Here is a 72,089-nt window from a genome sequence, read left to right as displayed (position 1 = left end):
ATTTATAATGAATAAAATAATCAGTAACATATTAAAGAAATGAATCTTTAATGAATGGTTACTAGTGCGGTTTACTAAGCATACATGATGCGAGTGATCTAAATTCAGATTACTGATGTGGATAGACATCTTAGTAAAGGTGATGTATACAATAGAGATTATATATGACAGGACCGATACGAATTAATTATCTTTGTAAACTTGTCGTTTGACATAAAGATTTGATTCTTATCATAATAGATGATCATTTGTATGTCAATCTAAATCCTGAGTATTCATAAACTCATGTTTGTGTTTATTGGATCTTTTGCTTCACTCGTTAAGATTTCTTAGTATAATGAGGCTAATGACTTTTGTTTTGAAGATTCAATATCATGAATGGGTGGGAACATGAATTACAATAATGGAATCCATTCTTAACGGATCGAATATTGGTTCCCTTAAGGGTTAATTCTGGAACTGAATAGTTATTGAGCTCAAATCTATAATTTGATTATACATTAATTATTCGCTAGTGAATTAATGGTACTTAAGGGTCTAGAGGTAAATAGAAGGGTAAAACGATAATCTTGACCATATCTAATTGACGAACCAATGCATGGAGGACAAAACTACATTTATTGATTATGTCAATGGACTACAAGAGGAAACTCTATAAATACTTAGACTGAAATTCAATATTTATAGTGGAATAATCATGGAATTTATAAATAATATTATTAGATTGAAGAGTTTAATTAATAATCTAGTTTATTTGAGCTTCGTATTATAGGTCAATGGTCCCCAGATAACCTCTATCCTACACTGTCAAGGGTAAGGATGTCAAAAGAAAGATTTGTAGAGAGAATGACTTAATTGCAAATGAATTAATTTTCTAGGGCAATGAAATAATTATGTCATAGTTATGGATAATTTATCAATTATGAATGAATTAATTATTTAACTATGTAGTTTTTATTTCAAAAACTATAGGTTAAAATAAATATTAATCTTGTTTTGATTAATATATAAAGAGAGATTAATAATTATCTTATTTATAATAAGGTATTTATTTATTTAAACTGATATTTTAAGTTAAAGTTAATTTTGAATTCACTGATATTTATTTTTGGATAAATATATTATCTTAAATATTAATTAAATAAAAAAATGAAAAAATTAGGGAAAACCCTAATGTGGCTCACGCCACTCATTGTATTGCATGGTGAGTGGCGCCATACAGGGATATTTCCTATCCTTGAGATTTAAATTTTGAATTTCAAATCATTTGTTTATATAATTATATATATTTAATTATTCTTTTTAAATATGATTTAAATTAAATAGTTAAATAAGGTTATAACTGATTAGTTTTATTTTAATAAAATAAAGATTAATTAAATAAGTTAATTATCTTTATAAACCTAAAAAGAAGGTTATTGTTAACAACACAGACTCTCTCTCAGAAACAGAAGTGATAGTTTTCCTAAACTTGAAAACTATTCAATTCCTCTTCTCTCTATCAAACCTCTCTTCATATACTTTATTACGGTTTAGAAAAGAGCACTAATGTCTTTGTTATTAGATTCCTTAATCTATTGTTGGCGAAAAACCGCGTCAACAGTTTGGTGCTTTCGTTGAGAGAACATGAATGCTTTATCCCTTACAAGTTTCACTCAACATTCATCATGGTGGTCACCCGATCAATGCATGACAATGAAGTGGAGTAGCCTGGTGACCAAGAGGCGCATCAGACAACGTTCCCACTGAAAAAGGCCCAAACATTCAGCAACGCCCTGAAATGCAACGTGTAGGCCAAGATGATACTGGGAGTTCAGCGTCATGCCCACCGAATCCTAATCCAGGATATCTAACAACCATAGAGATGGAGAATGCCTAATTAAGGAGTGATATTTATTGGGCTAACAGGAAGATCGAGGAGGTCCTGGCTTGGTTACCCCCTTTTCCAATCGATGCTAACGAGCTTTGTACCTTCCGAGCAAAATTAGTGAAAGAGGCAATGTCGGTCCCATAGGTCCCAGATGAATAACCAACCTAATCCCAGCCATTCTATTAGGATGGAAACTCTGAGCTCTGTACCTTCTGAGTGAAATCAGAGGAGTGCTCAACATGCTAACCCTCACAGGAACCATCGCCCCCATATTAGTAGATCGGTCAGAACTGAACCTCCAGCTCCGTGCCTTCTGAACAGATTCCAAGAAAAGTTCACAACAACCTAACAGGGCGAGCTGGGACCAATTCACGGAGACAAAATGCCCCAACAAATCCATCTGTACCACGATTAGAGCCATAGGCATAGAGGACTCAAGAAATCGGGGTAGAACCGAGGCGGGCTAACTTAGTACGACCTGATGGGACGAGGATAGCCTCGCTGATAAGGAACCCACCATCACCACTGTTGAGTCTAGTTTTTGTCATGTTTAGGTGATGTTTTTAATAGTCTTTTATTTTGTTTTTCTTTCATTTATTACGGGTTTATGCTTTGTTTGTCTGTCTTTGTGAATATCAGGAAGAATTGAGTACTTGGAAGAAAATGTCAAAGAAAGGGAAGAAATAACCAAGTTTTTCATCATATTTCGAGAAAGAATGGTTATCAACATAATTTGGAAGTGTTGATGAATTTTTGGGATGAAAACTTGAAAAATTGAGAAATCCTTTAAGAGCCACAGCATGAGCAAAGTAGAGCCGCGGCTAGGTGGGAAACAGAACCACTGTTTTGAAGGAGATCCTCGGGTCGCGGCATGGCTAGAGAGGGCTGCGGCATAGATGGGCATCAACCCAGAATTCGGCAACACGAGCCGCGGCATGGCTGATTAGGGCCGCGGCATGATGAGACCAAAATGCCCAGAATTTTAGACACGGGCCGCGGCATGGTGTATGTAGAGCCGCGGCCCACCTCTTTAAAAATTGAGTCCTAGGTTTTAATATGGCGAAAAAGAGAAGAGAAAATAGGCGTACGGACGGGGAAGGAGTGCTGGTTTTAAAGGCTGAAGGCTTGGAGTATTTTACATGTTTTTCTTCTTCTTCCTGATGTTATCTTTAATTTTTGTTGTGATTAGCATTATGATTATGAACTAATTTTCTGTTTAGGATGTTTAATTGAATCACTTGAATCCCTGTTATGAACTAATGCAATTTCAATTTTCTTCTTCTTCAATTCCATATAACCTGTTCTTATAGACTGATTATTGATTGGCCATCCATAGTCAGACATACATGTTTTTAAGTCAAAATCTGAGAAGTGAGATTTAAATCTGCTGTGGTTATATTAGACATAATTCTAATTTAGAACGAAAGTATCTGAATTAATTATGTAACAGTTTATTAAGTTGTCAAGATTAATGCTACCTTTGTGGTTCAATTTACCATAGAAATATAGGAAATTGTCACCTAGGTTGAGTTTATAATTCATAGTATGATTATAGGCTGCTGTATCAACTTGTTAATTGAACTAGGTAAAAAGAAGAAGAACTCATACTTTGCATTAGGGAATAATAGGGAGGATAGTTGATGAGATTAAATATCCTATTTGTTTCTCACTGATTAAATTAAAAGTTTTACTATTAGTTGTTATTCCATTTAATTTTCAATTATTGTTTCTGCACTTTATAGTTTCTTTTGCTGTGTTTACAAAAATCAAGAATTTTAATTCATCAAATAGAACAAGAAATTAATTGACTGGTAATTGATAAATCAGTCCTTGAGGAAGATACTTGGTTTTACCATTTTATTACAAATTGTGACTGTGTGCACTTGCATAGCAAAAATATCGCAACAACCACTTACACATCCAACCGCACCCGCAGAGAAACGATCCAGTTCGAGAGGATAGCAGGAGGAGTCCCACCCCCCCCCCCCCCGTCAGAGGACATTTATGTCCCACGACCTCGTTCTGCTAATCCATGTCCTCGATCTCAGTTGGGGGTTGTAAGTTTCACTAACAGCAGTGTTAGGGTTTTATGCCCTAATTAAAATTCAATTTCTTTGTAATCTCATTTTATTATTAATAAAAGAATAGAAATCATTTTTTGACTTGGTCAATCACTTTGCTCACATGTGTTTATTTTCATGATTATTTGTTTAATATAAACTTCTATTAAATCCCGAACATATAGCTAATTGTATTTATAGTGACATAATCACAGTGGAATATAAGTATGATTATATGTTCAAAATAAGTTAGTCCTAAGATTAGTCAGTGCACAGGATTTACACTGACTTGCCAATCTACGATATCTTCTACTTACACATTGTGGTGTTATGTTCTTTCTAGAACTTTAGCAAAGTAGATAAGATCAGATGTATGTGTTAAATCGGACAGGACCGATATTGACAGTTGATAAGATAAGTAAACATACCGTTGTTATCTATTTTAGTCATATCATATAGTTGACCATAGGTCAATTCAATCTCAATTCTGAGTGGTTAGTATTCTAACTGATTGTATTATTTGAGTTATTTGACTTGTTCATTACTAGCTTACCCTACGGACTACCTCATAATTACATCTTGAGAACTCAGTAGTGTTTACCCAGAAACGACTGATGATGATGTGGCAAGGATTTCTCACACGTGGTTGACACGTGGAAGAGTCGAAATAAGGTGGTGCTATTTGAATATCGACCAGCTATACATTTCTTCGTCAAGCTTGGCTATTAGATATGACCAGGCTGGTCGTATGATTCGATTTATTTCCTTCTAAGATTGTAATCTTGTAATAATTACGTTGATTATTTCATCTTTATTGCCTTGATACACAGTTATTAAAGATAGTTAAGGCCCATTGTCCCATGTAACCCCCCTTGAGCCTATAAATATGCATGAAATAACTCAAGGAGGGGACTTTTGATCTTTGAAGCTTTTTTCTAAATATTGAAAGAGAAAGCATAGAGTGAAATTATCTATTGTCTTGTTGTAATTTTCCCAAGGTTTGTGAAACTCAAGAACCCTAGTTCTTTGATCCCGACATTGGGATTAATTATTCATAATAGCACTAAGTGGATGTAGGTCATTACCGTTCATCGGGGCCGAACTACTATAAATTGTTTGTGTTTATTCTTTACCATTAGATTAAACTCTTAATTGTAATCTCATTTCCTGTTGTATTTTTGACTCCGTGTTGTTGGCCAATTCAAGGGTCAACATTCTGGTGCTTTCATTTAGAGATTGATCAAAAAACTGTAACAAAATCTAATGGCAAAGACATCCAAGAGAGCTGGACAGACCGCTGGTGCTGCATCATCCCAACCTCCTCCTCCAAATGTGGCCGAGGTTGAACCACTTTTAGAGTTGGAAGAGGAGGAGTTAGATTCAGAAACGCTGAGGGAAACACTAGGGGTGTTGCAGGAGGAGTTGCCTTATCTGAGGGCCAATCAGGAGAATCCTGCGGAGACAATGGTGCTGCAGCAGAGAGAAATTGAATGTTAGCGCCGGGAGCTGAGTGAGCGGCAGGTGAACATGGACCATTGGCAGAGGGATGCTATGACCGCTCTCGAAGTAGCCATCAAATTGGCTCAAAGTCAGGCTGTGCCGACCTCTAATCCAAATCAGCCACCGAGTTTGCTGCCTCAGAAAGCCCCCAATCCTAGTCCTTCGCTCCAGCCAGCAAGCCCTCAAAGGCCGGAGCAGCCACCTGTGGCTTAAGATGATGTCCCAGCTAGGAATCCTGAGCAGCAGCCTCCATCTCAGGCTGGTCGAGGCAATCCCCAGCGCCAGAGGTAGAATAAGGTTGGGCAGCCGCCTTGCAGCCCTAGACGCCCAGGGGACGAAGAGCCAAATCCACCGAGCAGGGGACAGCTTCCTTCTACCAATAGAAGGAACAACGAGTCGGGCTCTGCAGTCAGAGGCCCCCTACGGCATAACAATGCATGGGGACCCAACGACCAGCGTAGGCGTCCCCCTGACGCTCTGGAAATTCCAGCCCGAGGAGGAAATAGTGTGAATAGTCGGTCACACCGTAGTCGGCCCCAGTTTAGAGATGGCTACGATTATAATTAAGCTGACTCTGGTAGAGGGAATGTTGGTCGGAGGAATGAGGACAGAGGTGGAAGTAGAAGCCCCTCACCTAGAGAAAATAGGCCAGATAGCCATAATGTTGGGGGGCAACCCAAGCAGCAAAATGTGGAGGATCGGGCACCAAAGAAGGCTCGAACAGAGGAGGAATTGATAACCTTCTCTGAAGACGATGCCCAACACGTACGATTCCCATGCTCCGATCCGCTGGTCGTGGACATGCAAATTGCCAACATGATGGTGAAGAGGGTGTTGTTCTACACAAGAAGTTCGGTCAACATCCTATACAAGTTTTCACTGGAGAGAATGAAGTTATCCATCAAGGACCTGGAGCCATGCAACCAAACCATCTATGGTTTTTCCGGTGAAGGGCTCGCCCCAACTGGGTCTATTAGGCTTCCAATTACAACAGGCACTGCACCTGCTAACAGGACATGACTCACTACTTTCATAGTAGTTGATTGTCCTTCGACATATAATGCTGTAATTGGGAGGCCGATTCTGGTCGACCTACAAGCCGTCACTTCAATATGGCACCTTGCCATGAAATTCCCAACAGACGCAGGGGTAGGATTCATGCTGGGAAATCAGCGGGAAGCAAGGGAATGATACAACACGTCGATAACTAAAGCGAAGAAAGGTGTGTCGAGGGAGGTTCCTGGAAAAGAGTTGCAAATAGCAGTTGATGTACAGGCCCATTCAAGTGATAATGTCACCAAATAGGGCGTTGCCCAAAGTGAGGATAGAGACTTAGATCCTCACTCTGGGGATTTTGAGGAAAAAATAGGACCCATCGAGGACCTTGAAGAGGTCCAACTCGATGAAGAAAATCCGACCATGGTTGTGAAAGTCAGTAAAAACTTAGAGACAACAACAAAACAAGCGCTGGTGGAATTTTTGAAGAAAAACCAGGAGGTCTTTGCCTGGTCGCATAAAGACATGGTTGGAATAGACCCTGCAGTAATTATCCATGTGCTTAATATAGACAAAAAATTTCCACCAGTACAACAAAAAAGGAGGCTGCTCAACAAAGATATATCAAAGGCCTTAAAAGAATAAGTCAAGATGCTCAAGGAGAATGGATTCATCAGGGTCGCGTTTTATCCATCGTGGGTCTCTAATCCCGTGTTAGTCCCCAAGCCGAATGACAAATCGCGAACATGCATGGATTTCACAAACCTCAATAAAGCCTGCCCTAAGGATTATTTCCCAGTGACAAACTGGTCGATGCCACTGCAGGGCATGAGATTCTCTCTTTCATGGATGCATACTCTGGGTATAATAAGATTAGTATGCATCCTCTTGATGAGGATCACACTAGCTTTCAGATTGACACCGGGCTTTACTGTTACAAAGTAATGCCCTTCGGTTTGAAAAACGCTGGTGCGACTTACCAACGACTGGTCAACAACATGTTTAGGGAGCTGATCGGCACAAACATGGAGGTCTATGTCGATGAAACACTGGTTAAGTCGAAGAAGGTAAAAGGGCATATAGAGGATTTCCAAGAGTGCTTCAACGTCTTGAACAAATATCAGATGAAGTTGAATCCCCTCAAATGCTCATTCGGGGGTAGGATCAGGGAAATTCTTGGGATTTATAATTAACTTGGGAGGAATTGAGGCCAATCCTGAGAAGATTAAAGCCCTGATTGATATGAAATCGCCAGCAAAGATTAGGGATGTTCAAAGTTTGACTGGAAGAATTGCTGCTTTGAGTAGAATTATTTCAAACTCAAAGGACAAGTGCGTCCCATTTTTTAATCTAATTAGAGGCAACAAGAAATTCGAATGGACGGAGGAGTGCGAGCAGGGCTTCCAAGCATTGAAGACTCACATGGCGCAACCACCCATTCTGTTGAAGCCGGTCGATGAGGAAACTTTGCTCATCTACTTGGCGATCACGGAATACACTGCTAGTGTTGTCTTAGTAAGAGAAGAGGAAGGCGTACAGAAGGCTGTTTATTATGTAAGAAAAAGGCTAATTTGAGCGGAGCTGCAGTACCCACCTATTGAAAAGTTAGCCTATTGCTTAATTTTGGCCTCTAGGAAGCTGCGGCCTTACTTTCAAGCTCACCCAATCATAGTTTTGACCAACTAGCCTCTACGGCAAGTTCTGCAAAACGCAAAGGCCGCGGGCAGATTATTGAAATGGGCAATAGAACATGGGCAGTTCTATATCTCTTACTTGCTGCAAGCAGCGATAAAAGGGCAAACCCTGGCTGATTTCATTGCAGAGTTCACTGGAATTCCAGATAGTGAGAGGTCGAAGAGCTTGAAGAGCTTGAGTCTCGAAACCGAGCTTCCTCATGGAAGTTATTTATAGACGACTCCTCTAATGAGCATCACGCAGGGGCAGGTGTGATTCTGATTACGCCTGAGGAGCATTGATTTCACTGCGCAATCAGGTTTGACTTAACTGCTTCTAACAACGAGGCTAAGTATGAAGCATTGCTCGCTGGGTTACGATTGGGCAGAGACATGAATATAAAGGTACTTGACATCTACAATGAATCTCAGCTGGTGGTAAATCAAGTCATGGGAGAATACCAGGCCCAAGGTTTAAAGATGGTTGCTTACTTAAACAAAACAAAGGATCTATTGGCGCAGTTTGACAAGTACACCCTTCAGCAAGTACCTCGCGACCAAAATTCAAATGCTGATGCTTTGGCCAAGTTAGCAAGTGCGAAGGATGCTGATACTCTGAACATAGTGCCAGTTGAATGGCTATATGCGCCAAGCATCCAAGCAGAGGAGACCACTCTAGTGATCCAGATGGCGGATACATGGATGGCACCATACATAGAGTATCTGACGCAAGGCGTGTTACCAATGGACAGAAACAAAGCCAGGACCCTTCAACGTCAGGCTGCTAGGTATATCTTGGTCGATGGAATCTTGTATCGAAGGGGATACTCAATGCCACTCCTTAGATGTGTTTCGAAAGAGAAGGCCAAGGAATTGATGAAAGAGGTACACGGAGGCTTTTGTGGGGACCACACTAGGGGGCAAAGCTTATCAAAAAAGATCCTGAGGCAAGGGTATTTCTTGCGAACAATGAATGAAGACTCGATGGAATTTGTGCGGAGGTGCGACAAGTGCTAGAGGTTCTCCAAAATCCCATGAGCAGCCCCTAATGAGCAAAAACAAATGCAAAGTCCATGGCCATTTGCAGTTTGAGGTATAGATTTCATCAGATCTCTGCCCATAGGAAAGGGCGGCGTCAAGTACGCTCTGGTTGCCGTCGATTACTTCACAAAATGGGCCGAAGCCGAGCCACTCGCAATCATAACAACCAAGAAGGTGCTAGATTTTGTAGTCAAAAACATCGTATGTCACTATGGATTGCCGAGGAAAATCATCTCAGATAACGGCACGCAATTTGATAATGATTTATTCATGGATTTTTGCGAACGACATGGGATTATCAAAAGCTTTTCTTCAGTCGCTCATCCCCAAGCAAATGGACAAGTCAAAGCAGTCAATAAAATGCTAGAGGATACTCTGAAGAAAAGACTAGAAGAAGCTCAGGGGGCATGGCCGGAGTAATTTCCTGAAGTCCTTTGGTCGTACAAAACTTCCCACCGAACAGCAACAGGCCATACTCCATTTTCACTGGCTTATGGGTATGAGGCTATGTTGCCTGTTGAGTTAGATCCACCTTCGCATCGCAGAATAATGTACGGTCAAGGCTCTAATAGTCAACTATTGATGAAATCCCTAGACTTAATCGATGAGAAGCGTGAGCAAGCCCAACTCCGAGTAGCTGCTTACCAGCAAAAGTCGCCCAGTATTTCAATTCTAAAGTGCGTGAAAGGAAATTCAATGTCAGAGATCTAGTACTTCAAAGAGTTTTCCTAAACACCCGCGACCAGGTTGCTGGAGTACTCGGACCTAATTGGGAAGGGTCATACCAGATTGAAGAAATCCTCCATCCAGGCACCTACAAACTTGCTCGCTTAAATGGAGATCTCATTCCTTGCTATTGGAATGGAGAAACCCTGCGCAAGTACTATCAATGAATAATTCTTCTTAAAGAATTGGCTTGTGTTAATTTTATTTTTTACAAGTTATGAAAAAGGGTTGGTCATTTCATGTGACTAATCACTTATAAGTTTAAGATCTTATTGATCACTCGTACATACACGTTTTGTCCATTTATCACGAGAAATATAAGGGACTGTGCGCAGCCAGTCATTCTTCCCAATTATTGTATTTATTACAAGTATTTGCTCATTACGTGTGTTGTTTTGCTATATTATCGTTTTAATTCCTTTGCTCCGAGTAGTAATGTTCGAATAGGTTTTGGTCAAGGCAAGTGACTAAGGACCTAAAGCTCCTCAATCACTTGGTGGGGCATATAAGGCATCTAGTAAGCAAGGCATATCGAAAGGTATGTCAACACATGAGCAAAATAAGTGAAAGCATGCTAGGGTACTTAGAGTATTTATCAAAATTTTGTATTTTGTTAAATCAAACCAAAGTACTATGCTAAGTTCGGTCATGCGAACAGATGTTATAATAAAATGCAAATATTATAATATCAAAATGAAGTCTTTTACACTGCGAGTAGTGATTGCTCGGATGTAATTATTTAATAAAACGAAAAAAGTTGCCCGTGCAGCAATAAAAGTTCAAACATAAAATTGATTTTACATCATGACTCGTAGGTCGTGTAATTCAAAAATAAAAAGATAAAATTATGAAGTAGCCGGGGGGTCCTGTGGCGATTTCTGTTGCTGCTGATCGACTGCATCTCCAGCCTCTTCTTGAGCACCCTCGATGCTAGTCGCTAAAGAAATCTCTGGAGACCATGGAATTGTTTCCTCTTCCAAACGAACAACACGCTTAGCTAGCTCCGCTTCCCTGATATGGTCTGGAAGATAGGAGAAGTTAGCATTGGGGTTGTTTTTCTAGAACTGGTAAAAGCACTCGAACGTTGCCCCTTCGTAGTCTTCAAGATTGCGGGCATTCTCTTCCTCTAGTGTAGTGACTTCTTAACAGATTTTCTCCAGCTCAGCCTGAAGATTGTGGGCTTCCCGGTAATTTATGAGCGAGGTCTCCTTGTACTGCTCCTTAGATGCAGTGATCTTGACAATACTCGCCTCCTTCTTTTTCAGCTCTTCTTCAAGAGAAGCGATTTTGGCCTCGGTCACCTGCAGCGCCTCAAGGTTCTTTGCCTCAGCTTCCTTAAGGGCCTCAGTGTGCTTCACCTCGACCTCCTTAAGTGCCTCAGAATGCATCACCTTGACTACCTCTAGCTGCTCGGCATGAGTAGCCTCGGACACCTTGAGTTGCTCGGTGTATCGAGCCTTAATAGCACTAAGCTGATCGCTATGTCTCTTTTCAAATTGGGCAGTCAGCGTCCTCGAGCATCGCCAGCCAGAAATCATGGTAAGAACCCCCTGCGATCAGAAAGAGATAAAGCTGTTAGTAGGAGAAAATTGAAAAGAAAATTCAGAAAGTACAATAAAGAAAGAAACTTACAACAAGCACTTCATTCAATGCGGGGTTGAAGACTTGGTCAACCACCATAGAGCTAGTCTCCTGAATCGCCTCCCGGCTGGGACGGTGCTTTGTTATTCTAGACAGCCTATCTTTGCCTGAGTTAAGCACCACGCCCGTGAGGTCGTCTCCCGAGGCTTCTTCTCAGCGACCAGCTGACTGCTTGACGGCAGATTTTGGAGGCGTAAGGTCGGCTGGAGCAGGAGGAGGAGTCTGTCTGACCGGGGATGGGGGGTCTAGGTTTACTGGAGGTGGAGGAGTTGCCTCTCTAGTAGGAGATGGTGGAGGAGTTGTCTCCTTTGTTGGAGTAGATGCAGGGGGGTCGTTTTTTCGAGATTTCTTTGCGAGGGGATTGCTGCAGCCCTCCCCAGACTGGCGCTTGTAGGACTTTTTCTTGCTCGCCGATTTGGCGTACAAGTCAAAAGCGCGTTTGGCAGGCATGTCTGCAAAGAAGAAACAAGCGAACAGTTAGGCAATATAATAAAAGGAACTGCTAACTTTAGGAAACAAGGGCAGTGAAATTAAAAGTATAATACCTGAGCTATAATTACTGGTCGCTACACTATTTACTTTACTAGTGCTACACTCACTCTCTGGCCTGAAGAAGTTTGAATTTAAAGCAAGTGCATATTTAAAGTTGCCATCCCCGTCGAAAAGGTTACAGGGAATAGGAATACTATCTAAAAGCAAAAAATCAGTACCGTTCTCGTCCGACGACTCAAGAATAGGCTCTGAGGCCTTCTTCTTGCCCTTCCCTGGAGGGGCCGGTGTAGCAGCAGGCCGCGGGGCGCCGATTGGTTCGTTAATGGTCACCCCGGTTGCCCTCCTCGGTGGAGGTTATGACACATCTTGTTGTTGTTCAGGGACTTCAGCGCCGGCGGCACTCCCCGCAGTAGATTATCTCACATCCTGGTGAGGTGCTAGAAGGCCGACCTGCCTCAGATTGGCCTCTGTGACCAGTTGTTTGACACTTTTCTCTATGTCGATCATGCTGGCCAAGAGGGCTAATCGGACTTCCATGTCTAGAGTAGGGGCTGGTCGTAGCCATGGGCCTGAAATACACTAAATCTCTAAGGGAAATGCAGGAAGAATCAAAGGAAAATAATAAATGAACAGGGGTGCAAAGGTATTACCTCCTTGTGTGAAGGCCAAGTTGTTCGCGACCATATCGGTAATCACAAAGTACTCCCGATGGTACTTCCCCACGTTGGATATGAAAGTAGTATCACTCAAGAAAGTGCGCATCGTTTCCTGGTGGCAGAAATTGAAGAACCATGTGTTTTCTTGGTTGGGGTTGGATTTTAGGTCGAAAAGGTAGTTGACCTCGTGTGGCGTGGGGATCGGCCACTTCTTATGGCTATAAAGGATATAGAGTGCAGAGAGCATTCTATATCCATTTGGGGTTATTTGAAAAGGAGCGACCCCAAAATAATTGGCCACTCCTTGGAAGAAAGGATGAAGAGGCAGGATTGCTCCTGCCTCGATGTGATTCCTCGACCAGGCGCTGTACGCGCCTCCAGGCAGATTCGCCCTTTGGTCTCTAGTGGGTTGGACTAGGGTTACCCCAAGAAGCCCGTACTTCTTGATATAGTTGGCAATCATCGTAATCGTTACTCGACTAGGAGGGGTGACGTACCATTCGACATCTGGTTGAATGACGTTTCTGAGTTGGGCTTGAACTTGGATTCCTGGCTCGGGAGTTCTCTCAGCTCTACCGTTGGTCGAGGGAATTTTCGCATGAGGGGCAGCATGGTTTTCAAAAGGTTTTGATAGTTTCTTTTTCTGGGTAGTGGATTTTACTCTACCCATGGCTGAAGGTTTCGACTAAGGTCTCTTTGGTGGAATTCGAGAAAAAGGGATGTCCGAAATGAGTAATGACGGCTATTCTTCGTCCACGAGAAGTTGGGCGAACAGGTCGTCGTCAATTGGTCTCACACCTCCCCACGGATCTTGCATGAAAATCTACGAACATAAAAGGGGAGATGAGAACTTGGAGCCCAAAAACTTGTGTTGAAAGTGGGAATAATGTTGCTCGTGTATAAAAGTTAAGCTTTTATTCAGCCAGAAGCATTCTAGCAAAAACACTAAGTTTCTTACGAGCAATTTGAAAAATGGATTAAAAAGCGGAAGTAAAAAGTTTTTCACAAAAAACTTTTTCGACTCCGAGAGGTCGGGAAAAGCCCAGTTTTTCAACTAGCTTAAAAATCGAATTTTTACTTCGATTTTACGCCCTAAATCTATAATCTCAACTACCAAACTGACTCCTAACTCCTATGAAACATTATTTCACTACCCTAACAAGCATCGATCAACATGCCCATTTACCCCAAGACAGTTTCGGTCAAGAACAGCCAAGAACTCAGATACGAAACGAATATAAAACAATTTTGCATGGCAACTCCAATGACTAAAAGGTTCATAAAACTTACTTGGATGAAAGGTGGAGTATGAGCACGAAAGCTTTAAGCGTCTGAACGGATGTTCCTTAGGTCAGCAGCAAGAGCTTCTGGGATTTTCTTGGCTCTAATGGTCGAAGTTCTTCAGAGTTCTTGAAGAAGAGAAGACGAGTGAAAAGTAAAAAGTGAAAATGTGAATTTGGGGTATTATTTATAGTGATTGCGACACCATAAAAGAAGTAATCATGAGATTACTTTTTTCAAAGTATGGGGAAGTGTAATAGCCGTCAGACAAGTTTTTGGAAAACCAAAAAGACTTGATTGGACATGATTGCTTACTTTTTTTGAGAAGGCATGGGCGGCTCTAATAGATTTGGTGGGGTAAGCGAAGAGTCAGTTTCCTAAGTAAACTTGGGGGCATATGTTTACCCAAAAATGGATGCAAATGACGTGGCAAGGATTTCTCACACGTGGTTGACACGTGGCAGAGTCGAAATAAGGCGGTGCTATTCGATTATCGACCAGCTATACATTGCTTCGTCAAGCCTGTCTATTAGATATGACCAGGCTGGTCGTATGATTCGGTTTATTTCCTTCTAAGATTGTAATCTTGTAATAATTACGTTGATTATTTCATCTTTATTGCCTTGATACACGGATATTAAGGATAGTTAAGGCCCATTGGCCCATGTAACCCCCCTTGAGCCTATAAATATGCATGAAATAGCTCAAGGAGGGGACTTTTGATCTTTGAAGCTTTTTTATGAATATTGAAAGAGAAAGCATAGAGTGCAATTATCTATCGTCTTGTTGTAATTTTCCCAAGGTTTGTGAAACTCAAGAACCCTAGTTCTTTGATCACGACATTGGTATTCAATATTAATAATAGCACTAAGTGCACGTAGGTCATTACCATTCATCGGGGTCGAACCACTATAAATTGTTTGTGTTTATTATTTTCCATTAGATTAAACTCTTAATTGTCATCTCATTTCCTGTCGTATTTTTGACTCCGTGTCGTTGGCCAAATCAAGGGTCAGCAGGTAGTATAATTGAGTGAGAGTGTTAATCATAGATATGAACATCTATAGCTTCTGATGAAGAAGTGAAATGATGATTTCCTTTTAGTTTGGTTCAAGGTGTTAAATGATAGAGATCTCATTTCAGTAATTAATATTAGTTTACTAAAATATCATTTACAAGGAACTAAGTGTTTTAAGGATAAAATACAATGAGGGGTAAAATGGTAGTTTAGTCTCATCTTATTGTAGACCGTCTATAGAGGATTGAGTGACAATTATGGTTGTAAAAATGGATAATTAATAGCGTATCTACAGTTGTTATAGAGTGTTCTATGAATTCAAGAGTGCAATTCCGAGTCTTTAGTGGAGCCACGAGGAATTAATAATTTAGTAAATTTATTCGTTAGAACTATGATAACTTATTGGAGCTTGATTTCATAGGCCCATGGTCCCCACTGTACCGTGGATAAAATCATCTAGATAGACTCAATTAATTGATTTAATTATCAATTAGAATTATCAAAGTTGACCAGGTCAATTTTGGATAGTTTCACAGAGTTATGTAATTTTGAGAAGAAAAGAGAAATTAGGGCAGATTTATTAATTAAGATAAATTGGTATCTAAATTAATAAATAAGTTTAAATCAAGGTTCAAATTATGAATAATTAATTTGATAAAGGATTTAAATAATTATTTAATTAATTAAATCAATAGAAAATAATACAAGTCTTGATTTTAAGTCCAATGGGATTATAATCAAATGGGAAATTTCATGGGCCTAAAGCCCATGATAATTTCAACCTAGGACTGTTACTTGGCTATTATTTTAATTATTTTTTAATTAAATTAAATGGCCTAATATAGTCTATAAAATGAGTGTTATGTGAGAGAAGAAAATATAAGTCACAAGTCAGATTTTCTGATAATTTTTAGATTCTCCTTAAACACAAGTCATTTTCTAAGCCTCTTTGTTATTTTATATTTTTCTCTTTTTATCTATCTCATGTGTTGAGAATTTCCCACTCTAGTCTAGGTGATTCTAAGGATACTTTGGAAGACTGTGAAGAAAATTAAAAATCGGTTCAATTTCTTGATAATACTCTGCGACAGAAAGGATATAAGGGTTAGAGAAACTGAAGGAAGGACTCATTCATTTTGCTGCGTATACTGTAAGTATTCTTATCATTGTTTCTCTTTGAATTCAATTTTAGAAACATGTTCTAGGTTATCTCATATTAATTTTTTAATATTAGATCTACATGAAATTAAATAAAGATCTTGTATGAGCTTCCCAACAGGAAGTTAGTGGACGGGGAGCCAACGTGGAGGCAGGTCTGATAGTGACCTGAGGAATCATTTGAGTTCCACACAAAGTCCTCATTTCGATCCACATCCTAACCTGCATGATCACGTGAATTCGTAAATGTGGTATCCAGCTCGCAATGATGATATGAGTTAAACTCAGCATGGGGGAGGTCCATCTATCATGCATGACAATAGGAATGTCCCACCTAACCAAGCTCGAACTTGGAGGGAAAACAACCCATCTAACGCATAAAATAGGATGAGGGCTGGCAATCAGGCCCCAACTTACCTAGAGACAAAAGAACTGACCCTCGAGCGACTGACCTTGATGGAGAAGTAGATGAAGAAGCTTTTCTCTAGAAAAGGACTAGATGATTATGATTTTGATGAAGAGCTCGAGCCTTTCGCTCCAAACATTATAGCAGCTTCGTATCCTGTTGGATTCAGTATGCCAATCATGCATGTGTATGATGGAAACTTAGATCCATCCAAACACCTCGAGACATTTAATACACTGATGATGGCCGACAATTTCCCTGCAACTCGAACTGAACCCGCCAGACACTGGTTCAAAAAATACAAAACACATTCGATCACCTTGTGGAAGAAGTTGTCTTCCGAGTTTAAGAGAGCATTTTGAGCTTCAAAGGAAACTCGCATCAAGGCCAACCCATTGGCCAACATAAAACACCAACCTGGTGAGTCCTTGAAAGTGTATTTGAGCTAGAGATGTTGATGATTGCTCCAAGCTAATGGCAATGAAGACGGGAATCACAGTAGGAGGCGATTTATGGCAGGAGCTCCTACGAAAAGGAGTTAAAAGTGTAGATGAGTTCTTGGCCCAGGCACAATAATGGATGAATTTGGAGGAGGCGTGATCTGCTGTCGTAGGAACTAGCTAGTTCCCTATTCAGCCCACTGGAACGATGACACATGTTGCGGTTTTGGCTCAACCTGTTACCCAGAATAACCAAGTTGGAAACAGTAAAAGGAAAGGGAATGGTGAGGGCGATCAGAGTGGCACAAAGAAGAATAAGCCCAGGTAGAAATACAAGCCCATTTCTGCAACCTACACTGACCTGACCAATACATGGGAACATATATTCCTGGAGAACTCTGATCGCCTTCCGTGGAAGAAACTATAGCCATTGAGGCACCTGAGGCCGAAGAGAGATCCCTCTAAGTTTTTTTGATACCACAATGACATCGGCCATAACACTGATGATTGCTGATAATTGAAGGACGATATCGAATCTCTCATTCAGGTTGGACCGTTAGCCTAGAATTCCCAAAATCGAGTTGTTCCCAATCAATCAACCGGGCAAAATTCTCGCCTAGCTCCAGAAATTCCGATTGGTCAACCCAGAGCTCAGACAGATCAGGGGAACGAAGTTGACCTACCTCTAATAGTAGGAGATACAACCACTATTATTAAAGGACCCCATTTGGCGGGCATGAGCAGTGGGCCTAAAAGAGGTATATACAGGAGCTGAAAACTCACAACAACGCTGAATTTATCCCAGAGAAATGGTTATCAAAACAAAAACAGTTGGACACTATCCATGTTCAGTTCCCACATAATGACCCGCAGGTGGTAACTGTTCAGCTCGCCAACTGAAGGGTGCGAAGGATGTTGATTGATAATGGGAGCTCAGTTAATGTGCTATTCAGGTCCACCCTATAAAATATGGGATTGTTCGTAATCGATCTTAAGGCGACCTCAATGACACGGTGAAGGAACAACAGCCATAGGGAAAATTGGATTGGTAGTCATGCTAGGAAATGATACATGAATTGCCTCTAAAATACTCAAGTTTGTCGTAATCAATTGTCCGGCTGTGTATAACGTGATTTTGGGACTACCAGCGTCGATGGTTTTTGAGGCCATCACCTCGATCCGACACCTGGCGATGAAGTTTCCCTCAACTTCAGATATATGTGCCATAAGGGAATACCAGCTCACTAGCAGAGAATTACAGCATTGCCATGAGGGGAAAATCATAACTCAGACAACAAGCAATGGTCATAGTCGAGGGAGGAGAGGAGCCCCGGGTAATGGAAGTTACCCATGGGGCGAAAGAATCTTAAGAAAGAGATAAGGAGGTCACCCAATAGGAGGACATTGATCTGCAATTAGGCGAGGACAGGTCTGAGCTCCAAGTTGTGGAGGAGCTCGAGGAAATTAGTATCGACCCAGAGACACAGCCAAGGCTTTGGTGAAGAGGGCCGCCGAGGTGGCCTGACAAAAAATAAAATTATGGAGATGATCCACGGGGATTCAAAGCCAGTCCAGCAAGCTTCTGAGAGGGCTCCAGCTACAAGTTCCACCCCAGTGGCACACGCCAAAAAGGTCTCGTCCCAGCCTGCTCCTATCCAAGTTATTAATTTGGAGCAAGATCCTTTCGAAGGAGGAGGGGCGACCAAGAGGAATCAGACTCAGTAGTCGTGGGGTCTTTGAAGTGGGCCAAGAGGAACAAGGCCAAGGATCCATCCCTGGCTGAGAAGCATTCCTCCAGGAAAAGCCTTGTCGTTATGCAGGAGGTCCTGGAGGCTCAAAGGCTTCCTATCAACCCCGTCCTTCCCAAGGAATGGGACCTGGTCCTCCAGAAAGAGAGGATGAAAATGGTGTCCTGGACTTGGGACGACGGAAGGGACAAACGGGACGAGGTGGCCAGGGCCTTGATCATCCGAAGAAAGGTGGAGTTTGCCCATCGTTCGAAGGCTTCAATGCTCCCCAACAGATCATGGACCGACTCGTAGCTGAGATCGGGTTCCGGCCTTAGTTTGGGCAGGATAAGGCTCCGTTTGCTGCGGACTTGTTGGCCCAGGTAGGGGCTACCATGTCCACCCTTCAGCTCAAGTGATATGCCACCTTGACCAGCCAGGATGCTCTTTTTATTTCCCAGGCCATTCGTCATTAGGCCACCGCGGTAAGCCACATGCCCATCTAATCTTTTAGTTTACCATCGTCATTCCTTGTAAATTTTCTAACTTTGGTTTATTCCAGGATGCCTTGTTGGCCCATAGGAACGTGAATTTGATTGCTGAGATGGTTGTGAAGCTGGAGACGGCCCAGGTGGAGCTGAAGGGAGTCGTTAATCAACAGGAAGCTACTAGGGAGGCCCTTGCCAAGGAGGCTGCTCAGATTGAGGTTGAGCGTGAGGAGGCTGCCCGGGTTCGGGCTCAGCACGAGGAAGCTTTGTCTAGGAAGGAAGCTGAACATAAGAAGTTGGTGGAGAACCTGGAGGCGGGGCTACGTTGTGTTTGTTGCTCGGAGGCTTCGATAAAAGCCCTTTTGTAGGCGGATGAGGTCCAACTTCACCAAGAGCAAGAGAAGGTGGCAAACCTTGAGTCCTGGAACTAAGCTTTGGAAGGCAAGGTTCAGCTGGAGATGAAGCGAAGCGAGGAAGCTCGCCAGGAGAAGGAGCAGGCTGACGAGACGTTGGCAGCCATTTTTGACGAGGCCATTTACATGGCCTAGCTCTAAGACAAGAACATGAATCTCCTCCTCTATCTGAATCCGACTGCAAAGAAGGCTGAATTCGAAGCCAAGGAGAAAGCTGATGCGGCGCTCCTAGCCGGGGATGAGTAGGGTAAGAATACTCCGGATGTCCCGGATCAGAATGAAGCCTAGGCCTGGGCTTCTGTATTTAGTTAGGTCTTTCTTTGTGTTTTTTTATTTGTATTATATTTATGGATGCGAATGCATCCAAACAATTTTTATCATCCGTATTTATGTATTTATTTTTCTCTACATAATGGTTTCTAGTTTATATTGATTTATTTTTTCCTAAATTCACTAAGAGTTTTATCACTCTGTATGAATCCAAGTCGAATATTGGGTCCTGGTTCCAATGACCGGGACCACTAGGGAAATATTGTAGAAGGTATTTAACCTGTCCTGAGACCCACGTTCGGGTCTTGACGGCCTGTACCATTTTGGACTTTAACAATATAACTTACCTGATTTAAACCGACTCTATGGTTCAGGTTCCAATGGCCTGGAACGTTTACAAGACTAACTTTAACAAATTTAAACCTAACATTCACGATTCAATGGTTCTAGGCCATTATAAGGAAAACATGAATAGGGATTTGGTTATTCGGGACCACGTTAGGTCTAGACCAATTTTTTAGGAGTTGGGCTATGAACCCCCAGACCATACCGGTCCAGGTTAAGATTGGGCTTTGAGCAGTCGTTTTAGGGTTTGAACCTCCGGACGATATAGGTCCGGGTTAGGACAGGGTTTTGAGCCTGGCATCCTTTAAGGTTTTGAACCCCCCGAACGATGTGGGTCCGGGTTAGGACTGGACTTTTATCCTTGCATCCTTTTTGTTGGGAGTTAGGTTTTGAACATCCTTGAACGATGTGGGTCTGGGTAGGACTGGGCTTTTAGCCTTGCATCCTTTTTGTTGGGAGTCAGGTTTTGAACCCCCCGGACGATGTGGGTTTGGGTAGGATTGGGTTTTTAGCCTTGCATCCTTTTAGGTTTTGAACCCCCCGGACGATGTGAGTCTAGGTTAGGACTGGGCTTTGTGCCTTGCATCCTTTTGTGTGTAGAGTTGGGTTTTTCACCCCCAGTCTATACGAGTTCAGATCAGGATTAATCTCTGAGCTTTGCATCCTTAGGACTAAGCTCTAAGCTTTGCATCCTCTTTTATTCCTGGACTTGTATAGATGGTCTTACCCCTCAAGTGACCAAAGAGTGTAGTCTTAGGTCACTTGTTTGTGTAAAAATTAAAGACGGACGCGAAATTTTTCTTTCCTTACAAAATTCTTATGTTGTTTTGTATACCCCATTTCCATTAAAAAAAGAAATCAACATGGGACGTACATTGCTAGAAATAAAAAATGTTAGAAAGAAACATAATTATATCCTCTCGACTACTGATAGTACCGATGGAGGTGTTCTCCATTGCAAGCCCTTGGGATTCTGTCTAGTCGCCTTAAGAGATATGTTCCCAGACATATTTCATTTTTGGATTTCATAGGGTCCTTCCCAATTTGGTCCCAGAACCCCCACTCCTGGATCTTGAGTTGTAGGGAAGACTCTTCTAAGGACTAGATCGCCGGTTTCGAACCTCCGGCTTTTAACTTTAAAATTAATGTTCCTGGAAATTTTTCCCTGATACATCTTCAGCTGCACCCGTAATTCCTCTTGAATATCTTCGATGAGATCTAGGGATTCATGGAGTAAGGCATGGTTTTGGACGGGATCGTATGTATCTCGTTTGTGAGACGGGATAACCGTTTCTACTGGGCTGACCGCTTCACATCTGTATACCATCGAATAGGGAGTATGTCCGGTCGATGTTCTTTCTGTGGTCCAGTAGGCCCATAGTACGTGGGGCAACTCTTTCGTCCACTTGCTCGTACAGGCTTGGAGTTTTTTCTTTGGTGTTCCCTTCAAAATCTTGTTCATGGCCTCTGTTTGCCCATTTGCTTGAGGCCTTGCGACTGCGAAGAAGCTTTTGATGATGTCATGTCTTTGACAGAAGTTGGTGAAGTGGACACTATAAAATTTCTTCCCGTTGTCAGACACAATTTTGTGAGGGAGGCCCTATCAACAAACAATGTTGTTGATGAAGAAGTCCAGGGCCTTTTTGCAGGTGATGGTGCTCATTGGTTCCGCTTCGACCCACTTGGTGTAATAGTCGACGGCTACAATGGCGTATTTTACTTCACCCTTCCCCGTCGGGAGCGATCCTACTAAATCAATTTCCCACTCTACAAAAGGCCAGGGAGTGGTCATCAGGGTTATTTTCGTTGGAGGGGCTCGAGTTTTTCAGAAACTAAAAAGATATTAAGAAGCAAGAGTTGAAAAGAAAGAATTAGAGAAGAACAATCAGAGTTGTACGTGGTTGGGGTGTTAATGAGCCCTAGTCCATGAGTCGATTGTATTAGGCCTTAGAGAGCTTTTGACAATGAAGTTTTCTACAAGTTTTAGCAGAGTAATTACTTACAAAAGAAAATCTGGGATCCCATCTACAGTGCACACCTGGCCCTATTTATAGGCAGTCAAGCGCAGTGGGCTTGGGTTGGACTAATCTGTGCCCAATCGGGATGTAATTACGGTTTGCTCGCTAATGGATCCATAATACAAAGAATGTTACATAATAAAATGTAGTTAATCTTGGCGCATTGGGCCCATTGTACGTTAGCTTAGATTGGTCTGCGTGGGCTTCTAAGGGGATCCTGGGATAGGATCTGTCAGAGTAGTGGTAGTACTGTTTCCTAGGAACAGTGTACGTTCCGTGTGTACCATCTTCTGCAAGTTAGTTGAGGAGACCAACTGCCGAATTTTATGGGAACAGGTCAGCATTGGGGCTAGCTAGGCTTGCCTTATCCAAAATCTAGTCCGGGTTCGTTTACTAATGTCTTGGTTCACTTACTGGAGTCCTGGTTTGTTCACCAAGATTCGAGTTCTTTGGCCAAGATGGACATCGTGACACAAAATATCTCCCCTGGATTCTTGATAAGGTTTATCTACATCGACTAGTTAGTCTGCCACCTCAGTTGGCATTCCGGAGGATATAAATAGGTCAGGACCGGGAAGAGGAGTCAAACCTGCCTCTTAGCTCCGGTTCCTTTGTTATGCTCGTGCCCATGGAACGTTGTTGGGCTCGATGGTGCTTAGTCTATTTGGGGTTTCTTCCTTCCCCGTTCATTAGGCTTAAGATGGGCCCATACCTCTTTTAGAGGGCCCACAGACCCATTGGGTCATGCCACGTGTTATGGGTGGAAAACAAAGATAACACTCCCTATTGATGTCGATCGCATACTTAGTATACCAATCAACTTATTTCCTTTGGATGATTCTCTAATAGGGCCTCTTTCGGTGGATACCAGAGCCGACTAAAAGGCGAGGCGGCTTGGGCCATTGCCCAAGGCCCCTCAGCCCAAGAGGCCTCAAATTATGTTTCAATTTTTTTTAATAAACCAAAATACATGCTCCTTCCCATATTTATCGTCTTATAGTACCATGGTAAAGACTCATCCAAAGAAAAGTTATTGCCTAAGGCCCATTGGCCCAATAATACTCTTTAATGTGCCAACCGTTGCACTATTTTAATTATATTTTTTTAATAATCAATTAACATATATATATATTCCTTTGAGTTATTCTTTATACATATTGCAAATTATATATTTTTCTCATTCTCTATATCTTATATTCTTTAAAATCTGCCATTGGTTTTGTTTGATTTTGACTACAAAAAAAAAATGAAATGATATATAGAGGTACACATACACATTCAACTCTTCCTTTTGTTTTTGTTCTTTTATGTGATAAATTTTAATATTGTTATTGACACATATGTATATATAAATATTTTAATTTGAAGTATTTATTTTTTTAACAGGTTCTCTTCAAAGAGAGGAAAACTTCAATGTTCAAAGCAAAGAGTCATATTTGATATTATTTTGAAGAGTGTTGAACACTTACTAGTTTAAATGTTCTTATATGCAATAGTTTATTTTTCATTGAATTCATTGTGATGTTTTTTTGTTCTTAAAATTGAAGCATGTTCAGTAAAAAATATCCTTCGGGTTATGTAAAGCTTAAGAAGAAAAGAAGAGTAGAAAGTTTAATTGAATCTCAAAGAGGAGCTTTAGATAAGTTTATTATCACTAACAAAAAAGATGAAAGTAACTCAAGTAAAGAAAATAATGAAGAATCACATTTAGATAATTTAGAAGTTGATTAAATGTGTGATGATGTGATGGTTGATAAAGAATGTCAAGAAAACATTGAAGAGAGCATAGAAACTAGAAATCTTAAGGATGATTTATATTATATTTATGATCCGGGAAGATGAGAAAATCTTGATAGTAAATTAATAGACTTATTAGTAGAAAAGGATCCAATTCGAGTAATTGATTTCAATTTCCTAAAGGACGAAAATGGTAGGCACTTTTCTACTCTTATTATATAAGAAAGTTGTCAAATGGAGAAAAATATGATAGAAGGTGGTTAGTGTATTCAAAAGATTTCAATAAAGTATATTGTTTTTGTTGTAAATTGTTTGGTAAAAAATCTAGTATGATAAGTCAATTGGGTAACAAAGGAACTAAAGATTGGAAACATCTAAGTGATAAGTTGAAGAGTCATGAAACAAGCAATGCACATATAATTAACATGAGTGCTTGGTTTGATTTAGAAATGAGATTATATAAGAACAAAACAATTGATAAAGATGCTCAAGAAAGACTTAATAAAGAGAAAGAACATTGGAAGAGTGTTTTAGTAAGAATAATTGCAATTATAAAAAAATCTAGCTAAGAACAATTTGACATTTCCTGGAAGTAATGAAAAGATCTACCATGAAAATAATGGAAATTTTTTTAGTTTAATTGAAATGATTGCTGAATTTGATCCAATAATGAAAGAACATGTTCAACGTATTCAAAATAGTGAAATTCATAATCATTATTTGTGATATAATATTCAAAATGAGTTGATACAATAATTGACAAGTGAAGTGAAAAATATAATTTTGAAAAAAAATAAAGAAGCAACATATTTTTCAGTTATACTTGGGGGTGTACACGATTTGGTTTTGTGCAATTTAGAAGAATTTTGAAACCAAACCGCTTATGTGGTTTATTCAAAATGAAAAATCAAACCAAACAATTAAAATCAAAATCAAAAAACCAAACCATAAATAAACAGTTTGGTGTGGTTTGGTTCGGTTTTAACCATATAACCAAATTATTAAAATTTTAAACTTTTTTTATTATAAAATAATTAACTAAATAATTATATTTAAATAATAATAATAATTTTAGCTTTACTTTTAAGACCTTAAAAGTCCACAAGAAGCTTATTGTCTTTGTTGTTGTAAGTGTAAGTATTTTGAATCATTTTATAGAAGTGAGAAAAATAAATATTTACTTTCTAAACAATGTGGGACTTTACAATTCTCTTTTTTTAGTTTTGGACACTTGTGCATGTATTAAATACTACTAAAAACATATCCTAAACAATTAAATTATTTTTCTTGGATGGTTTGGTAGACTTTATATTAACTTAAGTGTAGGGGTTCAAACCTTTGAACCATCATTTCTAAAATTATTTTTTTTAGAAAAAATCACAGTCCTGTCCGGTTTAATTGATTTTAAAAAATTAGAAACTGTGACCAAACCATTAAAGTTGAGCAGTCCGGTTAAACTGAACCATCGAAAACGGTTTCACCGGTTACGGATTTTGGCAGTTTGGTGCGGTGCAGTTTGGTTCCAAACCATGGTTTGTGGTTTATATGAACACCCCTAGTTATACTTGATTGTACTCCTGATGTAAGTCATCAAGGACAAATGTCTCTCATATTGAGGTGTTTAGATACTTCGTCTAGTCTAATAAAAGTGGAAGAATATTTTTTGGGATTCTTGAATGTGGATGATACTTCGAGAAATGGTTTCTTTGATGAACTTACAAATGAAATTGAAAATTTGAAACTTGACATAAATGATATAAGAGGGCAAGGATATGATAATGGATCTAATATGAAAGGAAAACACAAAGGTGTACAAAAAAGATTATTAGATATAAATCCTAGATCATTATACACACCTTGTGGTTGTCATAATCTTAATTTAGTACTTTCTGATGTTGCTAATTCTTGTGTTAAAGATGTATCATTTTTTGGTGTTTTACAACGCATATATTCATTATTCTCTTCTTCACCCAAACGATGGACGATATTGAAAAATAACATACCTACTTTGACTGTGAAATCATTGTTTGAAACTTGTTGGGAAAGTCACATTGAAAGTGTTAAGGCAATTAGACTTCAAACTCCAGCAATAAGAGATGCTTTGCTTGAACTTGCAGAAACAACTGAGTATTCTAAAATAAAGAGTGAAGCTAAAAGTCTAGTAAATTATGAATTAGAGAATTTTGAATTTTTTTTGGGCATGACTACTTGATATGAAATTTTATTTGTCGTCAGTTCAGTTAGTACATATTTACAAAGTAAAAACATGGACATTAACAAGGCAATAAAAAACACAAATGACCTCCTTTCTTATTTTGAAAATTATAGGGAAAATGGATTTGTAGCTGCTATGATTTCAGCTAAAGAAATTGCAACTGAGATGGAAATAGAACCTATGTTTTATGAAAAACGTGCAATTCGTAGGAAAAAGCAATTTGATGAAATTGTTGATGATGATATAATTAAATCCCTTGAAGAATCGTTCCAAATTGATTATTTCCTTTACATTATTGACCAAATTATTTGTTCACTTAAAAATAGATTTGAACAATTTCAATTGTATGCAAATATTTTTGGGTTTTTATTCAGTGTGAAGAAACTAAAAGTATTGGATGAAGATAGTTTAAAAATCATCGTTTAAATCTTGAGGATGTTTTAAAATTCAATGAATTTTCTGATATTGATGGTTTTGATTTGTTTTCAGGATTAAAAGCGTTGATGCAAATTTTTTCAAATGAAAATAGCAACTCAATTGAAATACTTGATTGCATAAAAAATATTGATTCTTTTCCAAATGCATTCATTGTTTATAGAATATTACTAACCATTATTCTAGTATCTGTTGCTTCTGCAGAGAGAAGTTTTTCAAAGTTAAAATTGATAAAATCATATTTAAGACCAACTATGTTGCAAAAACGATTGAGGGGGTTAGCTATGTTGTCTATCAAAAATAACTTCCTTGATAAACTTCATTACAATGATCTGATTAACAAGTTTGCATCTCATAAAGCAAGAAAGATACATTTTTAAATGATTCATTTGTTGTTATCTATTCTATTTTAATCATTGTGTTTATGTTGATGTTCTCATAAGATTTCAAGGCTTGAAGATTGTTTATTTTCGAAAAAATAGAGAAGAACAGCTTGTTGGATGAATGGATCTACACATTTATTTTTTATTTTTTAGGTTTATGTTGGTTTTGCTGTAATTATATTTAGAATATATGACATTTGATTCTTTTTCATTATGTTTAACAATATTTTTTGTTTGTTTTAATAAAAAGCCTCATTTTAAAGTTTGGCCCTAGGCCTCTCCTATGCTTGAGATGGCCCTGATCACCACAATAAAAAAGGGCTTTTACTTCAGATTTTATGCTAGATTCACTTTGGTTTTCGCTTAAATTCACAACTGCATTAGTTCGGGGCGAAGTAAAAAATAAATAAAAACCGAAGTGAAATATAAACTTTCTACTTTGGTTATTATGTAAAATTTGAAGTAGAAAGTGGGGATTCTACTTTGGTATTTACATAATAATCGAAGTAGAAAGTTGTGTACACTTCCTTGTTGTGCCTACTTCGGTTTTTTACATAATAACCAAAGTAGAAAGCCCCTTCCCTATTTTTTTTTGGAATGATTATTTATGATTATTTTAAAATGACTCAATTCTTAATTTATATATATATATATTTTTGGATAGTCTCAACTAATTGATTTAATTATCAATTAGAATTATCAAAGTTGACTAGGTCAATTTTGGATAGTTTCATAGAGTTATGTATTTTTTAGAAGAAAAGAGAAATTAGGGAAGATTTATTAATTAAGATAAATTGTTGTCTAAATTAATAAATAAGTTTAAATCAAGGTTCAAATTATGAATAATTAATTTGATAAAGGATTTAAATAATTATTTAATTAATTGAATCAATAGAAAATAATACATGCCTTGATTTTAAGTCCAATGGGCTTATAATCACACGAGAAATTTCACGGGCCTAAACCCCATGATAATTTCGACCTAGGGCTTTAAATTGGCTATTATTTTATTGATTTTTTAATTAAATTAAATAGCCTAATTGAGTCTATAAAAATAGTGCTTAGAGAGAACACGACAAAGAAGTTTAATCACTGGTATTCTGATAGTTTTAGATTCTCTCTAAACACAAGTCATTTTCTAAGCCTCTTAGTTATTTTCTCCTCTTCTCTCTGTATCTATCTCACGTTTTGAGAATTGCCCACACTAGTCTAGGTTATTCTAAGGATACATTGAAAGACTGTGAAGAAATTAGAAGAACGGTTCAGTTTCTTGATAATACTCAGTGACAAAAAGGATACAAGAGTTAGAGAAACTGGAGGGAGGACTCTTTCATTCCGCTGTGTATACTGTAAGTATTCTTATTTTTATTTCTCTTTGAATTCAATTTTAGAAACAGGTTCTAGGTTATCTCATATTAATTTGTTTAATATTAGATCTACTTGAAAATAAACAAAGATCCTGTATAAAGTTTCCAACAGAAAGTTCGCCGCTAATATATCATCAGATATTTTTTTTTAATTTACCATATTATTAGCGGCAACATGTCTACTATTAGGGGTGAAAAATTCGCCCCTAATAAATTTAAAAAATACCCAGAAAAAATGTGGGAATTTTCCCATCAATTTTTTCATCTGATTATTAGCGACGACTTTTTCACTATTAGCGGTGACACATGTTACCGCTAATATAAGTGGCGACTAATCCCCATGATATCACCCATCTTCTTCATTTGTCGCCTCTCCCACCCCCAAACTCCTCTGCAACCCTAGCCCAGCCCAGCCCAGCCGCCCTCACCCAAAAGCACCGCCCTCACCCAAAAGCATCGCCCCCCACCCTGAAACCCCATCCACCCCACCCCGAATCCTCGTCCCCCCGACCCCCACCCTGAAGCCCCTCTGTCTCCACCCAATGCTACCCGACGTTGCTACCTCGACGTGCCTCTGATCTAGCTGCCACCTCAACGATACCCCAGATCGAGCCGCGACCTGTTGGGTTTTATGCCCTTAATAAAATCATATTTCTTATGTAACATGTTATTATTATCAATAAAAGAATTAGAAATCATTTTGTTCATTCAATTGCATTGTTCACTTATTTTATTACATGTTTATTCAATAAATACAAACATTCATAAAATCCCGAACATATGGATAGTTACAATTATAGTGACTAGGTCACAGTGGATTATAGTTGTAATTATATGTTCAAAAGTAGGAGTCCTAAGATTAGATCAGTGCATTGAATTTTCACTGATTAGGAAATGACCATATGATCTACTTACACATTCGGGGTGTGATGTCTTGTCCAAGACATTGACGAAGTAGATATGATCGGATGTATTTGGTTACATCGGACTAGGACCGATATTGATTATTGATTTATAAATAAGTATCGTTGTTATTGAATCTAATCAATGTAACAACGATGACCATAGGTTAGGTCAATCTTAATTCTGAGTAGTAATATTCTACTAATTATATTATTTAAATCTTTTGACTTGTTCGTTACCAGCTTACCCTACGGTCAAGCCCATACTTACATCTTGGAGATTTAGTAGTGTAATTGAGTTGGAGTATTATTCATATATATAAAATTTATAACTTTTGTATGAGAAGTGAAAAGATAATTTCCTCAATTGCTTTGTTCAAAAGGTTAAGTGATTGAGATCTCATTTCTGTGATTAAGTTCACGGAAATATCATTTATAAGGAACTTAGTGGGGGTTAATGATGAAATCCTAATGAGGGGTAAAATGGTCATTTTCACCCAGCTCGTTAGTAAGTCATCGATAGAGGATTGACTAACTGTAATGGTTATAATAATGGATAACGTATTTATGATTTGGAAAATACGTTCTATGAATTCAAGACTTCAATTCCGAGTCTATAGTGTAGTCATGAGGAATTAATGAGGTAGTGAAATTATTCGTAAATAAATTTATGGTAACTTATTTGAGCTTGATTTCATGGATCCATGGTCCCCGCATCAACATTGAGTAAATCATCTAGAATGCCTCAATTAATTCATTTAATTATCAATTAGAATTTTTTTAAGTTGACTTGGTCAATTTTAGAAAATTTACAGAGATATGAGATTTAGAGAATAAAAGAGAATCTTTGGGTAAAATTATTAATATTGATAAATTGGTGTCAATATAAATAAATAAAATTAAATCAAGTTTCAAATTATAATTAGTTAATTTGAATAAAGATTTAATTAATTAATATTTTGAATTTAGGCCCAATTGGGATTTAAATTCAAAATAAGGGTATTGGGCCCAAGTCCATTTGTGGGAGCCCAAGGCTTTTATCTTTTTTTTTTATTATTTTAATTAATTCAAATTTAAATAAATCCCATTAAGTTGTCTATATAAGGAATATGATAGTTAGGGTTTCCATAAGTCAGTCTCAAATGATTCATTAGGTAATTGAAAACCTAGACACTCTAATCCTTTCTTAGCCACTATCTCTTCTTCTCTTCTTGATCTCTATCTCATGTGTTGAGAACCAGCCCACACTAGTTCTAGGTTGATCAAAGGCTTGGTGCGGAAGACTGTGTTGCTAATCTAATTCAATCTTTTGATAATATTCTGCTATAGAAAGGAATCAAGGGTTAGAGATATTGAAGGAATGAGTTGTTTCAGTTCCGATACGTATTCGTAAGTTTCTACATCTTTGTGTTTATGTTAATTTACTAATTTGATGTTCATATGTATGTCATGTTATTCTATGTTTCTATTATGTGTTTAGAAAAATAATAGGAAGCATGCATCTAGATTTAAATTCCATAATCCTACACTATATATATATATTTTTACAGTTATATATATATATTTTTTCCTTATTTTTCAGTTTTTATATATATATATATTTATTTAATATATAACTGTTTTATTTATTTAATTATTTATTTATATATATATAAATTCGTGTGTATGTGTGTATAAATATATATATATTTGGTTATGTTTATATATATTTTATATGTGTATATATATCTGTGTGTGTATATATATTTGATTTTTAAAACTTTTTGTTTTATTTTTATTTTTTTAATTTTTTTAATTTATTTGTTTTAAGTTTTATGATTTTATTTGTCAGGTATTTATGTATATATATGTACATGTCACTACAAGAAAAAATGATTTTAATAACACCAAAAATGTGTTATCAAAACATATCATAACACTTTTTGATGTGTTAAGACCGACTATGTTATTGTAGGTCAGGGTACTTTACATAACAATTTATCATTGTTATATAAATGTGTTCTTATACTGTCAACGATAACACACTTTTTGTAACACTTTTTTGTGTTATATAATGAAGTTTGCATTACAAAATTCTTTACTTATAAAATGTGTTATTGTAATATATATTATAACACATTTTTTGTATTATTTTAATATTTAGATAAGTTTAAATTCTCATTATATATTCATTTATATAACACCAATTTATTCTATTCTATTATATTTTTATTTTTTATTTATATAATTAAAATTAGCTTTCTAATATATACTAGCATCATCAAATGAACTTGATTTTCAAATAACAAAAAGTAAAAACATTCAACATTGTATTAACAATACACAAGTTAGTTTAAAACATTCAACATTGTATTAACAATCCACAAATTAGTTTTAAACATTCAACATTGTCATCAACAACAAAATGTTCTTTAAGTATTCAAGTAGTCTTAAATATTCAACATATTCTACTACTTTCAACACAAAATATTCTACAGCTGCCCAACACAAAGCCTTCAAAATTAAGTATCATTTTCTATTTCACTTGTCACATCTGCAAAATAAATAAAGAAATATTTTATTGTTATTATCTAGCATCACAAATTACTTCAAGAAAAATGCTATGGAAATTATTTCCAAGAGAGGACACCACATACAAAATAATGAATTCACAACTACACCAAAGCAAACAAATAAACCAAACACTAAATTATAAGACATTGATTCTTTTTTTAGTATGAAAGCATGTGTTCATGTATATGTGTGAGAGAGAAAGAGAGGAAGGAAAAGATAGAGAAGTTAAACAAAATTTATATATGTACCATACTAATCCAACCATAACAATGATAAAATTGTTGAGATTAGCTTTTGGGACCTAGCAACAATAAAAAAGAGATAATAGTGATAAATACTGAAAACAAAAATTATTAACATGCTACTGTACAAATTGAAGGCACCAAAATCACCCTTCATGAGTCAAAGTTTGCCATAATCTATACAAGAGATTGTGAAATAAAGAATTTGATTGTAGAGTGCATAACAATAAATCAACAGACCTCGTGAGCTACTATAGAATCATAGAAGAATATAATATTTTGATCCTAAATTATTATAAACTCACTCTTTATCAACATAACTCAAGAAAAATTAAAATTTAAGCATGTCATGCTATTGAAAACATCTTCTCCAATATAAAATATCATCCAACAATGCCTACATGAATGCAAGCATCATCTTAAGTCCAGCCATTCAGAACCCTTTAATAGTCAGTGTACCTAGTATAAGAGGATGATATTGAAAGTGATTGAATCCTTTAATAACCTGCCAAGAACACCAACAAAAAGAACTAGAAAAAAGAACAAACACAAACAAGAAATAATGCCAGAAACAGAAACAAATCACAAACTTTAATGAATGATAGAAACAGTAGTCAAAAGAACACCACAATATACATGGTTTAGTAGAATTGGCCTATGTGAGTTTTCACTATGATCATTCTAGAATAATTACAAGGCTTCAGTACAAAGAGAAAAGTTCTCAGTTTTAGCTTTCTTTGAACAAGCTTCTCACAAGAACTCCAACCTCTATAACTCACTGAACTCTCTCTTTCTCTCTTCTTTTTCTCTTAGTGCTCTCTAAATCTGTGATAATGAAAGGTTCACTTATATACGTGCACCAAAATACAGAAGAACCAACCCAAAAACAAAACTAAAAAATCAACTTAACTAACTCTACAACTGAACCAAAGTAAGTGAACTTGAGGAATCTTGTTAAAATAGTTATGGTCACTAGCTGTTTTAACCACTTTTTGATAGCCTAGATAACCACATTGCGAGACATACACAACATATATGTTATAGTGATTCTTCTTATTACATGTTGACATAATTCTTTAGTGCTAATAGTTTCTGCAACATGAAGTTTCTCAAATTTTCAGAAGCAAATAATGCAATGATAGCCACAACTCGATCATAAGCAAATAATGCAATGATAGCCATAATCAATTGCTTAGCATCTGACTCGGGTACATGTGATAAAAAGAAAGGCTGCCAAAGAAAAATAAAAAGAATATGCTAACAATTGAATGTCGTTCTCTATTTTTCTACCATGTTATCAAACTATTAAATGCTCTTCACATGCACTAGCAATCATATTTTAATGAAATTTAGTGTTAAATTAAAAACAAGAACTATATTAAATAATATGGTAAGAATGTCTTGCTTGCATGTCTCTAACCAAATTCATCCACACACTGTCAAAGTGAACCAAAATCAAAATCTATAAGAATTTGTATTATTCAAGAAATAAATACAAGAAAAACTAAACTAGAACCAGATAGGTTATATACCTAGAACCAGACTTTTGTAAAAGTTGCTATTCATTGTTTTCCACTAATACCACTTGTAAGTTTGATAAATAAATTTTCTAGAGTAGCAAAGAGGTCATCAATCACTAGTCTCTAAAATTCATCAGTATGGTAGGTTTATTTAGATATTAAAGGCTAATTTATTTTGCAACAGTCCTTTTTAAGGGGTCTACTCACTAAGAGGCAATAGCAAACAAAAACATTGAAGCGTTCGAAGTGAAGTATGATACATTTAAACAATCCAAAAAGCAAAGTATCTAGAACTATTTCATGACATGACATTATCCCCAGATTGGTGTGTTTTGTGTAAGAAGAATTCTGAAAATGCAGATGACTTGTTCTTCCACTGCCCGGTCTCAACCCAAGTTTGGTACAATAATTTGGAAGAATTTAAAATGGTCTGGTGTGTTCCAGCAAACTGTCTAGGTGCCTTTTGTTTCAGGTGAGCGGCTCAAAGGCGAAGAAGACTCTTTGGCAGATTGTAGTAACAGCTATCTGTTGGGTTATTTGACTAGAGAGGAATAAGAAAATCTTTGAGGAAATGGAAAACAGGGTGGAGAAATTTGGGATAAATTTATAATGAGTGGTGCTCTTTCGGTCCACTCAAATAAGGACTTCAAAGACTTTTGATTCACAGATTGGTTGATTCAAATAAGGACTTCAAAGACCTTTCATAAATGAAGATAAATCAAATTCCATAGCATACACTAAAGACAATATTATTTATATCTTTTTTGCTAAACTCGTATTAAAAATAAAAATCATCTTTTTAAAATCTTAACATGCATTGCCATCTGATATTAAAGTAGACTCATAAACTATATACCATTGGAAAAAAATCAATTTTTTTCATGACAGTAATGATGAATACACAAACTCTCATTTTTTCTTTTTCTTTTCCTTATTCTTTTTTTTTTTAAAATAACAATTCTTCTCTTTCTAATGCCAAGTTTTGTCTTCTCGTTGTACATAAATTCCAATCAAAAGTGATTGGTCTGTTAGGATACAAATGCTCATTATAAAGATCATAAAAGGTGCAGCTGAAAAAATAAAAGTGAAAACTTACCAGGAAAACCAGCATAGATTGCTGCCGTTCTGCATTATGTTGCTCTTTGTGAACCAGGTGGCAAAACAGTACCAGCAACTATATCCCCAACTTCACTTGGGTCCAAATTTGTTTTCTCTATCATGCCCTAAATTGTATATTAATCACATATAAGAAAGAAAGAAATAAATCAATAATCCTGTGTATATAAGCCAAATTAGAACAAAATCATATACAGTAATGGTATTACAAGCCAAAATCAATGGGTTGGTTACCTTTAAAACAACTATAAGTAAATCATCAGCTGGAGTATCCTTAAACCCTCCTCGCTTAGCTTTGCAAATTGGAGTCTGGTGAGCCCTATTTGCGAAAATTTTCAAAGGAAAAAAAACTACATAAAAATATTAACAAACGCTTAAAACAAATCAAATATTCATTTTGTTGAAGCAAGAAATTTACGCCACAATCACTATATCGTCTCCAAGAAATTTTACCTGATAGAACCTACTACCACATCAAGGGTTGTCTTCATCTAAAGGAAAATTAAAATTAAACTTCATGAAAATTTAATGACTGACAACATTTAGCTACATCAGTCTCACTGTTTAGTAAGATTTCTTATGTCTTAAAATAAGGTGTCAAAAAAGCAATTAATAAGATTCTTACTGTTGATTTTCTCCTCTATCTCCAAATTCAAAGAGTAAATTTAAGAAGAAGATGAAAGGAAACAACAAACAAAGAATAAACATTTTTCTGAAACAGAATGGACCACAGTTCTATATAAAAGGCATCATATTGCAACTTCAGTCAATAAATCAGCTGTTAAAAAACATCAACGAATTAAGAAAATATTGAATTCAATAAAAACATTGTCTAATCATAAAGCATAAATAATGATTGTTAGAATGATTTAGAGGGATTGAAAACCAAATAATTAAAACGAAACTAAGATATACCCAATTACATTTGATCAAAATGGAAAGTAATCAAGATATAATATAGAATTTGTAAATAATTTTGACTGAACTCACCTCACCTGAGTTGGTTTTACCAATGGCCTGATCTGGAAGAAAGCAAAAATAGAATTCACAATATTAACAAATAAACATTACTGCCAAAGAAAATATTGTTGATGACTAACCTATAGGAAATAAGCAAATGAAAACTTTGCACTCAAAATCACAAGCCAAAACAGCAAATACTTGCAAAAGTTAAAATATCCATATTGACCTTCCATTCAAATTAAAAAAAAAAACTAATTTTAAAAATCATTTCATAGGAAAAAAAATGACTAGTTAACCAGAAATAGGCAAAGAGTATGTAGACCATGATTCCGGTTGCTTTGAATTTTCTCATAGAAGCTGTCTAGTCTCCAGGTTTCAGTAAATAATGGTATTGACACTGTCTCTCCACAACGGTAGAGCTGCAACCCACAAATTCCAATGGCATTCATCACCGAAGCATTGTGTATTACTTTGACAACAATACCCAATTTCTTTGCCCGAACAACAAGATCAGTGTGAGTTATTGCTCTGAGTAGGAAATCCATATGTAAACATGAGGAAGAATAGAGGGAAATTTTAAGTAAATTGAACAAAGAATCGCATGTATATAAATGTCATATTTGGAAAGTAAGATTGAATAAAGATTAGAGAAAATTTTGAATCTTAAAACCTAATTAATCCAACTACAATAGGATAATTTAATCTCATTGAGAAACTTGAGAAAAAAAATTATAACTTTGTCTCAAATTAGTCTTTATCCAATCCAAAACTACTTGCCAAACATGACCAAAATGAATAAAAACGAACAGTTACAATCTAAGGACTTTCAAAATTCCTTGTGCAGCTAAGTAAGAATATTTATGATCACAATTATCTTCTTCTACATATCCATGGAATTTGAGATGGCCCAAATCAGCAATGCATATATACATACATGTAACATTCATCTAATGAGGAAGAAATGATATAATTTCTAATATAAACAAGAAAAAAAAATCACAAAGAAAAGCAAAACAGAAAATTGAACATACCCAAAAGGGTCGCCAACTACAAGGAAAGCCACATCAGAAACACGAGCAGCTGAGAGTATTTCATTGGCTTTTTCCTCAACCATTTCTCTATCGGCAAGAATCACTGGCCTTCCATAAAGTTTTTCCTGACCAATGAAAAAATAAATTAATCAATAAAGTTGTTAGCTTTGGAAATTGGTGCAAAAGAAAGTAACCAAATTGAAGAGAAAGAAAAAGAAGTGTACCAGGGTAGAAAGGCCATCTGAAGAGATACCGAAAGAGAGAAGAGAAGTATAAGCTTGGATGTAGACCTTGTCGCATTGCTTCACTGCCTCTAAGCCTCAAAGAGTTATGTCTCTCTCGTCACCCAATCCCACTATGTACAACATCTCTCTCTTTCTCTTTCTCTCTCTCTCTCTCTCTCTCTCTCTCTTTCTCTCTCTCTCTCTTCTGCTAAAAAAATTAATACAACTTTATTGTTTGCTTCTCAACACTACTGAATTTACACTATTGAGGACACAGAACCATATTCAATCCATAATGCTTTAGAGGTGAGAGAAGTTGAATTAAAAAGTCTACAAGAAGTCCTAGATAGGCTTTGCTTTGGAAATAAATCATATGAGACAAGAGCTATGGAGTGGGACTTGTTAAATAGAGTAAAAACTCACATGTCAATTATAGCAAAGTGTAATGAGATATGGAAGAGTGAGTAAAGAGAATCAAAATTCTACTCTGCTAATACCATTAAAACCAAACACATAAAACACTGTCTCTAAGAGAAGCACATAAAACACTATCTCTAAGAATCATTATTAATTATTAATTAATTTTTATTTTTGATTAAAAAAATACAAAACATAGGGAATTTATAGATAATTATTAATATATAAAGTAATCCATGGTCAAAATTTAATGAACAAGTTAAATTTGATTATTATTTTGCTGATAAATTGAACCAGTGACTAATACAATTTAAAGAAGTACACATATATACTAAAATGATATAGTCCCATCATTTTTTATGACTTTGCAGTCAAAAATAAGAAGTTGAATTCAACTGGGGGGTCAGAAACTCTGAACTTGGTAGATTAACTAGAGACTAAAACAAAACAAAACTCATCAACTATTATATTATTGACCAGTTATAATAATATGAGTTTGAACGATTCAAGGAATCCCCTGTTTGGTCCATATTCATTTATCAATATTTCATGTGGAAAAGAAGAAATAGATGATGATCAATATGGCTGGAAAAACATGGTTGAGGTGGCTTTATTGACGAGAATTGTTCAAAATCTGTACAAAGGTATCTCACTGCATGCATCACTCTATTATACTTGGATTTTCTACATGCATAGCAATCTTACATTCATGAATACATGCATGATGGATGGTTCTTATTTTCTATAAGGTTCAAATAATGTATGGCATATATATTGATATGTATATTCAACATGACAGTGCTTCTATGCAAGACATAAACTAGTCATAAGTGTACTTACTTCTCATCGAATATGAGAATTTATTACAAGACTTCCATGATCCAAGATTCGTGGAAATTGAACCTACAAAAACCAAACACATCAAAGTTAAGTCAGGAGATAAAATAAACCTAATATCCCAAAACTCAAAGGTAATGTGAAATAATAGATAAAAGTGGAAGAGCCAAAACAACAAACATTGTGAAGACAAAATATATACACAAATCTTAGATTTACAGTTTTTTTATATTTGAAATAGAGGGGGATCCATAGCAAGAGCATGCATATGTTGACCTTATATACATTAAGAGAATCTTAAACCATCATAGATTAAGAGAATCATAGTTCAATAAACTGACCTCCGATTTTCCAATCAAAAGAAAGTTGTTGAAAATCTCATAAATGGTTTCTTGAACATCTCCTTGGTTAAATATTAGGCCTCACCTTAAGCATCTACTGATGTTGCATCGGGTAGTTCTATCAAACCAAAATAAAAAAAATCAGACAAACTCTAAACAAGGTCTATATATAACAAAGCATTAAATCCTCATATACATGAAAAACAAGGAGCAAAGAAATGAAACATCATGAATAGATTCAACTAAAAAGATACCAAAAATCACCAAAGTAATGTAAAATTATTGTATTTAAATCAGCAAGTAAACATTTTTTAGGCAAAAATCCCTCTTGTCATCATTTTGGTGGGCATAATATGGTTGGATAAAAATATGATTATCTTTGCTGATTACTTTTATGGGAAATACAATTTACTAAAGAGCACAGTAAAAGCATATATGCAAGTGAAAGTAGCACATTGAACTAAAAAAGGTCAGACACCAAATAAGCAATTTGATTATTCACTTGTCTAGAACATCAACTAAATAATAGGTATAAAGGAAGCAGAGTACAAATTTGGATATTTTCTTTGTCACTTGGCGACAACTGAGATTTGAGATAGCCACTTTTCTGCAATATCTTTACCCTGGTTCCATTCCATGACAAAACTATATAAGAATACAGGTCTTTCAAAGTTCAGGCATGCCTCGCCCTATTTTTGCATCATAAGTCTTCTCCATCACAACATCCATTGGAGTATCCTTTGGACCAGCTGAAAAACAAGTTAAAGAAATTGTCAACAGTAGGATATGAATTGGGGGTCTCAGAAACAAACTTGGAGTCACAATCTGGCAAAGTCAATTGGAATGAAAAATTACTACAAGGTCACGGGGAGCAATCTAGATATCTTTAATTCATCTTTTGATTACAGGATACAATAGTTCGATACTTATTATATATTTGTATATATAGACAGCAAATACTTTGGCTAACTTGCTCGGAATCTAAGGTTATGTGCAAAGTGATAACCATATCAGCCATGAGTCTATCGTATTCTTAGTATGCAACATCTTAGCAATTGCAAAATTGAGGCAGTGAATCCATGCTCAAATACCTCGTGACACGGAAAATATCAAGAGGAGAGTCATATTTTACTACAAGGAAAAAGAAAAAGAAGAGCGTAAAATATTAGAGTAAGTACCAACTATAGGCCTTGGCGTAGTCCTTATCTTCAATATCTCAGGATGAGGAATAATGGATCCTGATGCACCCAGGCCTCTGGATACTCTTACTTTGGTTCCATCTTCAAGATACTTAATCCCAACTTTACAAGGCTTCCTGCAAAGAAAACACTAATCTCCACTTACAAACATGGAAGAGTGAAAACTGAAGGGTTCTTCAAATAGAATTGAAGGCAGTCACATACCCTGTGACTAGATAAATAACTTGAACATTTGAAACATGAAGATGAGCTTCAACCTTAAATAGGGAAGAGAATATTCATCAAAAAAATTAGCAATAAATTTACTTAGCTGCAAATTTCTCTAGAATATTCATCAATATCCATAAAATCGACACTCAAAACCTTATTAAAACAATAACATCTCTAAAACAAATGAGTCATCGACAACAAAAATCCAAAGTTTAAAGCAATAATAAAGCCATAAACCCAGTTCCCCTGAAATTAAAGCACCAAAACCATAGTTCTTGAACCTTAAAGTGTTCAGGGACTGATGAGGAGAAGCCGAGAGGTGTCACAAACCCAAATCAAAATTCCCCTTTTTTTAGTTTATCAAAAAATAAAATAAAATAAAAATAAAAATAAAGATAAGACCTTGGGTGCGAGATTGATCTGGTAAACGAGATTAACTTTCTTGCAAAGTTGTTTACCCTCTTCGGTTTCGAAGTGATGCTTCATCAAATCGAACAAAGTCTCTGCCTTGAACTGACCATTCACCATTTTATTCACTCTCTTCGATCACAAATTGGGGAAGAAAGAGCATGCAATTCAAGTGGAGAGAGTGCTACTCTAGCGTGGTGTGCTCCAATAGCTCGTGCGATGGAGAGGGTAGAAAGACTCTGGGAGAGAGAGAGAGCGAGAGAAAGAATGCGTCATTAGGGATTGGGTTTTGCGATAATAGGGCTAGGCTGAAACCATGGGTTTCACTCCATTTTAACATTACCCAGCAATTTTTTTTTTGTTTCCCTCCCTTTTAAGTTTACCGCTTTCTTAGTTTCCTATTATAATACTTTTCCAATTAGCTTATAAGTATGTATTATAGAAAATGATTTTTGGTGTAGTGTGTGTATATATGTGCATGCGTATATACATGTCTATGAATATGTGTATATATATGTATGTGTGTATATGTGTAAGTATATAAATATATATATGTGTGTGCGGTGTATATGTATAAATGAGTGTAAGGTGTATATATATGTATTTGTTATATGTGTTTTTTTAGATGAGTTATAATTTTTTTGTTTTGCTAACTTTGTTTTTTTTTAGAAAATAAATAGGAGTAAATTTTGGAGCCTTTTCATTTGGAGCATTTTCTTGTGGATCATTTTATTAATTGGTATGTGTTTTTTATTTCTTGTATTATTATTATTATTATTATTATTTACTAATGTTATATGAGTTTGAATATCCTAAATATTCATCCATAGTGAAGTAGAATATGAGATACATATTGTGTGCTGCGGTGATAATGGAAGGTTATGAACTTGTATGTATTAGTGAAATAGTATCTGTGAAATTTTTGTGTGCTGCGGAGATATTAGGAAGAAACTTATAGTGTGTTGTTTGAATTGTTTTGTTCAACTATTTAAAAATGGCAAGGTCTTTAGTATAAGGGAGATGCTGCCCAATTTTGTCTAGATTTATAGGGTCGGGGGTTGGGATAGTGTTTTATAGGGTCGAGATAGGGTCGTGGGTCGGGAAGGACTTTATAGGGCCGGAATAGGGTCAGGGGTCGGGATAAGGTCTTTATACGGTCGAGATAGGGTCTTTATAGGGTCGGGGGTCGGGATAGGGTCTTTATAGGGTCGGGGGTCGGGATAGGGTCTTTATAGTGTCAGGTGTCGGGATAGGGTCTTTATAGGGTCGGGGGTCGGGATAAGGTCTTTATAGGGTTGGGGGTCGGGATAGGATCTTTATAGGGCTAAGGGTCGGGATAGGGATAGTATCTTTATAGGGTCGGGATAAAGTCTTTATAGGGTCGGGGGTCGGGATATGGTATTTATAGGGCAGGGGGTCGGGATAGTGTCTTTATAGGGACGGAGGTCGGGATAGGTTATTTATAGGGTTGGGGGTCAGGAAAATGTCTTAATAGGGTCGGGATAGGGATATGGTCTTTAATGTTATTATTTTTTATAATAAAAAATTGTTATTATTTCTAAGAACAAAAAAACTATTATTATTTACCGTAGATGGCGATTGATAAGAGTTATACGAAATTGAGAAATCATCCATGTGATGATTATTGGATTGGTCTCCGAAAGTTCATTAATACGGCATCACAACACAACAGAGTTATGAACAGTGGATTTACCATGGGGAAGTCGAGGAAGATGTTGATGAAGAAAGGTTGGATGAGAATGAGCCCGTAGATGAGATGCGAGATGTCGTTGACGATTTCCTTTTACCGGACAATTCTGAAGAAGCTAACAGGGGAATGGGTCAGTACTATGACGAGTTATTCGACGAGATTGAAGTTGAGTTGTATCCGGGTTGTGATTGGATATCATTGCTGAACTTTTTAGCTAAGTTGATGCACTTAAAAGTGACGGGGGAGATACCAAACAACACATTTGATGAATTGTTGAAGTTATTAAAGTTTGCAATTCCTAAGGAAAACAAAATTCCAACATCCCACTACGAGGCTAAAAAAATGAGTAAATTATGGTTGGGATACCAATCAATACATGTGTGTAGATATGATTGTTGCTTATTTTTTAATGAGCATGCATCTAAAGATTCATGTCTGTTGTGTGGGAGTAGCAAGTGGATAAATGAGAAGAATAAAGGGAAAAAGGTTCTGCATAAGGTGATGCGTTATTTTTCGTTGATTCCTCGATTAAAAATATTGTACAGTTCAAGACATACAACAGAAGAAATGCTATGGCATCATACTGGGAGATCGAAAGAAGAGGGAATGATTCGTCATCTGGTTGATTGGTTAGCATGGAAGGATTTTGACACCAGTCATCCTGATTTTGCAAGAGATCCTAGAAATGTTCGTCAGGGCTTGGCTGCCGATGGGTTTAATCCATTTGGCAACATGAGTTTATTGTACAACATGTGGCCTGTTGTCTTACGAACTATAATCTTTCACCCTAGCTTTGTATGAAGGACCATTATTTCACATTGACTCTTCTTATTCCTGGGCCAAAATCACCAGGTAAGGACATGGATGTATTTTTGAGGTGATTGGTGGACGAGTTGAAAGAGCTATGGATTAACAGGGTGGAAACTAGGGATGGTATAAATAACAACATGTTCAAGATGCGTGCGTCCCTTTTGTGGACGGTGAACGATTTTCCTGCTCGAAGTAGTTTATCTGGATGGAGTGGAAAGGGTTACAAGGCTTGTCCTACATGCAACGAAGATGCATCCTCTATCCAAGTGATTGGTAAGACATCTTATGTTGGTCATAGATGATTCTTAACCAGTAATCATCGGTGGAGAAAGGATACTCAATTCGATGGAAAAGTTGAGAGAAGATGTCCTCCAAGAAAGTTTACTTGTTAGGATATCTAAGATCAAGTTAATGCTCTACCACCTCAAGTCCTGGGGAAACATGAGAGGTTTGGAGGTTTGAAACAAAAAGAGGTGCAGAGGACAGTAACTGGAGAAAAAAAAGCATCTTTTATGAACTTGACTATTGGAGTACGAACGAATTAAAAGACAACATAGATGTTATGTATGTTGAGAAGAATGTATATGACAATGTCCTTGGTACTATCTTGAATAACGATAAGTCCAAAGACACTACAAATGCAGGACATGATCAGAAGAATATGGGAGTTAGGGACGCATTGTGGACATATGAAGATCAGAATAAAAAGTTAATGAAACCACATGCTCCTTACGTGTTGACTCCTGAAGATAGGCGAGAATTTCTTCAATTTCTAAAAGGTGTTAAACTGCCAGTTGATTTTTTCTCGAACTTGAAGAAGAAAGTGACTAATAATGACTCAAATATCATTGGGTTGAAGTCACATGGTTGTCATGTGATAATGCAACGATTACTTCCAGTGGGTATCCTCAAGTTTCTTCCAGAATCTATATCAGGAACCATAATGGAACTATGCAATTTCTTTAGACAATTATGTTCCCAGACCTTGAATGTAAATGATATGGAGAAAGCTCAAAGGGAGATCATTCATATCTGAAGTTGATTTTTCGTCCAGCTTTTTTTGACATAATGATACATTTGGTCTTACATTTTCCATAAGAGGCTTTATTGGATGGGCCGATATTTATGAGATGGATGTATCCTTTTGAAAGATACGTGAAAAAATTAAAAAACTACGTCAAGAATAAAGCTCATCCTGAAGGGTCCATAGTTGAAGGATATGTAGCAGATGAGGCTTTAACATTTTGTTCCATGTATTTCAAAGGCGTGGAAACAAAATTTAATCATTCGAATCAAAATGCGGATATAGTTTATGTTCCACACCATCTTTCAGTGTTTCAATCTCAATGTCATCCATTGAGTAAGGAATTTCAAGTGTCTCTCGACAAAAAGACTTGGAATATAGCTGAGTGGTTCATACTGGAGAATTCTTCTGAAATTGAAGTCTATATGGTGTAAGTTAATTTAATTATCTTTTTTTTATGTTGTTTTTTATGTAACATCTTTGAATTGTAACACTATGTTAATCACCAGCGAACACCTTCGTGAGATCAAACAAAGGGATCCATTGGACGATCATAACCTTTGGCACAAAAAAATTTTCGTTCCTGGTTTCACGAGAAGGTAATTTATACCTACGACATTCATTTTTGTTAGATTGTTCATATTATCATATGTTTTGGTATATATTGATATATGACTTGCACCAGCTCGAGTCAATAGAGAATGGGGATGAGTTGCTAGCCTTGACATCTGGGTTTGATATTTTTGCGTACTCCTATCAAGTATGTATAGTGAATGGGGTTTGATATGTTACACACATTCGAGATCAAATCGTATTACACAAAATAGTGGAGTGTGTGTTGCCAGGACAGAAGATTTTAACTATTATGGACAACTTGAAGAGATATTGGAGGTATCTTATATTGGTGTATATTCAGTGGTATGGTTTCGATGTAAATGGTTCAACACGGACTTGAAAAAAAAAAAGAAAACAATTATTGAAAATAATTTCACCAGTCTAAATGTGAGCGATGAATGGTATAAAGATGAATCGTACATACTTGCTAGCCAAGTTGTAATGACCCAAATTTCCTAGTAAGGATTGGGGCCTTGATTAGGAGGCTGGGAGGGCCATAATTGATTTATTATGCAATTAAATTGTTATATGCATGTTTAGGTGTATTGAATATGCATGTGAACCCATTTATGATTAATTGGGTGATTTTCATATTTTGGCCCTTTCGGGCATATTTGGCATATATGTGGCATGTGTATGGTGCTTCATTATTTTCTTGATTATGCTAAGGTTAATCAGCACGAGACGATCCTAGGTTGTAAGCTAGGGGGAAAGTCACAACGGGATTTATACTTGATTCAGAGTGAGTCAACGAGTATTTAGCACATTACCGGGTTATTGGGTAATGGGAATAAATATTTGATGATAAAGTGGGAGTTAGTAAGATCAGGGGGAAATTATGGAAGTTCTGACTATTTTACCCCCATGGGCATTTTCGGGACCCCTAGCATTAGGATTTGCTTGAGGAAACTTAAGCTTGAAGTAACATGTTAGAATCATAAAAGAACGTTCTCTCTTCCTCTCGTTCCCTTTTCGACACCCGATCACATTTTCGAAGGAAACTTGAGTTCTAGGACTTGGATTCAAGCGAGGATCGAGGCATAGAAATTCTAGGGAAGATTAGAAGCTTATTAGCAGGAGGATTTAGCTGGGAAACAACTTAATCGGAGGTAATTGTGTTCTAAGTTTTTAAGCTTGGATTGGATTTTGTGTTTTGATGAGTTTTTGGATGAATTAAAGCTTGGGTTTTACTGGTTTTGGGAGATTAGGATGTTTGGGAACTTTAATTTTGAGATTTGGATAGGTTGGGGTCGGATTTGGAGCTTTGAAGCTCAAAGAACTCGAAGAACACGAAGCTGAAACCCCAGAATTTCTCGGTTGGGCGGTGTAGCGCTAGGGTGGTAGCGATACAGCGCTAGGGTGGTAGCGCTATAGCGCTAGGTGCCCTTTTTGGGGGAGTTGGGCCTGTTTATAGCGTTGTAGCGCCCAAAGGTAGCACGGTAGCGCTACATAGCCTTCAAAATGTGATTTTTTGTTACTTTTTCAGATTTTGACCCGAATTGGAGGTCCCAAGAGCGCGGGATTGGTCTCGGGATTGGGTTTCAAAATTTGAACTCATTGAAACACTATTTATGGTTGTGACTAGGTTATCGGTAGGGGATTGCAAACATGATCGTGCTTGGGGCTCGTTTATTGGTAACCTGTGCTTGGACCAAAGGTAAGAAAACTGCACCCGGTATGTGATGCATGTGATGCATAAGATACATGTGATTAGGGCATGGCATGAATATTGAATATGAGATTGATCAGAACTTGAGTCTCTGTAAATGGGCATGATCATAATTATACTAGTGATTGTTAAGTAAGCATGTTGGTATTTGACATATGATATATGCCTGGTTGCATTGGTTACTTGTGTATGGCACTGGCCCATGAGTCAGAAATCGGCACGAGTCGTATGGTATTGGCTTAAGAGTCAAGAATGGCATTTATGTCTTTAACACAACACGAAAAGATTAGATCTAATAGACATAACCATTGAATGAATCATTAAGAACAATAATGCTTGATTGACCTCATTTTCGATGAAAATTAAAAGCGCTTGTCCACTCTAAAGGCTAGTTACTTAGAGCTTGGGCCAAAAAGACTCAAGTGACTGCAATGTCACATGGCTATGGGTGTTGAGCCCAAGTTCGTGACTTACTCATTAGTCACTTATCTGATTAGGGTGCAGAGCCCAAAGTGTGACTCACTCATCTAATTAGGGTTACAAGCCCTAGCATGACTACCAGAATCCTCAAAGTGTTAATCACTCATCTGATTAGGGCTACAAGCCCCAGCATGATTACCAGAATTTCAAAGTGTTAATCACTCATCTGATTTGGGCTATAAGCCCCAATATGATTACCAAAATCATAAAGTGATATTCACTCATCTAATTAGGATACAGACCCCCAGTGCGTGACTTAATTGTCACTTATTTTAGATGGACACATTGGGCATCTATTTTCATTATGACTTGATAGTCATCAATACAAAGGGCAGGGCCCATAAATCATTTAAACAAAGGGAAGGACCCATAAATGATCTATACAAAGGGCAGTGCCCATAAGTCATCTACACTAAGGCCAGGGCCCATAAGTTAGCTATACAAACGGCAGGGCCCACAATCATTATTTGGACTTATTTGCATACATGAATAGGGCTATTATTGCTAGGCATGCCTATTATGATATAGTAACATGTTAAACCTGTTCATGAGCATATCGAGTTTTCTTGCTGAGCTTTGGTTCACGGGTGCTATGTGGTGCAAGTAAAAGCAAAAGAAAGCTAGACCATCCTTGAAATGGAGAGCTTAGGTGACGATGTGTACATATGCGGCTGCTCGACCGCCACGACCGAGGGTTTGAAGAGGAACTAGGGTTAAACCCTAATTTGCTACTTAGGTCAGCTGGTTGTAAATATTTTATTGTAATTAACCTTTAAAATATATTTTTGGGATCCTAATGTATACAGTAAACATTTTAGTGAAACGTTGTATCTCAACCAAAAATTTTAGCCCTAAACCGTTAATCATACCTAGTCATACAATTATGCCCAAATTGTGAGTTTAGCACTGTTTAAACTGCACACCGTAACGGTCCCTGGGTAGTAAGGCGTTACAGACTTGGTATCAAAGAGAGCCAAGGTTAAGGGTTCCTGAAGACAAGTTGGGCATGTACACTCGTCACTAAAGATAGCTTCACTCAGGGTATGTTAACTATTTCTGTAGTTATGTGCTTAACTGCTTAAATAGAATGTAAATGTTTTACCTGCACATTGTATTAGGGAGCATTAGTGTAATGGCCCAAATTTCCTAATAAGGTTTAGGACCTTGATTAGGAGGCCGGGAGGGCCATAATTAATTTATTATACTATTTAATGATTATATGCATGTTTATGTGAATTGTATTATTATATGATGATAAATGCATGCATATGGGTCCACATTTAATTCTAAGGGCATTTGGGTAATTTGGCATGTTGAGGGCGTGATTGTGTATTTTCATGCATGTGGGTGAATTATAAAAAAATACCACATTATGTGTGGATTGGTTCAAGCCATTCGACATAAGACGATCATGGAATGCAAGTTTTCGGTCTAGTCCTAACGGGATTATGTTCGGGGCTCGGAGTGAGTCTCGGGGTAATTTGGTGATTAGAACGTTGCTGGGAATTAAAGGGTAACAGGATATGAATTATTGGTATTTGAGAATATTGAGAATAGCGGGAATTGGAGGGTGTTAATTATAATTAACGAAATACGCGAGAAAGGACGATTTTACCCTTGGGGGTCTTTAGAAGCCTTTATTTGACCTAGGGGAAAAATGGTCTTTTCACCCCTAAGTTATATATCAGCCCTTTGAGTTTAGAAGGCTGTGGAATTGTTGAAAACAGAGCATCATCATCATCTCCCTCCCTCGCCCGTACACCATTTCTCCTCATTCCTTTTGATTTTTGAGAGCCAATTTGAAGATCCAAGCTAGGAGAGCAAGGCTTGAGGGCTTAGGACCTTGGTTCAATCATTGAAGGGGATCCAAATCAAGCTTGAGGTAAGAAATTCAGCCATGAAAGTCTTGTTATACCCTATTTTCTAATATGTTTTCAGTCGAGGATTTTGATGTTTTAGTTCGGAATTAATGGAAGTTCTTGAGTTTTGGTTGCTTGGGATTTGATGAGGGTGTGATGTAGATGAGGTTTAGGGGTTGAATTGGGTGTTTGGGTCATGTTTGGGATTGATTTGGATGCTTGGTTTTTAAGGGGGATCGTAGGGGAGTAGACCAGAATTTTCTCTGGTTTGTTGATGGCACCCCAGCGCCATTCCTGGCACCCCAGCACTAGGCAGGGCAGATTCTGGGCTTCTCTGACTTTGGGGCAGCGCCCCAGCACTAGTGTATTTTCCAGCAACTTATTTTTAGGGCTCGGGATGACTTTTAAGGCTCGGGGGTTGGTTCCTTTACCCCGTTTGGGTAGATTAAGAGTCATGAGAGTGCGAGATGGATCTCGGGAGTGTGGTTTTAGATTATAAACATTTTTATGATTTACTTTATTGATGGGATTCCATATTTGGTTATGACTAGGTGACCGCTAAAGGATCAAAGGATTGATCGTTCTCAAGGGTTGTTCTTTTACTAGTTCTTGCTCGAACTCGAGGTAAGAAAACTACACCCCATATGTGACAAGCATTGTTATTTTTGATGCATGTTGGATGCTTAAATGTGGACATTGATAGCATATCGAATGATTTGCAATCTTGCTCATCTGCATATGGTTATTATTGAGGCATGCTGGATGATTATGTGTGATGCATGTGATGCACGAGAAACATGTGATTATGGCATCCATGAATATTGACTATGAGACTTATCAGAGCTTGAGTCTCTGTGTTTGTGCATGATCATAATTGTGCTAGCAACTGTTAAGTAAGCATGTTGAATGTCCTATGTTTGAATATTTGACATATGACATATACTTGGTAGCATTGCTTACTTGTGCATGGCACTGACTAATTAGTCAGAATTGGCAAAGGTGTGAGTATCAATTGTGAAGCTGTGACTCATTAGTCAAGTTCGGCAGTGGTACTGGGTACTGGTCACACAGTGCTGACTCATAAGTCAGGATGACCTTAGTGTGTTCAACGCAAGCCAATAAAGATTAGATCTAATCGACATTTGCATTAAATGACTGAGAAGAGCGTTAATGCCGAACCGACCTCAAGTTCGATGAAAACTAAAACCGGTTGTGTGACTTACCCATCAGTCACTCATCCATTAAGTTAGAGACTTACCCATCAGTCTCTCATCTGTTTAAGCTAGTGACTTACCCAGCAGTCACTCATCTGTTTAAGTTAGTGACTTACCCAGCAGTCACTCATCTATTTAAGCTAGTGACTACCCATCAGTCACTCATCTGATAGATCCATTGCAGGAAAGCCCAGGTAACGGTTTCATTACACGGCTATGGGCACCGAGCCCCATAGTGACTTGCTTATCAGTCACTTAGTATGGTTAACAGAACCTCAAAGTGATATTTACTCGTCTGTTCAGGGCTATAAGCTCTGTATGATCATTCTGATCATCATTTGCATGGCTTTGGGTATTGAGCCCCGTAGTGACTTGCTTGTCGGTCACTCAGTATGGTTTACCAGAACCTCAAGTGCTAAATCACTCATCTGATTAGGATTGACTTGATAGTCATCCAATCAGGAGGGCAGGATTTCTTATCCTCGATTCCCCAGCATTGTTTGAATTTATTTGCATTCTTGAATATAGCCATGTTTGCTAGGCATGCCAGATATGATTTGATATCATGATATGATTGTTCATGAGCATATTGAGTTTTCTTGCTGGGCTTCGGCTCACGGGTGCTATGTGGTGCAGGTAAAGGCAAAAGAAAGCTGGACCATCCTTGAGTTGGAGAGCTTAGGTGACGATGTGTACATATGCAGCTGCTCGACTGCCACGACCGAGGTTTGAAGGAGAGGAACTAGGGCTAAACCCTGTTTTGCCGCTTAGATCGACTGGTTGTAAATATTTTCTTGTAATTGACCTTTAAATTATATTTTTGGGATCCCAATGTATACAGTAAACATTCTAGTGAAACGTTATATGTTAACCAAAATTTTTAATCCCTAAACCGCTAATCATACTTAGTTACACGTTTATGACTAAATGACTCAATTAGCAACTTTAGCACTGTTTGCAATGTGCACCGTAACGGTCCCTGGAGTTTAGGGTGTTACAATTAGATTATGATAGAGCCTGGCTCTTGACTATTAATATGATTATATGATTACATGCTCCATGAATATATATATATATATATGAATGTGTTATTTCCATGCTGGAGTTGAAAGCATGGTGTGAATGTTGGAAGAGCATGAGTTATGAATTGATGATCAAATGCCATGGGCATGTTTATAGTGCTGCAGTGGTTTGTGAATGTAGTGTGGTATGATTGTTCCCTTAGGGGAAGGCTTTTGAATAAGCTCATCATGTTTAATGGCTCAAGTTATTAACTGCAGATTCAATCAACAGGTATGTATCCAAGGCAGATAATGAGACATGGTGATGATTATACAGAGGTTGAGAATTACAACCAGGGTATGAGTTCTTCACCTGCCCCGCAAAATTTCCAACAGGTGTTTAGAGATATGCAATTAAGATTGCAGAGGCAAGAGGAAGAGATTAGGTGTTTAAAACAACAGCAGAATTTGTCAGGGAACCCCTCTTCCTTTGTTATGCCAGGAATGACACCAGTACTGGCTCAACCTAGGGTTGAGAACAGGTGGGAATTTCTCTGTGGAAGATTCTAGGAATATTACCCTTCAGTCTTTGAGGGAGGCCTAAATCCATTCAAAGTTGAGCAATGGATGGGCATAATTAGTTCCATCCTCAATAGTATGGGGCTGATAGGTCACGATAGGGTGATCTGTGCTACATTTGTATTGCGGGATGATGCCCGGACATGGTGGGAAGTAGTATTCCGGACACGAGATACAGCTGTGATGGACCAGGGACTGAATCCCAGAGTAGCTTAGGGCATTAGAGTTGCCCCATTGCATGAAATATCTACCTACGCTCAAGTGTTAGGGAAGGATCTTACTGTTAAGAGCACAGGAAATCAAATTGAGAAGGAGTGTGCTGGAGAGCACGGAGCTCAAACAGTGATACTATTGGTTCCACCAAGAATAAGAACTGGAAGACTTACCCAGAATGCACTCGGTGTAAGAGGCATCATCTAGGGGAATGCTGAGCAAAGGCATGTTTCTTTTGTGGAATGGTTGGAAATTTCAAGAAGGATTGCCCAAGGCGAAGGAAGGATGAGCCAAAGGGGGTGGACAGCTCGACTCTAGCTCGAGTGTTTGTTCCAATGCAGTCAGATTCAGAGACTGAGAATAGTTTCTTAGAGGTGGCAGGTCATCTTTCTAGTTCTGATTTTTGTATTATGCTTACTAGTTTTGGTGTCATGTTTTTCATTGTTTGTTGCATCTAGAGAAGCATATATTTGTTATAAATATTGCATGGTTATGTTGTGATGAGTCCGTTTATGGTGGAAATGACTCATCCGTTGTGTTGATAGAGGTGGTTATGACTGACTTCAGTATGATCCTGAATTTGGATTGGTTAGCCAAGTATGAGGCAATGATAGCTTGTAAGGAAGGTATGGTAACTTTTGAGTTTGGGAATGAGAAATCCTTGTAGTGTTGGCACTGTGCATGGATTTTATATGCTGATGACAGCTGTATTTAGTGGAGGAGGATGCATAAAACTTCTGGCTAGTGTGGTGGATACCACTTAGGTTGTGCCAGTGGGATCAGGACAGACTGGATTAGTCTGTAAGTTTCTGGATATGTTTCCAATGAATTTTCCAGGGTTGTTTTTAACTAAAGAGATAGAATGGTGATCAGATTGGTGCCAGGGATGGAATCAGGTATAGGGTACTGTATTGAACGGCTTCAGTAAAGCTGTAAGAATTAAAGGCTTAGTTATTGAGTAACATGGTATTCTCCAAGGTCGATCTTTAATCTGGTTAGTACCAGCTGAAGGTCAGGGAGAAGGATATGCAGAAGACTACTTTTTATATTAGATAAGGGCACTGGGAGTGGTGAGTTATGTTTTGAGGATTTGGTTAATGCCAAGTTGTTTCGATGAATTAGATAGACTAAGTATATAAAGATTATCTGAATTGGATTTGTGATAGTCTTGATCGACGGTGTTGTGGTTTACTCTCTACGGAGATCTGCCAAGGTCAAGGAACGCCTTAGGGGTAGGAGTTTCCTTGGACGGGCAGGATATTATATGTATTTTGTGGAAGAGTTTTGAGTCTTCTTACAGATCAGAACCAGTTGTAGGTTGTTATGATACCTCAATGATAGGAAAAAGGGATTGTCTATGCATCATGTTAGTTAAAGGATATGATCAGAACTAGAGTAGAGCTACTGGTGGGCCAAATGGCCAACATTATGTTTGATTTACTCTTTCAAAGAGGATCAAGGGAAAATAGTTAAGTGACCCATAGATGGGAAAAATTGAGGGGAAATGTCTTAGATGGATTAGCTAAGGACTATGTAGTGTCAGGTAAGAATTTATTGTGGTATAAAGGGATCGCACTTGGGATCCGATGGGCACTGGGATTAAACAAGGGATTCTGGATGAATCTCATATTACCCTCTTATTTTTCTTCCTCCAGGCATCATAAAGATGTACCATAATATAAAAGCTTTATAATAATGGCTTGGGATGGAGAGGGACATAATGGAATGCATGACAAAGTTCTTAACCTATTAGCAGGTCAAATCAGAGTAATAGAAACCAGTAAGGTCATTATAGCCTTTGTGCATTCCATTGTGGAAATAAGGAAACATCGCGATAGGTTTCGCAGTGGGGCTGCCCAGGTTAGTGGGTCAGCATGAGTTGGTTTGGGTCATTATGGACCAGTATTTAAAGTGAGCCCACTTCTATCAGTAAGGACAAGTAATACAGTGATCAATATTCAAACCTCTATGTGAGAGAGGTAGTATGCCTTCTTGAGAATTCAAGGTCTATCTTACTAGGTGAAGACTCTATTTTTACTTCCAAGTCTTAAGGAAGATTGCAGAAGGCAATGATTATACAGTTGGAATTTAGTACAATTGATTATCCTCAAACTAATGGTAAATCAGAGAGAGAGGTATCCAGTTATTGGAAGGGAACTTTATGAGATATTGTATGATAGAGAATGTATATCACCCATTCTTTCGGATGAGATGGATGAGATGTTATAACTAGATCTTGACGAAGTTTAGGGGATCATTGAGGTTATTGAAAAGGTTAAAGCTGGGATGCTCGCTTCTCAAAGTAAATGGAAAAGTGATGTTGATTTGAAATACAGGAACATGGAGTTCCAAGTGGAAGACTATATCTTCTTTCGAGTATAACCATGGAAAGGGGTGAGGAAATAAAGGCAAGTTGAGCTCTAGATTAGTAAGGACCGCATGAAATCCTAGAAAGGATCGATCAGGTTGCTTATGGATTGGCCTTATCTTTGGCACTGTCAGCTATATACAATGTATTTTATATTTCCATGTTGAGGACATGGGTTACAAGAGACTCATGAGTTTAGTTATGAGAATCTGGAGATTAAGGCTAAGTTACCCTGTAAGGAATAGCCAGTCCAGATATGAGACAGAAAGAACAGAATTCGGAAGAACAAAGTTGTACCTTGGGTTAAGGTATTATAAGGAAATAGTAGGGTCGAGAGAGCGACCTGAGAATTGGAATTATATATGGGGAATTTATATTCCGGGTTGTTCAGATAAAATTTCGAGGACAAAATTTCTGTAAGGAGGGGATAGTTGTAACGACCCAAATTTCCTAATAAGGCATAGGACCTTGATTAAGAGGCCGGGAGGGCCATAATTGATTTATGTGAAGCCATTTCTGATTAATTGGGTGATTTTTATATTTTGGCCCTTTCGGGCATATTTGGCATATATGTGGCATGTATGTGGTGCTTCATTATTTTCTTGGCTATGCTAGGGTTACTCAGCATGAGACGATCCTAGGAGGTAAGCTAGTGGGAAAGTCACAATGTGATTTATACTTGATTCGGAGTGAGCCAAAGGGTATTTAGCATATTACCAGGTTATTGGGTAATGGGAATAAATATTTGATGATAAATTGTAAGTTAGTAAGACCACGGATAAATTCTAGGAGTTTTGACTATTTTACCTCTGGGGGCATTTTTGGGACCCCGAGCATTAGGATTTTCTTGAGGCTACTTAAGCTTGAAGTAACCTGTTAGAATCATAAAAGAACGTTCTCTCTTCCTCCCGTTCCCTTTTCGACACCCTATCACATTTTCGAAGGAAACTTGAGTTCTAGGACTCGGATTCAAGCGAGGATCGAGGAATAGAAAATCTAGGGAAGATTAGAAGTTTATTAGCCGGAGGATTGAGCTGGGAAACAACTTAATTGGAGGTAATTGTGTTCTAAGTTTTAAGTTCTAAGTTTTTAAAGTTTTTAAGCTTGGATTGAATTTTGTGTTTTGATGAGTTTTTGGATGAATTGAAGCTTGGGTTTTATTAGTTTTGGGAGATTAGGATGTTTGGGAACTTTAATTTTGAGATTTGGATAGGTTGGGGTCGGATTTGGAGCTTTGAAGCTCAAAGAACTCGAAGAACATGAAGCTGAAACCCAAAATTTATGGGTTGGGCACTGTAGCGCTAGGGTGGTCGCACTACAGTGCTAGGTGCCTTGTTTGGGGGAGTCAGGTCTGTTTGTAATGCTATAGCTCCCAAAGATAGCGTTGTAGCGCTACACAGCCTTCCGAATGTAGTTTTTTGGTATTTTTTTGGAGTTTTGACCCGAGGGCTCGGGGATGATTCCACCACCCTGTTTGGTGGAATTGGAGGTCCCGAGAGCGCGAGATTGGTCCCGGGATTGATTTTTGGAACTTGAACTCATTGAAACACCATTTATGGTTATGACTAGGTTATCGTTAGGGTATTGGAAACAGGATCGTGCTTGGGGCTCGTTTATTGGTAACCTGTGCTTGGACCAAAGGTAAGAAAACTGCACCCAGTATGTGATGCATGTGATGCATAAGATACATGTGATTAGGGCATGACATGAATATTGATTATGAAATTGATCAGAGCTTGAGTCTCGTTAAATGTGCATGATCATAATTAAGCTAGTGATTGTTAAGTAAGCATGTTGAATGCCCTACATTTGGATATTTGACATATGATATATGCCTGGTTGCATTGCTTACTTGTGTATGGCACTGACCCATGAGTCAGAAATCGGCACGAGTCATATAGTATTGGCTTAAGATTTGTTGACGATGAAATCTCGTCAATGAAATTAGATCAGAAAATCAAAGATATGTATGGAGATATTTAGTTAACAACTTAGAATAAACTTTAAGGAAAAGTAAACTGAGATCAACAATGGAGTAAGCCTTTGTATATTGCTTAATGGCCTGAGTGTACAATCAATTTTCCAATCCCTTATCTTGAGGGATCAAGGTCTATTTATAGCTAGGCTCTAATGGCCCCTTATACATGGAGGTCCCTTGGGAAAAACTAGTACATGAGTACACTGTCAGGGTAGTTGGATAGATGGTAGTGGTGTTGGAAGAGTGGTGGTTAGCTCTAGTACGTGTCAGGGGTCTGCAAAAGTACTCCTGCCTTGGTACCATATGATGCCTCCACTACTTGTTGGGTACAAACCTCATAAGCGTGTTGAGGGAGTCCTTACCATGTACTATTCTTGTACTGCCACTACCTGTCTGGCATGGACACCGTATTCGTACTCTAACTCTTCTTAGTCTGTAGGTTCATTTCGTATCCCTTCTGACTTCATGTCGGATCGTTGTGAGGCCCTTCCTGACCTTCCTCGAATGCACATTCAAGAGGCCCTTGACTCTACATCTCTTAAGGCTCACAGGGAAAGCGGTGCCCCATTGGTGGCACTTATCTCAGGAAGAGAGATAAGGCATCTTCAACGAGGCCTACTTCGTATGCAATGAGGCATGGTGCCCACGTATGAGATGAGGATTTCACCTTGGAAGACCGTTGCCCTGCAGCCTTCATATGTGAGGCCCTGGGTACGAGGTCCTTGGTGCAAAGCCATGGGGCGCATGGGGCGAGGTGCTAGGTGCGATGTCGTGGCACACAGCCCTTGGCTCAAGGCGCTTGGACGAAGCTATGTGAGGCTCGGGGCAAGACGCTAGTGGTGAGGTGTGCCTTTCATGGTGCTAGACACATGACCTCACTATGCGAGGCTCGGGGCAAGATGCTAAGCGCGAAGCACTTGGCCTCGCTACGTGAGGCTGTCCGAGGGGTGGTGCGATATTCCGTGTGGTGCGAGACCCCTGGTTGTGCGAGGCACGAGATACCGTTTGGGGGAGTTGATTGTCAAAGTGCGCTTCGCTATGCGAGCCCCTCATCACAGCATGGGTTCGGGGCGAGACACTAGGCAAGGCTGTGCCTTGCGAGAAGCGCACGGGCGAGGCGAGGGGTGCGAAACCCTTGGCGTGAGGTATGCCTCCAAATGCGAAGCTGCCCCTTGCAAGGCTCGTGAGATATGAGATGGGGCGCACGAGATGGCCTCGCGACACCCTCGGCGTGAGGTGTGCCTCCAGATGCAAAGCTATCCCTTGTAAGGCTCGTGAGGTGCGAGATGGGGTGCACGAGATGGCCTCGCGGAACCCTTGGCGCGAGGCGTGACCCCTGATGCAAGGCTATCCCTCTCGAGGCCCGCAAAGTGCGCGATGGGGGCCTGATGTGCGTGTGGAGGGTTGAGGCGAGGCAAGTGCCTGTGGCTCGAGACCATGCCTCGCTTGGTACTATCGCAGGGCGTTTAGCACAAGGCGCGAGGTCGGGCTTCACCGCTTCCATCCCAAGCCTAGGTTTTGGAGGGTACAAGGCAGGAGACTTGTGCAACTAGAATTTTTAGCATCTAGATTCGCAGATCCTTATTTATGCCACCACGGGACCATATATTTTTCCTTGTGGATTTTTGGCATCCACATGAGTCAAGAATGGCATTGATCTGTTCAACATAAGCCAAAAAGATTAGATCTAATAGACATAAGCATTGACTGAATCATCATGAACATTAATGCTTGACCGACCTCAAGTTTGATGAAAATTAAAATTGCTTGTCTACTCTAAAGGCTAGTTACTTAGGGCCAGGGAAAAAAAGGCTCAGGTGACTGTAACGTCACATGGTTATTGGTGCTGAGCCCAAGTTCGTGACTTTCTCATCAGTCACTTATTTGATTAGGGTACAGATCCCAAAGTGTGACTCACTCATCTGATTAGGGCTGCAAGCCCCAACATGATTACCAGAATCTGAAAGTGTTAATCACTCATCTTATTAGGGCTACAAGCCCCAGCATGATTACCAAAATCTCAAAGTGTTAAACACTCATATGATTTGGACTACAAGCCCCAGTATGATTACCAAAATCATAAAATGATATTCACTCATATGATTAGGGTATGGACCCCCAGTGCGTGACTTAATTGTCACTTATTTTAGATGGAGACATTGGCCATCTATTTTCATTATGACTTGATAGTCATCAATACAAAGGGCAGAGCCCATAAGTCATCTACACAAAGGGCAGGGCCCATAAGTCAGCTATACAAAGGGCATTGCCCACAATCATTATTTGGACTTATTTCAATGCATGAACAGGGCTATTATTGCTAGGCATGCCTATAATGATTTAGTAACATGTTATTACTGTTGATGAGCATATTGAGTTTTCTTGCTAAGATTTGGCTCACGGGTGCTATGTGGTGTAGGTAAAGGTAAAAGAAAGATGGACCATCCTTGAGTTGGAGAGCTTAGGTGACGATGTATACATAGGCGGCTGCTCGACCGCCACTGTCGGGGGTTTAAAGAGGAACTAGGGTTAAACTCTAATTTGTTGCTCAGGTCGGTTGGTTGTAATTATTTTATTGTAATTAACCTTTAAAATATATTTTTGGGATCCCAATATATACAATAAACGTTTTAGTGAAATGTTGTATCTTAACCAAAAAAATTAACCCTAAACCGATAATCATACCTAGTTGCACGATTATGGCCATATGACTCGATTAACGAGTTTAGCACTGTTTAAAATGCACACTGTAATGGTCCCTGGGTAGTAGGGCATTACACAAGCTAAAAAGGTTTTCTCTCTCGATGATTCACTTAGAGGTCGAGCTTTGAAAGTTTTTGAAGAAGTGAATCATAGGCAAGTTTTGGATATTCTGGAAAGTTCTGATCAAATTGCTGATATCGATGTTGTGCATGACACAAACTCATTCAATTTTGTATTGATTGTTGAGCTCGGGGAGTTGGTTGTTCAACAATCTAATCAACCAGCAACATTCATAGGCACCATCCCTCGACCTTATTCGACTGCTCAAGATACCAATGATTTTATTAATGATGATGAAGAAGTAGCCGAAGACGTAGAAGAAGGCAAAGACATAGAAGAAGCCGATGACGAGGATGATTTACTTTGTTGACCTTAGTGATGATGATAACACAAATCATGTTTCACCAATAGATGTTAATTTGATAAGTGATGATAGTGACTATTGTACTTAGTTCTTGTATCTGTTTATGAAAAACAATTATATTTAAATAATTATATATCAGAAATATTGAATGATTTATGGAATTATGGATTTGTTATTGTTAACCGAGATTTTCGGCAACTATCTTAAAGAAGGATATTTACTGATTATAATAAAGAGAATAGAGGATCGACACAAGATTTTTACGTGGTTGGGGCGTTAACTAGCCTTAGTCCACGAGTCTGTATATAAGTCTGTATTAGAGCTAGAATAAGCTTTTACAATGGAGTTGTTTAACTGTATTTGAGCAGAGTTTCTGCCTTCTCTCTCCTTTCTACGTTGCATTACAGCTTATATTTATAGAATGAGGGGGACATCAGGTTTGGGCCGGGCCTGACCCGGGCCCATTTGGAATATGTGTACAGGGGGCCTTCCTAGTAGAGGCCCGAGCTAAAAAGATATATAGTACATCAAACCCAAACCAGCGCAGGCCCAATTAGTTACCCTGAGATGCAAGCATTCTCCTGACAAAACGACACTTTGGCTCTGACCACTTCGAATCACGAGGCAGATTCAGGGGACAAGACCGGTAAGAGTACTTGGCTGCGCAGTCCTGACACGCCAGCGGACAATCCCAAGGAGACCCTTTCTGCAGGCGAAAAGTGGGGGGACAAGACCCACGCGAAATGAGGCGGCTTCAGTGTCCTGGACGCCTAGCCCATAGCCTTGGGATGAAGCGGTCCAGGTTCGTTTACCTTGGGCCCGCTGCGTTTACTTCGGGCCCGGACCATTCTGGGCCCGGTAGCGGGACGCGATGGCCGCGATGGTCCGGGGCACTCCGGACAGTGCCGGGACCGTTCCAGCCGAATCATGAACCCGGAGGTACTTCCCGGACCCTTCTACACAGGCCCAGTCCGTAGTCCGCGGATTGGGCCCAAATACCGAACCGGTCCCTCTGACCGTGGGCCGGGGCGAGGGCCCAAAACCCTGAGAGGAAATGGGGATAACAGTTATGTTATGGATTTCTAATCAGAAATGTTAAATAATAATTTTGTGGTGATTACAACTATATATTCATAAAGAATATATATATGATTTTCATACTAACAAACAAATTTGGTCATATTTAGTTTAAAGATGTCAGCAGATGTAGCTTCATACCATGGCGGAGATGGTGGTGGTGAAGATCCACCAGAACCTACTACGATCTCATCCAGTTGCAAGTCAGGTATTTTAAAAAAAATTCTTTATTTATTTCTAATTAGATTTTTACATACAACATGCTAAATTATATGATGCACTTATTTAAAACAATACAGTAGCTCCACCAAAGAGAAAAGGTCGTGGGCCTGCCACTGGGAAAAATTTAGACGACAAAAGGCGAGAAGCTGGACATCCACTCCCCATAGTGGTTGACCTTATTACGTACAAGGTGGTGGGAACAAAACATGCTGCTTTTGTCCGTCTTTTGGGCACCCAAGTCACATCAGCAGTTCCAAGATATTACAAGGATTGGACTAGTGTCCCAGAATGGTATAAGGACAATGTCATGAGTAAAGTCAAGGATTGGACTAGTTATCCTCATTTCCTGACGTGGGCCCGGGACGGTGGTCCAGGCCGATGGCCTGGGCATTCAAATGTAGGCCCGGCCCAAGCCCGCTTGGCACGGGAATATCCAAGGGGCGCGGCCCTAGTGCGATTCTAGGCCCGGGATGGTGATCCAGGACAGTTTTTCGGGAGACGTACAGAGCTCGGATCCCCGCTGAAGTACACATAAAACGGTCCCGGATCTTGGTAAACGGCTCGGGCCTGTGGTAAACAAAGAGGGACAAAGGTAAATGAACCCGGATTAGGTCCTCCCTATTTGCAGGGAAAAGCATCCGTGACCCTGAAGCCGCCCCACGATGCGTGGGGGTTGTCCCCACTTTTTACCTACGGAAAAGGTCACCTCGGGATTGCACGCCGCTGTTTTAGACCTGCACTGACAAGTACTCCGACTGGTTTGGTCCCCTGAATCAGCCTCATAACTCAAAGTGTCCAGACATAAAGCACCGTTTTGTCAGGCGAAACATAGTTCTTGGGCCGCCCTGTTGGGCCTTAACTAGTCTTGAATTTAGGTATGTTTTATCTTTTCTATTGGGCTTCCACCAGAGAAGCCAAGAGCATTCACATCTTTGATGGGCCCGGGTCATACCCGGCCCAGATCCAGTGTTCCCATGGGCCTATAAATACAGGTGATAGAACACTGGAAAAAGGACCTCTCTTCAACTGAGACACAGTTACTCTGTCAAAAAATAGAGAGAAACTCCATTGTAAAAGTCTTTCCAAGCTCTAATACAACTGACTCGTGGACTAAGGCTTATTAACGCCCCAACCACGTAAAAATCTTGTATTAATCTTCTACATTCTTTATCTTTATTCTTAGCTAATATTCATTAGTGTGGTTTCTAAAAACCTCGGTAAACATTTTGGTGCTTTCATTGAGAGCTGAAGAAAGCTAGTGCTAATACCAAGCCTTTACTACAATGGTGAACACACGACACTCAATGTTCAACCCTAGTAATTCGGAGTAGGGCAATGGAGATTCATTGCCTTCCCAGCATCTTCCTCAGAATCCGCCTGAGAACACTCCTCCACAAACTTCTCACCACGACGAGTCACAAGACTATGAGGGTGGGACAAAATACGAAGAGGAGAATGAGGAGGAATATTATGAAGAGGAAAATGAGGGGGAGTACCACGACGAAGCTGCGGATCCCAAGATCCCCGAAGGAGAGCCCAACCAGCAGGACCTGGAGGTGACCAGACTGAGGCAGCAAGTCCTGGACCAGGAGGCCAGGATCATTGAGTAAGCGGAGGCGCATCGACGAATGCAAGAGTCCCTCCAAGCCCTGCAGGCGTTCATAGCCGCGCAGGGTCCGGCAACCAATCCTACAACTAGTCCACTCCCGGTAGCGCAGCAGCCCGCTCCGCAAGCCCGAGCCGGGGCCCCAAAGAAGTGAGGCAGGCCCCTCCTCCGAAACAGTTTCCTGAGCCAGCCCCAGGAAACCCGGCTAGGGAGAAGAAGAAGGCCGGTGGAAAGACTCGAGAAAAGAACATCCCCATCACGAAAGCCGAGACCCATTCCTGGCCGCTCCCTAGGAAGAGAAGGTGCCCCCCGTCCCAGGACGAGGCCACCCGATCGATCCGCAGGGGACGCGGCCATGGAATGCACGGCCCCGGCACGCCCCAGGGCGAGACGAATGGGAAACGTCTTTGCACCCAAGTGCCTTGGTTAACAATAACCGTCGAGAGCGGCCGCGCAGCAAGGAGCGACATGCCCTTAGTTCAGGGGACGATACGTCCAGGATAGACCTGCGCGATGGACTGAACACTTGGAAGAAGCGGGCCCATAAGGAAAAGATCCTCCCCCGAGGTGGCGACCTCAAGAACAACATCAACGACAGGAGGAATGAAAGAATTCCCCTGAAGGATGGCGCGGCAAAGTAGCTCATGGAGCAGTTGGCCGCGTTGAAAAAGGTCACAGACTGTTTGGTCCGCAAGTAGGAGGGAGCGGATACCGAATCCGATGAAGAGGATAAAGAGCCCTACGCGAGGCACATCCTGGACGCTGTACTCCCCAAGGGGTTCTAGATGCCAAGTCTCACTGCCTATACTGGAAACACCGACCCCAGGGACCATCTGTCCCAATACAATTGGCTCATGGCAGTGGCCCATGTCAGTGACGACGACTAGTGCCTCTGTTTCTCGATCACTCTAGGTGGTCCCATCGAGGAGTGGTGGAAAAGACTTAAGCCAGGATCCATCGAATCCTTGTCTGGACTGCAGTCAGCGTTTCGCAAGCAGTTTGTGGCCGCCATGAGGATGGACATGCAGATCAGCGCCCTCGCAAATATCAAGCAGCTCCCCACGGAGACGCTGAGGGCCTACATCTAGCGCTTCACTGAAGAAGCCTCCAAGATGAAGGTGGATGATAGATAGCGCCTGGTGGCATTGCAGTCCAGAATCTGGGCTAGGTCCCCTCTCTGGGATGACATGCAGCGTAACAAGGCAGCCACCCTGGAAGAATTCATTAGGAGGGCCCAAGGATTCATCAATTGGGAAGAGGCCCAGATACAGGCTTTCGGGTGGCCTCTGGCTCCACAGCCCAGCGCCCAAGCATTCCCGGGGTACGGGGTGTAGTTCCCAGCACAGTCGTTTGCCGCGCCCCCGGTCGCCCTGGGACCGGCCGTTACGCGTGGAATCACCTACACCCCTACGGTCCAGTCCACCCACTTCTCCGGATATGGAGTCGCGCCAACAGGGCACAGCGTCGCCCCTGTCGGGGCCCAACAGTAACAGGTGGGAGTGACGGAAGCGAGCGTGAACCCTTCCCGGGGGAAGCGGTCTGGCAAAGGCCAGAACCGGTCCGAACCGTTCAAGAGGGAAAAAAGGGGCTACGAGCCACAATATTTAGAATACACCAACATGGTGGACACCAGGGAGAACATCTACCTTGCCACAGAAAGGGCGGTTCACTACTGGAAGCCTAGCCCCATGTTCAAGGGGGGAAGGAATCTGAGGGATACCAGCAAGAGGTGCGCCTATCATAAGGATGTAGGCCACACTATCGAAGAATGTCGATAGCTCAAGGATGAGATTGAAAATCTCATCAAGTTAGGGCATCTCAACCAGTGGGTTAGGATGCCCGTGGGAGTCCCAGGCCTGTCAGCGGGCCCCCGGACAACCCACGGTTCCAGGAGCGCCTAGGGCATACCCACCTCAGAGAGGGTATGCGCAAGGACCGACGGCGCAGGCCCCTCAGGGGGCCCTTGTTGTGCAAGCTCCTGCCCCCGGAATGCCTTACCCATCCGGGGTCACACCCCCTCGAGTGGATGGGCATGTGGCCACCATCTCAGCAGACCTCACCAGGGAGGACCGTTCAGGAACGATCAAAAGCGCTACCTGAGCGAACTGGACCATGATCATGAAGTATGCGCCCTTGTCCAAGCACCGGCTCAGCGCCCGAAGTTGATAAACCTCCACATCACCTTCATGGAGGACGATGCCCGCAATGTCCACTTCCCACACCATGACCCGCTGGTCATAGATGCGCAAATCGCCAACAAGTTGGTGTCCCGCGTGTTGGTGGATGACGGGAGCTCCGCCAACCTCTTGTTCAAACCTGCCTTCACCGCCATTGGCCTGACCGAAGCAAATCTGGCATTGTGCCCGACCTAGATCTACGGCTTCAACGAGGACGCACTACTCCCCATGGGGAAGATCCAGTTACCCGTTATGTTGGGAAGCGAGTTGCAGCACTCCTTCAAGTTTTGCACCTTTGTAGTGGTGGACTGCCCCACCGCCTATAACGTCATTTTCGGCCTCCCCGTATTAGTAGAATTCGGGGCCATCACCTCTATCCGACATCTTTGCATGAAGTTCCCTTGCGAAAACAGAGGGGTGGGTACTGTCTGGGGAGATCAGAAGAGTGCCCGGAAGTGCTACCACATGTCAGCCCAGCCAATCTATATGGTCTGGGACGAGCCAGTTGGGGACTTCATTGACCCGATTCCTTCCCCCTGCTGAGAGGGTGGTCCGGGAAGAAGATGACCTAGACCCAAGGATAGGGGACGATCGCGTCCTAGAACTAATGGACGAGATAGAGGAGGTGTGCATCAGCGACACCGATCCGACCCGGGTCATCCAAGTCGGGAAAAATCTGTCGGCGGATGTTCGGGCCTCCATCGTCGCCCAAGTTAAGGAGAATCAGGATATCCTGGCCTAGTCTCACTCGAACATGATGGGGATTGACCACAACATCATCTACCATGCGTTTAGTATTGACCCGAACACGACCCAACTCCGCCAAAAGCGCAGGCCTTTGGGGACGGAGAGGGTCGAGGCCCTTAAGCTGGAAGTTGAGAATTTGTCTTCAATCAACTTCATACGCGAGGCTGTGTACCCCGTGTGGCTGGCCAATCCCGTCCTAGTGCCGAAACCAAACGGGACATGGAGAACGTGCATAGACTTCACGGATCTCAACAAAACCTATTCGAAGGACTATTTCCCGCTACCCAGGATTGACCAAATGGTGGATGCTACGTCTGGGTACGAGATCCTAAGCTTCATGGACGCTTATTCCAGCTACAATCAGATCTCTATGCATGTGGCAGACTAGGAGCACACCAATTTCCAAACTGACAAGGGAATATACTGCTACATAGTCATGCCCTTCGGACTGAAAAATGCCGGGGCAACCTACCAAAGGCTCGTCAATCGAATGTTCCAGGCCCAGTTAGGGAAAAACATGGAGGTCTACATCAATGACATGCTGGTTAAGTCCAAGACGTCCGGGAAGCATTCAGACGACCTTGCTGAAGCTTTCGCATTCATTCGGAAGTACGGGATGAAACTGAATCCCAAAAAGTGCACTTTTGGCGTTGCCTCCGAGAAGTTCCTGCGCTTTATAGTGAGCTTTCGAGGAATAGAGGCCAATCCGGATAAGAACAAGGCACTGATTGATATGCCCTCTCCCTGGAAGCATAAGGATGTGCAAAGCCTGACGGGGCGGATAGCCGCCTTGAGCCGTTTCGTTTCCAAAGCCACGGACAAGTGCATCCCGTTCTTTAATGTCCTTTGGGGAAGCCAGCGTTTCGAATGGTAAGTTGAGTGCGAAGAGGCCTTTCACAAACTGAAAGAACGCCTGGCTCAACCTCCAATCCTGTCGAAACCGGTGGATGGAGAACCTCTGTACCTCTATCTGGCAGTGACAAAGCACGCGATCAGCGCAACGCTGGTACGGGAAGAGGAGAGGACGCAGCTCCCGGTGTATTATGTAAGTAAGCGATTGTTGGAAGCTGATTCTCAGTATCCATTGATCGAGAAGCTGACCTTTAGCCTGCTGATGGCATCCCGAAAGCTCCGGCCTTACTTCTAGGCCCACGGAATAAAGGTCCTGACCAACCACCCCTGCGGCAAGTGTTACAGAAGCCCGAGTCATCGGGAAGGCTCCTAAAGTGGGCCATGGTGCTAAGTCAGTTCGATATATCCTACGTCCCTAGAGTATCCATCAAGGGACAAGCCCTGGCCGATTTCATTGTCGAATGTTCCGGGATACCTCAGGAAGACAGTGGTCCCGAGGTCCCCACGGCGCCCGTCTGGAAGGTCTTCGTGGACGGGGCCTCGAATGAGAACAGGGCCGGGGCTGGGATCATCTTGGTGTCACCGCAGGGACACCAATTACAAAATGCCCTTCGTTTCTAGTTCAAGGCATCGAATAACGAAGCGGAGCACGAAGCTGTCTTAGCCGGGCTGCGTTTGGCCCAGGAGGTAGGGGCAGCGAACTTGGAAATTTACAGTGATTCCCAACTGGTTGTCAGACAAATCTCGGGGGAATATCAAACTAAAGGAGAGAGAATGGCGGCTTATGTGGCCCAAACGAGAGAGATGTTGTGGGCGTTCGTAAAGCACTCCATCCGTCAGATCCCCAGAGAGCAAAATGTCTTCGCGGACACACTAGCAAAGCTGGCCACCAACATCGAGGCGGAACTGGCCGGGCTAGTCCCCGTCAACAATCTCCCCGTCCCAAGTATTAGGGCCCTCGTGGTCTACACCATCAATCACTCAACGTCTTGGATGGGACCGCTTATCCGCTACCTGACAGCTGAGGAGATTCCAGCTGACAGGGCCGCAGCCAGAAAGCTACAATACCAAGTCTACTGATATGTCATGATGGACGGAAAACTCTATCACCGGGGGTTTTCCATGCCTTACCTCAGGTGTGTGTCCGGGACTGAGTTAAGCGCCATCATGCATGAAGTGCATGAAGGCTTTTGCGGAGATCACACAGCCGGGCCCAGTCTATCCAAGAAGATCCTGCGCCAAGGATACTTCTGGGCGACCATGAAAAAAGATTGTATCAACTACGTCCGCAAGTGCGAATAGTTCCAGAGGTACGCAAAGGCCCCGCGGGCCCCCCCGGTAGAAATAACCTTGATGACTAGCCCCTTTGCGGTGTGGGGGATCGATCTTGTAGGATCGCTCCCAACTGGGAAAGGAGGGGTGAAATATGCCATCGTGGCCGTGGACTACTACACCAAGTGGGTTGAGGTGGAGCCCATGAACACAATCACTTTGAAGAAGGCCTTGGATCTCATCATCAACAACATAGTGTGTCGGTACGGCCTCCCCTACAAAATTGTATCTGATAACGAGAAGCAGTTCGACAGCTCCCACTTCACGGATTTTTGCGAGAGACACGGTATCGTCAAGAGCTTCTTCGCGGTCACCAGGCCCTAGGAAAACGGGCAGGCAGAAGCTGTGAACAAAATCTTAAACTGGACGCTGAAGATAAAGCTCCAGGCCTGCAAGAGCAAATGGCCCGAGGAACTACCCCGCGTACTGTGGGCTTACTGGATGACCAAGAGGACATCGACCGGCCACACTCCCTACTCCATGGTCTACGGATGCGAAGCCGTCAACCCCATCGATACGACCATCCCGTCTCATCGAAGAGACACGTACGACCCCGCCCAGAACCACACCTTACTCCAAGAATCGCTAGATCTCATCAAGGAGATCCGGGAGGAGTCGCAGGTACAGCTGAAGATGTACCAAGGAAAGATCGCGCGGCACTTCAACTCGAAAGTCAAGAGCTGAAAGTTCGGAGCCAGCGACTTAGTCTTGCGAAGAGTCTTCCCTGCTACTCAAGATCCGGGAGTGGGGGTTCTGGGCCCAAATTGGGAGGGGCCGTATGAGATCCAACATGAGGTATGCCCCGGGACATACCGCTTAAAGCGACTCGATGGCTCGGAAGTCCTGCGAGCCTGGAATGTGGAACATCTCCGTAAATACTATCAGTAATCAGGAGAGCATGTTCCAATTTAATATTTTCGTTGTAAACAATGTACGCCTCAGGGCGACCCCTTTCGAATAATAAAAATGACGTGTACAAAACGGCACAAAGAAATATTGTGAAACAATGATAATCTTTCTCAAGTGACCCCAGACCAGTCTCCGTTCACTTGCGGGGGGTATCCCGGGTATAAGAAAATACCCGGCGGGGCGCAAGCTCAGGCTAGTCCCGGCTTGGACGAACAATGTCCGGGTGATACAAACCCCAGGGACCAAGCCCAAGGCTGGTCCCACCCCGGACGAGCGATGTCCGAGGTTATAAATTAAAGAGGACCAAGCCCAAGGTTGGTCCCACCCCAGACGAGCGATGTCCGGAGGGTATAAATTAAAGGGACCAAGCCCAAGGCTGCTCCCACCCCGGACGAGCGATGTCCGAAGGGTATAAATTAAAGGGACCAAGCCCAAGGCTTCTCCCACCCCGGACGAACGATGTCCGAGGGGTATAAATTAAAAGGACCAAGCCCAAGGCTGCTCCCACCCTGGACGAGCGATGTTTGGGGGTATAAATCAAAGAGGACCAAGCCCAAGGCTGCTCCCACACCCACACGAGCGATGTCCGGGGGTATAAAGCTAAGAAGACCGAGCCTAGGACCGGTTCTGCCCCGGACGAACGTTGTCCGGGGGGTATAACTAAAGGGACAAGCCCAAGGCTAGTCTCATCCTGGACGAGCAATGTCCGGGGGTATAAATCAAAGGGACCAAGCCCGAGGCTAATCCCACCTCGGACGAGCGATGTCCGGGGGCATAATTTAAAAGGACCGAGCCCAAGGTCAGTCCCATTCCGGACGAGCGAGGTCCGGGAGAGAAGCATCCAGTATGCCCCAGGGCAAAGCTGTGGCCTACAACTGATAAAGGGAAAGAAAGGTTCTGAAAATAAACTCAGCCACGTTGGCCCTGGCCGTTGGAGCCGAGATTAGAAACTTGGCAGTTAGATCTGAGAACTTGACAAGCTAATCAGTTGGTCTAGTCCAGGCCATTGGAACCAGGACCAAACCCTCAGGATCAATCAGGGAATAAAAAAAACTGTATATAAAAAATGGAGAAAGCAACATAGTGTTTTGGACGCGTACGCGTCCGAAAAAGTTAAACAAAATTATAGAGAAAAAAGGTAGAGGAGACAAAGTGAGGATCCGGACCAAGGCTTCATCCCCCGGGAGTTCCACGTCTTCCTTCTCCTTGGCCTCGAATTCGGCCCTCTTCGATTCTGGATCGGGGAAGACCAGGAGGTTCATACTCTTGTCCTTACACCAAGCCATGTAGATGGCCTCCTCGAAGGTGACCTCCAGCATGCCCTCCGCCTCCTATTTTGCGCGGCGGGATGCTTCGTGCGCTGCCTTCTGCTCGAGGAGATAATCGCCCAGTTCACAAACCCGAGCCTTCAAGGTCTGGATCTCCTCCTTGTCCCTGACCGACTGAGCCGCGGCCGCCTCCAAGAGTGTTGCCCTCTCGTCAGCCTCTTTTCCCTTCCAGGACAAAGCGTCTTCCAGTCCGGCCTTAACGTGGTCGAACTCCTCACGATCCGCTCAGGCCTGGGCCATCTCCCAGCCAAGGGCCCCCTTGGCGGTCTCCCTCTGATTCACGGTCGCCTCCAGCTCCAGCTTGGCCGTCTCCATCTTCATGGCCAGTTCGGCCACCAGATCGGCACTCCGATGGGACAACAGATCAACCTGGAGAAAAGAAAAGTTAGGAAAACTCCTTATCAACAAGTAAGAAGGGGAAACAAAAAGATAAGTAAAACTTACCGCAGTGGCCTGGTGGCGGAGCGCTTGGGAGATGAACATCACGTTTGGGTTGGCTATCGTGGCGTACCGCTTGAGCTGGAGGTTGGACATGGTGTTCCCCACCTGGTCCAGCAGGTCAGCCGCCAGGGGGGCCGTGTCCTGCCCAAGCTTAGGGCGGAAGCCCGTTTCGGCGGCTAGCCGATCCACGATCGGCTGAGGGGCGCTGAACGCCGCCGGACGCACCGCAAATTCCACCTGACAGCGGATCGTCAGGGCTCTGTACATTTCGTCCCTCCAGCCTCGACCATTTTCCCAAGTCCGGTTGATCAGCCGAGACTGCTCATCCCGCACAACGGACTCCTCCTCCTCAAGAAGAGTCGGATGTATGGGGAGAACTGGTAGGGTGGGGACCTCCTTCGCGGCGAGTCGACTCTCACCGTGCAACTCGTCGGCCGAGCCAGCCCGCCTCATCCGTGGCCTCTTCCCGGTGTTGGCCTCCTCAGCACCGGCTTCCAGGCCCCTTTTTCTAGAACTTTGGCTAGCCACTGCACCCGCCTCGAAGTCTATCATCGAGTTTTGGGCGGGGCCGGAGACTACAACTGGCTCCACGGCTTGAATGGGGACTGCGGCAAGAGCTCCCCCACCGGGAAGGAGTTCCGTCCCGGACCCTTCCTTGTTGAGGCTGGGCGTCGGGCCCGTCGCCTCATTTGCCTTCCTGGCAGCTTTCCTGGTCGCCCTATTCTTGAGGAGCCGCCTCATTTCGCTGGCGGGAGTAGACATACCGGAGTCTCCTGTAAAAGCACAGAAAAGGGAATTATTAGGGCAAACCAAAAAAATAATATATATATATAATAAATATCAGAACTAATAATGACCCGGGACGAACCCTCAACTATGCCCCGGGCGCGACTCAACTCCTCTAAAGTGAAGGAATGGACTCGATCCCCCATGTCATCCGGGTTCAGGAAATTCCCGTACTGAAGGAACCCGGATAAGAACATAAGGACCTCCGAGCCTACGGGGACGGGAGTCGAAGGTCTCGTCTCCCCGTCAGCCCCGAACGCGGGGCCTTGGAGTACTAGCCTATCCCTAGCTAAGTCCCCGACTTGGGGAGCATAAGTCAAGATTAAGGGGGAGTTACCTCGCCCTGATACGCTAGTCCCAGGAGTCCCCGTGTTCAGTAGGGCTTCCTCGAAGAGCTCCTCCAGCTCCCTCGAAGTGGCCGCCTCCGTCTGGGCCTGGCCCTTCTTGCACTGGGCCGCGTTAGCTCGCGCCGCTTTCTCCACTTCTGCAATGTGGTCCAAGGCCAATTGTTCCCAGATGACGACGTTCTTCTCGCAGGCGATGGCCCGAAGGTTCGGAATCACGATGGTTTGGGTGGCCATGATCGAAAGGTCCTGCCACCCAGAGGAACATGATGAGAAACGGAGAAAAAGAGAATAAAAACGAGAAAAAGGATCGGGGAAGCACTTACCCACTCGCTGGAAATCCAGCAGCAGTGTAGGGTTCTTCTCCACGAGAACCCGGACGTCATAAACCAGTAATGACGGACATCCGGGGGATGCTTCCAGGAGTTGGTGGGAGCAGGGTAGCTACTTCGCGACTTCAGTCTTTAGAAGCCGTCCAAGGTCTTGTCCTTGATGTTAACCTGCGACTCCAACTTGTAGAAATATAAGACTTCTGCAGGGGTTGGCTCCGCGATCTCCTGCACGATGCAAAACACTCGCCATCCTACGAGTAGTCAGTATGCTTGAAGTAGTCGTGGAGCGGGAGCGTGGCTCCCGTGCTGATGTGGCCGGCGCTCCAGACCCCGAACCTTTCGACGGACGTGTGCGCCCGCTCCTCAATCCTGGCCATGCCGTTGTAGAAGAGTCCGGGGGTGGATTCTATGCCCAGATGTTTCTCCAGGAGGTACATCATCCGGTAATTCCGGAACAGGTTAGGCGCCACGTCCATTTCCCACCTGTTACCCTTGTGTGTCCGGGACCCAGAGATGACGATCGGGGCCCTGTTGATTTCTTCCTCGGAATGGAGAGTGACACCCGTTGTCATAGTTGATGATCTGGGAACAAAGAAAGAAATCCAAGCAGTCAGTACCTAAACCCAAGGAAGTTGGTTAAGGTACGGGGGTCTCCTAAGGACTGCTTGGAGCCCCTGCGGGTCAGGGCCGAGATCACCAAGGAACCACGAGACCCCGATCAGGAACGAAAAAATAGCTACTAAGGCTCCACCATCTGTCCGGGAAGCATCCGGATACGGAGCAACTCGAACCAGGCAGCCTTCCTAACAACTCCTAAACGTAATCAGGGTCTAGCAGCCTAAACATGCGAATTAAAAGAACAGCCTAAGTTCATATATTCATCAAGATGGTCAGAAGGACTTACTGCGAGTTGTTGGCCGTAGAAGATGGTGGTTGTCCGACGGTAAGAACGGCAAAACTTCATTCTTG

At 40.7% G+C, this 72,089-nt stretch overlaps 1 protein-coding gene and 1 pseudogene across 1 annotated transcript; both read right to left on the bottom strand.

Moving 5' to 3' along the window:
- Nucleotides 1-35,692: 35,692 nt before the first annotated feature.
- Nucleotides 35,693-37,051, bottom strand: LOC133784290 (probable diphthine methyl ester synthase; annotated as a pseudogene).
- A 1,906-nt stretch (nucleotides 37,052-38,957) lies between these two features.
- On the bottom strand, nucleotides 38,958-40,439 carry LOC133785650 (uncharacterized). The gene is made up of 4 exons (XM_062224870.1): nucleotides 40,314-40,439; nucleotides 39,906-39,964; nucleotides 39,681-39,817; nucleotides 38,958-39,251 (listed from the first exon to the last, which is right to left on the bottom strand). The coding sequence occupies exons 1-4, from the start codon at nucleotides 40,437-40,439 to the stop codon at nucleotides 39,169-39,171; spliced, it is 405 nt and encodes a 134-aa protein (XP_062080854.1). The 3' UTR covers nucleotides 38,958-39,168.
- Nucleotides 40,440-72,089: the final 31,650 nt, after the last annotated feature.

The sequence above is a fragment of the Humulus lupulus genome, chromosome 6 (genome assembly GCF_963169125.1).
Source record: "Humulus lupulus chromosome 6, drHumLupu1.1, whole genome shotgun sequence".
Taxonomy (NCBI): domain Eukaryota; kingdom Viridiplantae; phylum Streptophyta; class Magnoliopsida; order Rosales; family Cannabaceae; genus Humulus; species Humulus lupulus.
Note: the sequence above shows the minus strand (reverse complement) of the source record. Positions and strands in the feature narration are given on the sequence as shown.

Excerpts from the sequence above, each read along its gene's own strand:
- LOC133785650 (XM_062224870.1), bottom strand. The coding sequence starts at position 40,439 with ATGGTGAATGGTCAGTTCAAGGCAGAGACTTTGTTCGATTTGATGAAG. Across the intron at positions 39,965-40,313 it reads AGATCAATCTCGCACCCAAG|TTTAAGGTTGAAGCTCATCT; the intron begins GTCTTATCTTTA and ends TTCTCTTCCCTA. Across the intron at positions 39,252-39,680 it reads TACGCCAAGGCCTATAGTTG|CTGGTCCAAAGGATACTCCA; the intron begins GTACTTACTCTA and ends CTTGTTTTTCAG.